The 60,948-nt window shown below is 45.7% G+C and overlaps 2 protein-coding genes across 3 annotated transcripts; both read left to right on the plus strand.

The window, feature by feature from the left end:
* The first annotated feature begins 18,335 nt into the window (after positions 1–18,335).
* Positions 18,336–45,516, plus strand: TOP2A (DNA topoisomerase II alpha). 2 transcript variants are annotated; one of them, NM_213884.1, is given in 35 exon segments: positions 18,362–18,518; positions 19,436–19,591; positions 19,800–19,890; positions 20,195–20,258; positions 21,530–21,675; positions 21,866–21,963; positions 22,358–22,570; positions 22,892–23,065; positions 23,225–23,326; positions 23,431–23,568; positions 25,163–25,301; positions 26,622–26,779; positions 27,089–27,214; positions 27,523–27,633; positions 27,778–27,883; positions 27,973–28,082; positions 28,646–28,738; positions 29,403–29,517; positions 29,621–29,742; positions 31,341–31,489; positions 34,360–34,591; positions 34,743–34,877; positions 34,991–35,191; positions 35,370–35,565; positions 36,996–37,087; positions 37,177–37,341; positions 37,462–37,545; positions 38,784–38,966; positions 39,260–39,350; positions 41,687–41,839; positions 42,086–42,209; positions 42,326–42,369; positions 42,761–42,901; positions 43,848–44,047; positions 44,411–45,516. In NM_213884.1, coding segments are annotated over 35 exon segments (4,602 nt in total). In that variant the 5' UTR covers positions 18,362–18,497; the 3' UTR covers positions 44,540–45,516.
* An 11,845-nt stretch (positions 45,517–57,361) lies between these two features.
* On the plus strand, positions 57,362–59,965 carry GJD3 (gap junction protein delta 3). The gene is made up of 2 exons (XM_013980984.3): positions 57,362–57,491; positions 58,200–59,965. The coding sequence occupies exon 2, from the start codon at positions 58,204–58,206 to the stop codon at positions 59,083–59,085; it is 882 nt and encodes a 293-aa protein (XP_013836438.1). The 5' UTR covers positions 57,362–57,491; positions 58,200–58,203; the 3' UTR covers positions 59,086–59,965.
* Positions 59,966–60,948: the final 983 nt, after the last annotated feature.

Consider the following 60,948-nt stretch of genomic DNA (forward strand, 5'->3'; position numbering starts at 1 on the left):
GGTGCGCCCCTAAGAAGACAAAAAGATAAAAATAAAAGATAAAATAAGTACAGGCACCCTGAGGGGTGTTTCGGTGGGGCACAGTGGGGCACAATGGGGACCCAGAGACACAGTAGTTAGTTCTACGTCCAGGACATGGAAAGACTCATGGAGGAAGTGACCCTTGGGCCTGCAGCCTTTCACACTAGAGTGAAAAACACAGGTATTGGCATCAGGTTGATTCTATCCCAGTTTTGCCACGAGACTCACAGGGGAACTTGAAACAAATTATTGTCTGAGCTTCACTGTCCTTACCTGGAAGATGGTAAGAAAGAAAGGATGGGAAGGGGAGAGCGAGAAAGAGGGGCCCGTGCAAAGTGCCCAGCACACAGTTGGCCCCAAGGCTGGCTCCCTCCTACCCCTCCCTGCTGCAAACTAACTTCTCTGAGTGGCTGGAGACCCCCTGGTAGCAGGATCTGTGTCACCCCTAAGGGACCAGAAGCTCCCAGAGGACTGGGTTTAATGTCCCCACCCCCCACCCCCGAGCCTGCTGGTGTCTGGGAGAGGCTGATATAAAGGGCTGGGGATTTGGAGTCACTGGTCCTGGGTTGGGGTTGCAGCACAGCCATTAAAGAGCTTTGTGACTTTGAACACATAATGTCTGGAGGGCTCATTTTCTTCCTCTGTAAGACAGAGAGAAAGACATGGATGGCTTTCCCCACAGGCTGGTTGCAAGAAAAAGTGAGATTGGAGTTCCCTGGTGCTGCAGCAGATTAAGGATCTGGTGTTGTCACTGCTGGGCTTTGAGTTCTATTCCCTGGCCCCGGAACTTCAGCCAGTGCAGCCAAAAAAAAAAGAAAAAAAAATGTGAAAAAAAAAAATGGAATTCCCATCATGGTTCAGCAGTAATGAACCCAACTAGTATCCATGAGGACGCGGGTTCAATCCCTGGCCTTGCTCAGTGGGTTAAGGATCCAATGTGGCCGCAAGCTGTGGTGTAGGTCGCAGACACAGCTCGGATCCCGCATTGCTGTGGCCGTGGCATAGGCCATGTGCTGCAGGTGTGGCCCTAAAAAGACAAAAGAAAAAAATGCCAAGAGTTTGCCTACGGGTACAGAGTGCAAACTGGGTTTAAGGAATCACAGCAGAGGTCCCATGACATGGGACTCTGGCTTCCTAGCCCCTCCCTGGCTGCCCTGGACTGTCCACTGTGCCCACCCTGAATAAGGAACTCAGTTTCCCTCTGGGTTGGCTGGTGTCCAGGCCCCAGATACAACATCCTCCGTAGTCACCCAGGTGTGGGCTGTCTCCTAGCCCCCCAGGGCCCCACACTTGGAGAGACCGGATCAGAAGAGCAAGATCTCCATAAAGATTCCACAGTACAGAGGGAGGTCTGGTCCCAAGGCCAGAGCCTGGGCCCTTTCCTTGGGACATGCAGCTCCAGAAGCCAACACCCAGGCAGGCGAGAGGGTGGGGAGAGGAGAGCCCCTGCGGTGGGGCTGGCCAGGATCCAGTTTCCTATCTCCAGACCAGCCAGCTCTGCTTCTTGGCAGCGCTGCGGCCACTTCCTCTTCCTTGGCTTCAGTTTTACCATCTGTAAAATGAGGGAAGGGGAGTTCCTGTTGTGGCTCAGCAGAAATAAATCCGACTAGTATCCCCTGAGGATGCGGGTTCGATCCCTGGCCTTGCTCAGTGGGTTAAAGATCCAGCATTTCCGTGAGCTGTGGTGTAGGTTGAAGACATGGCTCGGATTCCGAGTTGTGGCTGCGGTGTAGGCTGGCAGCTACAGCTCCGACTAGACCCCTAGCCTGGGAACTTCCATATGCTGCGGGTGCAGCTCTAAAAAGCAAAAACAAAACAAGACAAAACAAAAAAAACCCCACAAATAAATAAAATACAATTAATGAAATGGGGGAGGGGAACTCATTGTCTTGTGAAGCCTCTTGTCTTTTTAGGGCCGAACCCACGGCATATGGAGGTTCCCGGGCTAGGGGTCAAATCGGAGCTGCAGCTCCTAGCCTACGCCACAGCCACAGCAACACCTAATCCAAGCCACATCTATGACCTACACCACACCTCACAGCAATACCCAATCCCTAACTCACTGAGGGAGGCCAAGGATCTAACCCAAATCTTCATGGATACTAGTTAGGTTCCTAACTTGCTATTAACCCACTGGGAAACCACAATGGGAATTCTTTTTGTTTGTTTGTTTGGCTATGCCCAAGGCATGTGGAAGTTCCCAGACCAGGGATCAAACCTGCCCCACAGCAAGACCCCAGCTGCTACTGCTACAGTGACTATGCTGTATCCTTCACCCACTGTGCCACAAGAGAACTCCCCTCCGGAGTCCTTGTGCTTGGTCCTAGGCCCAAGGCTGGCATGGCTTCCAACCCTCCAGAGTTTGCACAGCTTCCAAGATGATTGGTGCCAGCAGAAATTCCTTCTCGTTGCCCAAAGCCAGGTGAAAGATGCCAGGCTCTATAGATCTCTGTCCCCATCCAGACTGGGGGCGAGGCTCACCCCAGGGCACACAGTTAGTAGTCCACCCAAGACTCAGGCCAAATACAGTTGCTGCCTGCTGCAGACTTAGCCCCCTGTGCCACATTGCCTCTGCTGCCAGAGCATCGCCATCAAGCCCCGGGCTCAGGACTCAGGAAGTTGAGGGTGGGGAAGGAAAAGAAGGGGCTACCTGGGCGTATCTATGCAGAGGACACTTGCAAAAGTAGAGACACAGAGGCGACTCTGGACAGAGAGAGTTGGATGTCACGGTGAGAGATCATTCTCCCCGCCTCCTCGGACACCAGTGACGTCAAAGAGCAAGGTGTCTGCTTGCCAGGTGTCTCTGGGCCTAACAGGTCAGAAGCCCAGAATCAGAGCAGACCCCATGCCCTTCCCTCATGCTCCCTGAGGGGCCTCTAGGTGCTGCCTCCTACTCCCCTGGCCCCAGAGAATGGAATGCAACCTACCCCTGAGAAAGCCCCAAAGAAGAGAAAACCAGGACTCGAAAAGATACACGTACCCAAAGTTCATTACAGCACAATATACAATCGCCAAGACACGGAAGAAACCTAAATGTCTATTGACAGACGAGGGGATAAAGAAGATGTGGTACATATACACAAAGGAATATTACTCAGCCATAAAAAAGAATGGAATAATGGCATTTGCAGCAACGTGGATAGACCTAGAAATTATCATACTAAGTGAAGTTAGACAGTGAGACACAAATGTCATATGCTGTCACTTACATGTAGAATCTTAAAAAAGGATACAATGAACTTCTTTGCAGAACAGAAACTGACTCACAGACTGAAAAACTTATGGTTACCAAAGGGGACAGGTTGCTGGGGGAGGGATGGGCTGGGGGTTTGGGATGGAAATATTGTAAAATTGGGTTGCAATGATGGCTGTACAACTATAAATATAATAAAATTCATTGAGTTAACAAAAAGAAAGAAAGAAAACCCCTAAAAGACTCTACCAGGGGATTGTCGAACCCAGAGAGAATCCCCCCGAAATGTCTCTAGAGGCCCCACAGAGGAGTCCTCAGATTCGGTAAAACCCCAGAGAGAGGCACTGGGTTCCAGAGACATCTCAGCACTCATCCTTCTGTCCCAGCTGCACGACGCCCCCTCTCCCTCCCAAAATTGTTCACAAACAGCTCCAGTCGTGCCTTCTGCTTAGTCCCAGACTCTCTTCCGGCCCCATCACCCCAGGTCCAGATCCAGGGTCTCCGGTCCCTTACATCAGGCTTTGTGTCGCATCCTTCCTCCCCTCCCCACCCCTGCCCACTTCGCCCCAGCCTTCCTCTTCTCCCCACCCAGGAGAACAGCCTGGCCTGAGGGCCTTCCCAAGCCCAGTAAACCAGCCATCCCAGGACCACTGGAGAAAAGTGGGGAAGGCTCCCCCCACCCAGGAAAAGTGAGCAGGTTGCAAGAGAGGAAACGGAGAGGGAGGCACAATGGCCTCCGTTTCTCATCTGCAATGTAGGGATGATAACCACGCCAGCCTCAGAGCAGCATTATGAGAAGCTGTACACAGAATTCCCACCGTGGCTCAGCACAAACAAGTTTGACTAGCATCCATGAGGACACAGGTTCGATCCCTGGCCTCGCTCAGTGGGTTAAGGATCTGGCGTTGCCTGGAGCTGCGGTGCAGGCCGGCAGCTACAGCTCTGATTGGACCCCTAGCCTGGGAACCTCCATATGCCACGAGTGCAGCCCTAAAACGACAAAAAAAAAAAAACAAAAACAAACCATAAGAAGCTATACAGAGTACTTGCTTCCTGTTATACCTCGTTTAATAAATACATAAGGAAAAACATAATGGGTACTATTATACAGCCACCAGATTTGGCAACAATTTGATTTTTTAATTTTGTTTGTTTTGTTTTGTTTGGCCGCCTTTGTGGTATGAGGAAGTTTCCAGGTCAGGGATGGAACCCACGGGCACGGCACTGATCTGAGCTACAGCAGTAACAATGCCGGACCCTTAACTCACTAGGCCACTAGGGAACTCCCAGATTTGGTTACAAATTTAAATATTGACAGTACCAGACCATGGAGTAAGGGGATTTTCCTGCAAGGCTGGTAAGAAAAGAAAATTGTGGAGTTCTCTGGTGGCACAGCCTGGTAAACCAGACATCCCAGCCACCACCGGGTTAAGGATCTGGTATTGTCACCCTCTCTGGCCTGGGAACTTCCACTTGCTGCAGGTGTGGCAAAAAAAAAAAAAAAAAAAAAACACCAAAGAAATAAAATAAATTTGTACAACCATGTGGAAGCAACCAACAATTCCACCCTGAGAAACACCCAATATGTGTGGGAGATTTCCTGTCGTGGCTCAACGGAAACAAATCTAACAAGTATCCACCAGGACACAGGTTCGATCCCTGGCCTTGCTCGGTGGGTTAAGGCTCTCTCATTGCCGTGAGCTGCAGTATAGGTCACAGACACAGCTCAGATCTGGCATTGCTGTGACTGTGCTGTAGGCCAGTGGCTACAGCTCCGATTCTACCCCTAGCCTGGGAACCTCCATACACCGCAAGTGTGGCCCTAAAAAGACCAAAAAAAAAAAAAAGTGTGTGTGTGTGTGTATTCCAAAACAAATGTATAAGAGTATTCATAGCAGCATTTATTCAGCCAAACATTGGAATCAATAGTAGAATAGACAAGTCCATAGCTGAATAAACTAGAGCTACATCCAATAACAGATGAATCGCAGATTGAACAGATCTCTACTGTATGATTCTATTTATATAAAATTCAAAAACAGGCAAAACTAATCTCTGGTTTTAGAAATCAAGATAGAGGTTACTTTTGGGGAGAAGTGTGGGAACAGTCACTGGAGGGGGCCTTCAAGGGAACAAGTAAAGCTTGTTTTTTGTTTGTTTGTGTTGTGTTTTGGGGGCCAAACCCCCGGCACATGGAGGTTTCCAGGCTAGGGGTCTAATCGGAGCTGCAGCTGTCAGCTTATGCCACAGCCACAGCCACATGCCAGATCTGAGCTGTGTCTGCGACCTACACCACAGCTCACAGGCACACCAGATCCTTAACCCACGGAGCGAGGCCAGGGATCAAACCCGAGTCCTCATGGATCCTAGTTGGGTTTGTTACTGCTGAGCCATGACTGCATCTCCTGATAATGTTCATTTTTTAGTTACATAGTCTTTTAACTATGTGAGCATTCACTGAAGGAAACATGTCTTATTTCTACACTTTTCTGTATGCACGTTACACTTTCATTTTTTTTCTTTTTAAGACCACACATGCAGCATCTGGAAGTTCTCAGCCTAGGGGTCAAACTGGAGCTGCAACTGCTGGCCTACACCACAGGCACAGCAATGCAGGATCCAAGCTGCATCTGCAACCTATGACGCAGCTTTCAGCAACAGGGGACACCGTATCCTTAACCCACTGAGCAAAGCCAAGGATCGAACTGCATCCTCATGGACACTATGTTTGGTTCTTAACCTGCTGAGCCACATGGGAACTCTTGCTTTAATTTTTTTTTAAATCTTTTTGTCTTTTAGGGCCACGCCCATGGCTTATGGAGGTTCCCAGGCTAGGAGTCCAGTCAGAGCTGTAGCCGCCGGCCTACACCACAGCCACAGTAACACAGGATCCAAGCCGCGTCTATGATCTACACCACAGCTCACAGCAACAGGAGATCCTTAACCCACTGAGCGAGGCCAGGGATCAATCCCACATCCTCATGAATGCTAGTTGGGTTCCATAACCTCTGAGCCACGAGCAGAGCTCATCGCTTATGTTTTTTTAAGAAAACTTTTTATGGAGTTCCTGTCGTGGCGCAGTGGTTAACGAATCCGACTAGGAACCATGAGGTTGCGGGTTCGGTCCCTGCCCTTGCTCAGTGGGTTAATGATCCGGCGTTGCCGTGAGCTGTGGTGTAGATTGCAGACACGGCTCGGATCCCGTGTTGCTGTGTCTCTGGCGTAGGCCGGCGGCTACAGCTCCAATTCAACCCCTAGCCTGGGAACCTCCATATGATGCAGGAGTGGCCCAAGACAAAACAACAAAAAAAAGATAAACAGAAAAAGGTTTTTCTGTTTATCTTTTTTTTTTTTTTTTGTCTTTTCTAGGGTTGCACCTGAGGCATATGGAGGTTCCCAGGCTAGGGGTCGAATTGGAGCTACAGCTGCCGGTCTACACCACAGCCACAGCAATGCCAGATCCAAGCCGTGTCTGCGACGTACACCACAGCTCCCGGCAACACTGGATCCCTAACCCACTGAGCGAGGCCAGGGATCGAATCCGCAATTTCATGGTTCCTAGTCAGATTCATTAACCACTGAGCCATGACAGGAACTCTTTTTATCTTTTTAAAGCACGCTGGCTCTCAAGTCAGCCTGCCTGGTTCCTGGCGGTAGACTGAGGATAAATCAGCGCACCTCTCTGTGCCTGTGTGTCCGCATCTGTCATATTAAGTGGCTATTATATAGGGCACGTATCATAATGAAATGCATAAATCTGCATAAAATGCTTACTGCTTATTAAGTGCCCAGTGAGTATTAGTTATTAGCCGTGACCAGCCAAGTGAGTGAGATGAAGAGCCTGAAGCCAAAATTCCTGCACTGAATTCTGGATTTGCCATTTACTAGTTCTGTGACTTTAGCCAAACGACACCCTCCCTCTTATCCTTAAATGCCCTCTGTTATTAAAAAAAAAAAAAAAAAAAAAAGGAAGAATATGCCTGCCCAGCTTGACAGAGCTGTGCGAGCACCTACAGAGACTTATCGTGTAAAGTTCTCAGAACAGCGCCTGCACAGATACACATTAGCCATCACGATTATTGATCACCATCGTAACCCTAGATACACGTTTTATTTTATTTTTTTCTTTTTCAGCCACATCCAAAGCATACGGAAGTCCCTGGCCAGGAATGGAATCTGAGCCGCAGCTGTGACCTATGCTAGAGCTGCAGAAATGCTGGACCCTCACAGCATGGGGCCAGGATTCAAACCCCTGCCTCCTCAGGGACAGTGCCTGATCCTTAACTCACCACACCACAATGGGAACTCCCTAGAAACCCATTTTATAGATGGGGCTCTAGGTAGTAAAAAGACTGGCTTAGGGTCACATGCAACTGAATGTGATTTTTAAACCCATTTGAGGGGAATTTCCATTGTGGTCAGGGTGTTAAGCACCCAACATAGTGTCCGTGAGGATGTGGGTTCAATCCCTGGCTGCTTTCATGGGGTTAAGAATCTGGGATTGCAGTGAGCGGTGGTATAGGTCGCAGATGCGACTCGGATCCCCCATTGCCGTGGCTGTGGTGTAGGCCGGCAGCTGTAGCTCCAATTCAGCCCCTAGCCTGGGAACTTCCATATGCCACAAGTGTGGCCATAAAAAGAAAAATAAACAAGTAAATAAATAAACCCATTTGGGGGATGACCGAGCTCCAGCAGGTAACGCCACCACATCCCAGAGGCAGCAAAACCTTGGAGAGTTTTGCCCCAAACTGAAGAGCACCTCCTTCTCCTACCAGACTGCCCTTGTCACAGTTCCATGCGCCCAGAGATAGTTGTGACCTCTCTCCCTGCCCAGCTCCAGCACTGGCACCAATCAGATAGTTCCGGTGCTGGGGGTGCAGCCTAGAGCCCAGCTCGGCTGCCAGAAGAGAGGGTCTCAGGAAGAAGCCACAGTGTCCACCAGGATTTCCATGCCAAGGGCTTCTTCTGCCTCCATCTCTGATTGTCCTTGTCCTGAGAGGTAGGGGTGTTCTAGAGATGGCTGGCGATGGGTGGAGGGAACTTGAGGACAAAGCAAGAGGGCTGAGTGGGCCCAGACACCAGGCCTATCCTGCCCGGAGCCCCTCATCTCATAACCCCCATCCTCTTCCCTCCCGACGCCTCTATTCCTCCCATTCTCACTCCCTCCGTGCTCCGTGTCCAGAGGCTCAGTATTTGGAGCCAGTAAGATCTGTGCAGACTGTTGCTCACCCCCACCCAGGCATGATGACCTGAAGAGCAGCAGAAGCTGGGCCCAATACCAGGAGAAAACCAGACAGCCCTTCACGGAGAAGAGCTTGGCCCTCAGGTTGGGGTGCCCCAGCTCTAGGGCAACAAACCCTTGTGATCAGAGCTAAGGGTTCAAATCCCAGCTCTGCCCTGATTAACCATGAACTGTGGGTGTGTCTCGTCCCTGGTCCTCAGTTTCCTCATCTGTAAAATGGGGGTGCCCATCCTTACTTCACTCTGCAGGGCAATAAGAAGGATCAATGAGGCTATCCTAGGCATATATATCCAGACAAAATTATAATTCAAAAAAGACATGCACCCATATGTTCATAGCAGCACTATTCACAATAGCCAAGACATGGAAACAACCTAAATGCCCATTAATACAGATGAATGGATGAAGATGTGGTACATATGCACAATGGAATACTACTCGGTCATAAAAAAGAATGAAATGATGCCATTTGCAACAAGAGGGATGGAACTAGAAATTATCATACGAAGTAGAGTCAGAAAGAGAAAGACAAATGCTATATAATATCACTTATATGTGGAATCTAAAACATGGCACAAATGAACCCATCTACAAAACAGAAACAGACTCTCAGATGTAGAGAACAGACTTGGGGGGAGGGGGAAAGAGAAGGATGTAAGGGAGTTTGGGGTTAGTAGATGCAAACTGTTGAATTTAGAGTGGATAAGAAATGAGGTCCTGCTGTACAGCACAGGGAACTGTATCCAGTCTGTTGGGATAGACCATGTTGGAAGATAACATGAGAAAGGGAATGGATATATATGTATGTCTGGGCCACTTTGCTGTGCAGCAGAAATTGGCACAACATTATAAATCAACTATAAGCTAATAAAATTTTTAATAAAAAAAATTGGCGGGAGTTCCTGTAGTGGCTCAGTGATTAACAAAGCCCACTAGGAACCATGAGGTTGTGGATTCGATCCCTGGCCTTGCTCAGTGGGTTAAGGATCTGGCGTTGCCGCGAGCTGTGGTATAGGTTGCAGTCGCAGCTTGGATCTCAAGTTGCTGTGGCTCTGGTGTAGGCTGGTGGCTACAGCTCCGATTCGACCCCTAGCCTGGGAACCTCTATATGCCTCGGGAGCAGCCCAAGAAAATGGCAAAAAGACAAAAAAAAATTAAAATTAAAAAAATAAAGAAATCATTGGCCATTGGTGATTGAACTCAATCTCTAGCCTTTCTCCCTTCCCTGGAGGTCGAGGATGGGACCAAAATTTCTGACCCTCTAGTAACTTTCTGCTCCCATCAGGGCTCCGGACTTGGCCACGTTGCCTTCCGCCACCCAAAATACACACACGTCCTTCTGTGGTTCACCTCTGCTGCTCCTGCCTCTCCTCTACGTATAGGTTGGAATTGGGCTCAGTGGCTCTCCTGGCTGCCAGTGGTTTCCAGAACCCCCAGGACCTCAGGGATACCCTGGTCATGAAGACTCCTAGGACTACCCTGGACACCTGGGGGCTGGGACAAATAGAATCCCAGGAACCCTGGGGACCCCAGGCCTTCCTGAGCCACAGGGTCCTCCAAGGCTGTCAAGTCAACATTGGCTCCCACGGTGCTCAGGAAGAAGCAGAGGCCCTATGGGTGAGAGTTTCCTCCAGACCAGCCAAGCCAGCCAAGTCCACCCACCTTGGCCCCCAGGCTCCTCTATTCCCCGCCCCCCTGCCACATCCTTCAACACCCTTTTTTTTTTTTTTTTTTTTTTGGCTTTTTAGGGCCGAACCTGCAGCATACGGAAGTTCCCAGCTAGGGACTGAATCAGAGCTGCAGCTGCAGCCCTGCATCACAGCCACAGCAATGCCACATCCCAGCCGCGTCTGCAACTTACACCATTGTTCATGGCAATGCCGGATCCTTTAACCCACTGAGCAAGGCCAGGGATCACACCTGCCTCCTCATAGTTACTAGTTGGGTTTGTAACTTGCTGAGTCACAGTGGGAACTCCCAACACCCTTTTTAACTTCCTTCAGGAGACTGCTCACTTTCACGGAGCTTCTTAGCCATCCTTTTTCTAGCAGTCCTATGGCCGTACCTAGACTGTGAGTTACTAGACATGGACAACTGTGCCTTTCTCTCCTCCTCTTCCGTTTCTCCACGCTCTCCCTCCTTTTTTTAGCGCCCCATCTCCATCCTACCCCACAATAAATGCTGTTCATAGGTCAGACCCTGTGTCCCCCACATCCCTGTGTGGTCTGGCACGTAACAGATGCTGAGAAATAGCTGTGTTAGTTCCCAGACCCTCTACCCCACCCCACCCCTGATACCTCTCTCTCTTTGGGCATCTTGCCCCACGGTTGGAAAGCTCATCCCATCCTGTGTCCTACCCCCTTCCCGGTACAGGGCCAAAAAGGAGAAGGAAGTTCCATAGGGGTCCCAGGTTTGTCCCATAGGCTTAGAGGGGCCTCCTGGAGCCCCAGGTCCACCTGGAAAGGTCGTCAATGCTCAGACGGATCTCCCTAGGAGGACAGGACAGAAGCGCCCCTTCTGCATGGCTGCCATCCCCTCTTTCTCTCAGAGCTCCTCTTCCTCCCTGAAGGAAAATCCTCAAGTCTGCCTTTCAACTCCCACCATCCACCATTAAAGATGAATTGAGGAGGCGGTGTCTGTCGTAGAACTTCAACAGTCCAGGAATTCTGTGATCTTGGACGTGTCGCTTTTTATTATGTCAGCGAAGCCTGTGAAAATATCTTTCTTTTCTCTGGATAAATGATTCCAGATGCCTTCCTCACCCTCCCTTCTCGCATCTGTTTGCTCAAAGTTTAAGTCGTTTGCAACACCCGGAGGTCCCCTCCTTCCTTCCTTCCTCTGCTCTCCTTCACTCCTCGTGCTCCGGCTGGAGGGGACGGCCACCCTCCTCCTCCTGCCTCCTGTACCACCATCATCACACCCACACATGCCCTCTGCCTCCCAGTATCCCTGACGGCGAGCTGCAGGAGGGGATCTACTGAGACCCCCTGTGGCTGCCCATCTCTGCTTCCAGAGGACAGGGTGAAGCTGATTCCCTCTCTGCTAAGCACCCCCACCTCACCCCATCCCTAGAAGGGATCCGGAAAGAACACAACATCTGAGACAAGGGTAGGAGGAAAGGGGCTTTTTTTTTTTTTTAACTTTCTTATTGTTGATTTACAATGTTCTGTCAATTTCTGCTGTACAGCAAAGTGACCCGGTTTTATATTTTTTTTCTCGTATTATATTCTATCATGTTCTATCACAAGTGACTGGATATAGTTCCCTGTGCTATACAGAAGGACCTCATTGCTTATCCACTCTATTTTAGTTTTACTTTTTAGGGCTGTACCCACGGCATATGGAGGTTCCCAGGCCAGGGGTCGAATCGGAGCTGCAGCTGCCAGCCTACACACAGCCACAGCAATGCCAGATCCGAGCTGCATCTGTGACCTACACCACAATTCATGGCAACACCGGATCCATGAGCGAGGAAAGGGGTCGAACCCACCTCTTCATGGATACTGTTTGGGTTCGTTTCAATGAGCGACAAAGGGAACTTGCTTATCCATTCTAAATGTAATAGTTTGCATCTACTAACCCCAAACTCTAGTCCATCCCACTCCCTCCCCCTCCCTGTTGGAAACCACAAGTCTGTTCTCCAGGTCTGTGAGTCTGTTTCTGTTCTCCAGGTCTGTGAGTCTGTTTCTGTTCTGTAGATAAGTTCATCTGTGCCATATTTAATTTTATTTATTTATTTATTTATTTTGCTTTTTAGGGCCGCACCCATGGCACATGGAGGCTCCCAGCCTCAGGGTCGAACCAGAGCTACAGCTGCTGGCCTACACCACGCAGGATCCAAGCAGCCTCTGCAAACCACGCCACAGCTCACATCAATCCCAGATGTGCAACACACGGAGCAAGGCCAGGGATCAAACCCATCACCACAAGGTTACTACTCAGATTCATTCCAACAGGAACTCTTGTGCCATATTTCAGATTCCATATATGTGATATCACACGGTATTTGTTTTTCTCTTTCTGACTTGCTTCACTTAGTATGAGAATCTCTAATTCTATCCATGTTGCTGCAAAGGGCATTATTTTGTTCTTTTTTATGGCCGAGTAGTATTCCATTGTGTGTATGTACCACATCTTCTGAATCCATTCATCTGTCAATGGACATTTATGTTGTTTCCATGTCTTGGCTATTGTGAATAGCGCTGCAATGAACATAGGGGTGCAAGGGGGCTTGTGAATGAGATCGATGGGGCTGATAACTTTCTATCGACCTTCCAGTTAGAAGCAGAATTCATTTGCCTTAGTGGAGAATTCTTCCTCCTCCCCTTTTCCCCTCAAGGGTATGTAGCCTTACTCAGGAGAAGCTTCTCCTGGGATTCTTACATCTGACGCCTTCTGCCCTTCTTCCTGCAACTCCCTCCCTGCATCTTTGAGTCTAAGGCACAGATGCTCCAGGACAGCCCAGAGTCCCTAAGGGCGGTTCAGCCAGTATCAGCAATGAGTACTGAGCTACTCTCTGAATCCCCAGAGAATGGAGCAAATTATTGGTATGATGGGTCCTAGCTTCCAGTCGGGGGCGCAAGCAGAGACATTAGTGTTTCTTCACCTTAGTGTTTGACTTTGCTCCTGCCTTGCCTCTAGAGTCCTGCACTCCTGCACCAGCCAGTTTTGCCGCTGGGTATGCTGCCCCCAGGTGGACAATGGTAGTACTGACCCTACCATTCTGAGAGAGCCTTTCCCAGGAATAAAGGACCTTGGACAAGATGTTGAGGATTCCAAAGCCACAGGCAATCCCTCTCTGCCTTCAAAAGGGCTTGTGATCTGAAGAGGGAGGCCTGCAGGTAAACACACCACACAGTCATGTGTTATAGAGAGAAATGCACTTGAATGTCAAGAAAACAGAGTGGAGCCAGAGTGGTAAGAAAGAGCTTCAGGAGGTGACACCGGATCTGAGTCTTTTTTTTTTTTGGTTGTGTTAGGGCTGCACCCATGGCATATGGAGGTTCCCAGGCTAGGGGTCCAATCGAAGCTGTAGCTGCCATCCTACACCAAAGCCAGATACTTGACCCACTGGGCAAGGCCAGGGATCAAACCTCATGGAGACTACGTCATCAGGTCCTTAACCCACTGAGCCAAAATGGGAACTCCTTCTTTTCTAATAAAAACAGTATTGCAATAATTATGTGTATATATATATATCTTTGCACAATTGTAAGAGTATATCTACATTCCTAGAAGTTAAAATGCTGAGTCATAAAATGTGTATACTCTTAACATTGTGATAGATACTGGCCTGCCACACTGCTGAGGGGAACCCCGGAGTGGGCTTGTTGAGGCCTAATCTCTGGTTCTGAGCTGCTCCCCACTGGAACCTCCCTTGCTCTCTTCCCAGCTCTGTCTGGCCAGCCTCAATGTCCCTTTGCCTGAGGTTAACAGTCTAAGGAGCAGACCTGCTGTGCCACCAGCAGGGAGATGCTGAACTGTATGGGGCATTCGGGGCTTCCCTGGCTGCCTCCAACCCACGGCTGGTATCCCGGTGAAAAGATCTGATCAGACTCTGCCAAACATTAACCTCAAGGTAAACCGGACCTACTGGCCCAGCCCTCCCGACCCCAGTACCCTGGCCCTGGCCCACCGTCACTGAGGAATGCCTAGCGGGCTCCAGCCTAGCCAGCTCCATTCCCCAAACCCAGAGGCACATTTTCAGCCCAGCCAGCTTCCTCAGCCCACTGAAGGAAAGAAATCCTGTCCTTTCAAGGGGGGGTTCCCAGCTGGAGGATAGAGCCCCCTCCCCCACCACTGCATGGAAAGGAAGGAAACAACAGCCAGAGGAAATAAGAGAGGAACTCATCCGCATATGTAGATATACTCCAAACATCTCCAGGGAGACTCAGTTAAAAAAGAAAAAAAAAACAAAAACAAAGCAAAAGCCTAGCCTGGGAACTTCCATATGCCACAGGTGCCAACCTAAAAAGCAAAAAAAAAGAAACCCCCCAAACAAGGAGTTCCCGTTGTGGCACAGTGGAAACAAATCTGGCTAGTATCCATGAGGATACAGGTTTGATCCCTGGCCTTGCTAAGTGGGTCAGATGAACCAGCATTGCTCTGAGCTGTGGTGTGGCATAGGCTGGCAGCTGTAGCTCCAAACAGACCCCTAGCCTGGGAACTTCCCTATGCCGCAGGTGCAGCCCTAAAAAGCCCTAAACAAAACAAACAAATAGATGGTTTGGCACAAACGAAACAAATCCGACTAGGAACCATGAGGTTGTGGGTTCAATCCCTGTCCTTGCTCAGTGGATTAAGGATCTGGCCTTGCCATGAGCTGTGGTGTGGGTTACAGAGGAGGCTCGGACCCTGTGTTGCTGTGGCTGTGGTGTAGGCCGGCAGCTGTAGCTCCAATTGGACCCCTGGCCCGGGAACCTCCATATGCCGCGGGTGTGGCCCTAAAAAGCAAAAAGAAAAAAGAAAAAAAAAGGAAAACCAAAAGATGGTCTGAGTGGATTCCTTGGAGACTCCCAGGAAGAGAGCAATTTTGAACTGGTGTTAGAAGCATGGACTTGGAAACCTGACAGGGAGGAAGCTCTTGAAAAGGAGTAGAGGTTACACCTGCCAGCATGGTTTGAGCCCTATTTGCCAAGCGGGGCACTAAGTGCTTCACGTGTGTCATCTCTCCCTGTGGGCAGGTGCATACATTATCCCCATTTTAGATGAAGAAATGGAGGCACAGTGAAACCAAGTGACTTGCCCAAGGTCATACATCCAGCAAATCAGGAGTCTGACTCAGGTACTCAACTTCACCCCCGCAGGTTGGGGTAGAGATGGGGCGGAGGTCCAGAGTATCCAGTGTGGGCCCCTGCAGACTTGGGAGAGACTGGGGGTAGGCAGAGTTCCCATGGTGGCTCAGTGGTAACAAACCCGGCTAGTATCCATGAGGACACAGGTTCCACCCCTGGCCTCATTCAGTGGGTTCGGGATCCGGCTTTGCCATGAGGTGTGGTGAAGGTCGCAGAACTAGGGGCTTGAATCTGGCGTTGCTATGACTCTGGTGTAGGCTGGCAGCTATAGCTCTGATTTGATCCCTAGCCTGGGAACCTCCACATGCCCCAGATTCAGCCCCTAAAAAAAAAAAAAAAAAAAAGAGAAAGAAAGAAAAAAAAGAAAGAGCAGTGGGGGTGGGGAGGAAAATGAGGATGATGGCCGCCCTCTCTCAGAACTGCTCCCACTCCCTTCTGGCCCCCCCAGGACTAGAAGTAGCTGGTACCTGGAACTCCTTCTTTGGGAACAATGCCTCCCAGGCCCACCCATTCCAGACTTGCTTCTTCCCCGCCTCAATTCCTATAGGATCCTCTGTGAGAGGCTCTGGAAAAGAGGAAGGGCTAAAAGAGAAACCGCGAGTGTCCAGAAGAGAAGGTCGCCCCCACGGCCCCACCCCATCACAAGGCCATCCTATGCCAGACGACAGGAGGTAGTCTTAGGTGCTTCCCTATCTCATGTAGCCCTCTGCTTTTGGTTTTGGTTTTGTTTTTAGGGCTGCCCCACGGCATCTGGAAGTTTCCAGGCTAGGGGTCAAAACGGAGCTATAGCTGCCAGCTTACACCACAGCCCCAGCACATCTGCAACCTATACCACAGCTTGTAGCAGCACCAGATCCAAGGATCAAACCTGCATCCTCATGGATACTAGTCAGGTTCTTAACCCACTGAGCCACAAGGGGAACTCCCAAAAGTCCTTTTGCCTCCACAGTTTTGCTTCAGGTCCAAAGACCCACAAGTCAGGGTTAGGCTAAAATGCAGGGGAGTTTTAAAGCTTGGGTACCAGAAAATAGGGCTAGAGCTATGTATTAAATTCCTATCGCCTCATCCCCAGATGGGTCTTGCAGGGAACTGCTGGGATGAGCTACAAGGTGGAGACCAAGAGAGGCAGGGGCTGGATTGCCATCCTTGAGGAAGGATGCCCACCCACCCCTGCTACCTGGGGCCTCTGTGTTCCAGGAGGTGGAGGCAGCATGGCTGGTCTCTGTCAGTGCCATCCTCTGTCTTATGGACGCTTCAGAGAATGACAGGCTGGCCCTGGAGCCCAGGGCCTGGTCAGCCTTCTGGATGGGCAGAAGCTAATGGACAGGCTTCCCTCCAACAGCTCTGAGACCCTGATGTTCCTGTGCCTGGAGGCACGGAGGTTGCCTTCCTGTCATCAAGACATGTGGTGAGTAGAATGGGATCAGAAACTACCAGAGGCCAGGAGACCAGGGCACAGGGACCAGAGCAATGCCAAGCTCCAGGGACCTTAGCCTGTGGGACACGTCCATCCTTGATTTTCTGCCACAACACACCCCCTCCTCACTGGCCCTCCCTGCGGCTTTGCCAGCACTGTGGGCATTGGCTATGCTGAGATGATTTAACAACTGGTGTTCCTGATTTATTTGGGGGAGGGATTAAATCCACAAATTGTCCCGCCCACCTAAGGAAAATCCCTGCTTCCTGATTTGGATACTGCTAGCTTACTAAACACTTTATGTCTTATAATCCTCTCCCACCACTCTGAGGTAACACTGTTATTTTCATTCCCTTTTCTGAGCAGAGGAAAAGAAAGCACCTGCGAAATTGCCTCCATCAAGACAAGACTGGCAAATGGCCAAGTCAAGACTTGAAACTCAGGGAATATTGATTGGAAGGAGGTGGTTCAGATGGAATTTATAGTCATTCAAATTGCACAGTTTTTTTTCTAGCATCTGATAAGGGCAACGACTTTTTTTTTTCTGTCATTTTAACATTGTGGATTGAGGAGTCCAGAAGAAACACACTCAGGAGTTCCCTTTGTGGCTCAGCAGTTAACAAACCCAACTAGGATCCATGAGGACGAGGGTTCAATCCCTAGCCTGGCTCAGTGGGTTAAGGATCCAGCATTGCCCTGAGCTGTGGTGTAGGTCGCAGATATGGCTTGGATCCTGCGTTGCTGTGGCTATGGTGTAGGCCAGTGGCTACAACTCCGATTCGCCCCCTAGCCTGGAAAGCTCCATATGCTGCGGGTGCGGCACTAAAAAGCAAAAAAAGAAAAGAAACACACTCAAACATTTAGACGTCAGAGTAATAAACGCTTTGGTCTTTGGCATTTCGTCAAATCTGGACTGCAGGGCTCAGGGGAACACGGAGGAAAGCAAAGTAACAAGTAGGAGTGCATCCTGGCGGCCACCTGAGGAAACAGCTGCAGTTCTAGAAAGGCCCCTAAACCATCCTCAGCCCCTGAGCTCTGACTATGCTATTCTCTTCGACCAGTCACAGCCCCACGCCGATCTCAAGGGGCCTTGAACGCTGCTCTCTTTTGTGTGGTCTCTCTTATGCCCTTCGATTATACGAAAACCCAAACCACAACTGTACCACATTTGTTTCCGCAAAAATAAATGGGGCGGGTGTGGGGTGGGGGAGACGGTTTGAGGCAGATGCCAGAGACGACTTGCTAAACTGAACCAAATCGCCAGGCTCAGTTTCCTCAAGAAACAGAGCTGGGACTCCCGTTTCTCTCGTTTAAAAAAAGGAAAAAGAAAAACGCCTCAGGATAGAGGGCGGTCTTTAGATTCCAGGGATCTCAAAGAAGTATAAATATCCCCTTTTTCCTCCCACCCTGGAACTCAGAAAACCCCTTTCCCCTCAAGAGCTACACACCGAGAACAAACCAGCCCTACTTATTGGCCAAATTCCCTGTCTGTCTCTCCGCTTTGACTCCAAGTGGTGCCTTTTGAAAAAGATCTTCTAGTTCCGCCTCCCTTGCCTAATTGGTTCATTCGAACCGGCCCCCGGCCATCTCAGCCGTTCATTGGTAAATATAAAAGACTAGCTCTGATTGGTTTATCGGGAAGGAAGCCGTCAGAGAGCGTCAGGGATTGGCTCTTCTGGTTTGGGCGGGCTGGCTGAAGGTTCAAACGGAGGGGCAGCTCTCTCCTAACCGACGATCGTCTGTGGAGAAGCGGCTAGCTTCCCGACCATCTCGAGGGTCCTGCCGGTTTAGTCGCTCGCAGAGTTGTCGAGCCCCTTCACGACCGTCACCATGGAGGTGTCGCCACTTCAGGTACAGCTCGTGGAAGGGGGCGCGTCGCGGATCCTCAGCGCGGCCTGGCATCAATCCTGCTGCCTGTGAGAGGGGGAGGTGCCTCGGCTGCGGTCCCGACGCCGCGGGCTCGGCGCCGGCGTTCCGCATGGGCCCGGGTCCCCTGGGCTCGGCGCGATCGCGAAGAGGCTGAGACCCCTTTGTGGTGCTAATAGTGAAGTAACATCAGCTAAACGGGTGTGGCGTTGTGTTTTCACTGTTTCTAGAGAACGCGAGTCAATTGGTCCTGGAGTCGGTGGTGGGATAATGGGCCGCGTGGGGCTTTATGCAGCGCGGACAGATGCTTTCCTCATCTACCCTCGGGCTGAAAATGGGATTGGACCTCCCTGACCTGGGGAGGCGCTGGACAAGGCACGGGGTTCCCACTCCGGAGCCCGAGTGCTCAAAATATGCCCCTCCTGTGTTCAAGACGTTAATGTGCCTAAAGGGTGGACTCCATGGTTCGGTCCCGGGTTTCGGCACCAAAAAAAAAAAAAAAAAAAAAGGTGGACTCCATAGCGTCCCAAACTGCTGCTGAAGGAGAATCTCTTACGTGCCTGGGACCCAGTAGACCCTCAGTCAATAGGTGCAGAGTAGATGAAAGAAGGGGGTGTGTTCTATGGATGGCATCTAAGATGTGAACGCATTTCCGTGTCAGATAGTTACGCTGGGCTAGAGAACATGCCCATTTAAGCTGACACCCAGGAACCTGGCTGCAGATAACTTAAACCACCACGTTTGTACACAAACGATGTCAACACCACCCACACCTCCTCAAAACGTGTGATTTGTCATGGTGTGTGTAAGCAGATCATTGTGGTAGGTGTTTTGTGAACAGTTTCTGATAAACCTGTGATTCAAAATCGCTTTTCTTCAATCTTTTTTTTTTTAATTGCCAGCCTGTAAATGAAAATATGCAAGTCAACAAAACAAAGAAAAATGAAGAGGCTAAGAAAAGATTGTCTATAGAAAGAATCTATCAAAAGAAAACACAGTTGGAACACATTTTGCTCCGCCCAGACACCTACATTGGCTCTGTGGAATCAGTGACCCAGGTAAAACCAAGCGAATTAGATGTAGTTACTAAGTAGTTGAGATATGTCCTTGTCCAGATTAACTGCCTATACTTCATATACTTTGTTACTGGAACTGTCCTAAGAGATCATACGTATTGTAGTACATAGTCCAGAAGGCTTTACAGTAATCAGGATGATAGAATAAATATATGGTAAAGATAACCATATTTCTTTGCCTTATTTTTAGCAAATGTGGGTTTATGATGAAGACATTGGCATTAACTATAGGGAAGTCACTTTTGTTCCTGGTTTGTACAAAATCTTCGATGAGATTCTAGGTGAGTAAATTCCTTCATATAAATATTTACTGGTCAGATCTTTCCTAAGAAGTGATATTCCCAGCAAACCCTCCATAGCCAGGCCTCCTATCATTTCAAACAATAGTTGGCAAAGGTGAGGCAGTCTACTAAAGTCTAGGAAGTTGACTTCTTTCCTAGAAACTGTACTATGAATGAAAATTGCTAACTTAACACCTCATTAATCTTACTCTTGCGCAATCCGAGATTTTTTTCTTTCTATATCTTAATGTTTTTAAAAATACTTTAATTTTTTTTACCAAATGTGTGTTTTATTTCTTTTTAGTCAATGCTGCAGACAACAAGCAAAGAGACCCCAAAATGTCTTGTATTAGAGTCACAATTGACCCGTAAGTCTCTTGCTTATTTTTATAGCTCATTGTTCCTGCTAGTTGTATTTACTTTGATTTGTAGTAAAGTTGGCCCTTTTTTTAGATGAAAGTCTGCCCAAGTGCAGAAAGGTAGAATGCTAAAATGAATGCCTAACATCTAGATGCAACAGTTATCAATCTTTGTCATATTCGCCGCATTTATATTTTTTCTGAACCATTTCAAAATAAATTACAGACATTATGATACGTCATCCCTAAATACTTCAGTAAGCATCTCCAATAATTGTATTCTGGAGTCCATAGCTTTCACTTTTTCTCATGATGCTATTCAAATAATAAGCCAGCAGGTGGTGATAGAGAATAATCTGATCTGACACTTCTGCTTGGAAAAATGTCCCTTTGTGGGTGGTCAAGGTGTGGTTTCATCTTTTTTATTAGGCTGATCAGTTATAACATAAATGATACTTTAGGCTCTTTTGGGGAAATATAAGTGTTAGTGGTGTACTTCAGTGCTCCTGAGGACTAGCTGAGGACATACTCTAAAAAATGTTAAGTTCTCTTGCGGTACAGCCGGTTAAGGATCCAGCATTGTCACTGCAAGGGCTTTTGGTTGCTTTGGTGTGCTGTTGATCCCTGGCCAGGGAACTTCTGTGTGCTGCAGGAGCAGCCAAAAAGAAAAAAAAACCGTCAAGCTAATTTTAATTAGTCTTTTTTGTAGTTAATACTATTTGTAATAGGAACCATAGTGTGTCAGGTTATAACTAAAATATAGTCTTGTGAGAATTAACTAAGTGATAAGTAAGTCCAAATAAATGTGTAGCATTTTATTAGCAAGCAGAGAAGTTTACAATGGATAATGCCCTTTCATATTTGTTTTGCAATGTGCTTTGTTGGGTGGGAAAGCTAAGGGAGCTGGGACAGCACAGATGATCCTCTTAAAAGTAGTATAATAATATTATTTCCAAGTTTTGTCCTTTTCTTTCCATTGGACATAAATCACTTCCCTTTGTTTACCTTAACATTTTAAAATTTCATATTTTTTCAACATTATCAGTGTCTGCTCAGGTGTTGGAAAGGGATTCGTTTTTTTTTCCCCTCATGGCTCCTGTTTCAGGAGTGTTAGGAACTAAGCATTCTGAATTTCAGAAGGTGTACATGAAAAAGAGTCACAAAGAAACTGAAACTTGTGAATTCACGTATTTTAGAAATAATATTATTTAAATATAAAAATATTAAACACTAATTTAACATCTGTTTAAAAAAAATTTTTTTCTATCTTCTTTTCTTAGGGAAAACAATTTAATTAGTATATGGAATAATGGAAAAGGAATTCCTGTTGTTGAACACAAAGTTGAGAAGATGTATGTCCCAGCTCTCATCTTTGGACAGCTCCTAACTTCTAGTAACTATGATGATGAAGAAAAGAAAGTAACAGGTTAGAGTATTGAGGAAAATAAAGAACATATTTGTTGCTGAAGAAATACATCTTTTAAATGACTCTGTGGCATAGAGGTTAAAAGTGTGGGAATAAATCTCTATAATTGAATAGCATTGCCAATGATTATGACACAAAGCTGTTTAAGAGATAATAACAATTAAATAGTACTTCATATGTATTTGCCCAGGTGGTCGAAATGGCTATGGAGCCAAACTGTGTAACATATTCAGTACCAAATTTACTGTGGAAACAGCCAGTAGAGAATATAAGAAAATGTTCAAACAGGCAAGTAAATGGGTGTCTTGTGCCTTGATTATGAATTGTACTATAGCAGTTTATAGTGGCAAAAATGGCTTAATTTAACATAATGTATGTTATTAAATCATGAGAAATTATTCATAAACATATATTTGGTTGTGTTGGGGGTTTTTTTGTTTTGTTTTGTTTTTTAGGGCTTGTAAATTTGTGTTATTTGGTATTAGTTTATGAACTTAGTTGATTTTTCTTTTTCCTTTGGCTGCCCCCTATGGCATGCGGAAATTCCTGGACTGGGGATCGAACCTGAGCCACAGCAGTAACCCAAACCACTGCAGTAACAACGCCAGATCCTTAACCCACTTCGTCACAGGAGAACTCTGATATTACCGGAATTTTTAATCCCTATTCTTTATTTCCATAGACGTGGATGGATAACATGGGGAGAGCTGGTGAGATGGAACTGAAGCCCTTTAATGGAGAAGATTATACGTGTATTACCTTCCACCCTGATTTGTCTAAGTTTAAAATGCAAAGCCTAGACAAAGATATTGTTGCACTTATGGTTAGAAGAGCATATGATATTGCTGGATCCACTAAAGATGTCAAGGTCTTTCTGAATGGAAATAAGCTTCCAGTAAGTATGAGCAATGTTTGTGATCATTGTCAAAGGTAGTGTTTTTTTGTTTGTTTGTTTCCTCCTATTTTTTTTTTTGAGACTTCCTCAGATGTGTTCCTGTAAAGAAAACAGTATACCATGTTTTTTTAGTTAGCTCAGTTTAAACTCACTGAAATCTTTCTCAAAGAATCTCCTAAGAAATCCTCTTATGTCCATTATGACCATCCTCTTAATGCCCATCCGTGAACACCCTTTCATTGATTTTGAAAAATCTTTATAGTCTGCTTTTTAATTTACTTTAAAAAATTTTTTAAACCATTATTTTTAATTCTTGTTTAGGTAAAAGGATTCCGTAGCTATGTAGATTTGTATTTGAAGGATAAGGTTGATGAAACTGGCAATCCATTGAAAATTATCCATGAACAAGTAAACCACAGATGGGAAGTGTGTTTAACAATGAGTGAAAAGGGCTTTCAGCAAATTAGCTTTGTCAACAGCATTGCTACCTCCAAGGTAATTTTATTTTTGAATTATTAATTACAGTTTATCATTATGTATAAGCATTATCATTTTTAATATAGAAAAGGAACGAGAATGGCTACTTCAGCATAAAGTTTCATTGTTATTATTTTGAGGATAATGAATTTACAATTTGGTATTTTTCCTCTTTAGGGTGGCAGACATGTTGATTATGTAGCTGATCAGATTGTGGCTAAACTTGTTGATGTTGTAAAGAAGAAAAACAAGGGCGGTGTTGCAGTAAAAGCACATCAGGTACGATGTACCAGTGTTCTTTTGCTAAAGTCAAGGAAGAAGAGAAAGACTATAAATAAAGCATGAGTAAGTTTTTAGTGATTTACTATCAACTTTTACCACAGGTTAAGAATCACATGTGGATTTTTGTGAATGCCTTAATTGAAAACCCAACCTTTGACTCCCAGACAAAGGAGAATATGACTTTACAAGTCAAGAGCTTTGGATCAACATGCCAACTGAGTGAAAAATTCATCAAAGCTGTGAGTACCAAGAGGGAAATTAAAAATAGAAGCACCTTGCTTTATTTTCCATTGCCCTTCTCATCTCTGCAGAAAAAAAAAGATTCCTCCCACGTCTTATTCTGAAAAGGAAATAAAAAAACAACTCTTCCTTGGCCCTTAATTACCATCTATATGCCATCTATATTTCCCCATTGCATATCACCAGTTTAGATCACTTCTGAACTTAGCTCATCTAATTCCTTGCCAATCGATGAATGCCGAAAGTTGCTTTCACGGGACACATCCAAAACTGAATTAGTTCTCTCCATACTCACTGAGCTCTATACAAGGAACTCTTTCACCCCTAAAAAGCAAAACTATTTCCTGTTTAGTAAAAATCCTCAACAAACCACTAGATTTCATAAATCTAAATCCAAAGTTCTTCATTTGGCTTATAAAACCCTGCCATTTCCAACCTCATCTCTGTACCATTTTCCTATGTTATCTGAGCTCCATTCTTACGGATTTTTTTTTTTTTTTTTTTTTTTTTTTGTCTTTTAGGGCCACACCCATGGCATATGGAGGTTCCCAGGCTAGAGGTCCAATTGGACCTGTAGCTGCCATCCTACACCAGGGCCACAGCAACATAGGATCTGAGCCATATCTGCGACCTATACCACAGCTCACAGCAATGCCATATCCTTAACCCACTAAGCGAGGCCAGGGATCGAACCCATAACTTCATGGTTCCTAGTCAGATTCGTTTCTGCTGCACCACAATGGGAACTCCCTGTGTTTGTTTGTTTGTTTTTTCCTACAGGCTTTAAATTACTCAGGGGAGTTCCCATTGTAGTACAGTAGAAACGAATCTGACCAGTATCCATGAGGATGAGGGTTCAATTCCTGGCCTTGCTCAGTGGGTTAAGGATCCAGCATTGCTGTGAGCTGTGGTGTAGGTCCCAGACATGGCTCAGATCCCAAGTTGCTGTGGCTTTGGCGTAGGCCTGCAGCTGCAACTCCAGTTTAACCCCTAGCCTGGGAACTTCCATATGCCAAGGGTGCTGCTAAAAAGCCAAAAAAAAAAAAAACACTCAGAAACATGGTATTCTTCCCCCTCTTCAGGCTTTTTCATATGCTAGTTTTTTTGCCTGAAATGCTTTTCACCTGGCTAACTACTTTAAGTCTTAAATGTCATTTGCCTTCTATTTCTACTCCTTCCCCTAACTAAGTTTGTCCCAGTACAACACTGGACACACCTCACTAAATATAACATGCTTTTCACTTACCCATAATACTTATCATGCTTGTAACTTTTTATTTTCTCTGTCTTCCTCCTTGTATACTAAACACCTAGAGAACAAGAACCATGTTTAATTTGTTACAAGATCTCAAACATGTAGCTCAGTATCTGGCACAATATAAGTATGTAGTCAGTAAATATTTGCTGAGTGAATAAACGCAAAGGAACCCGTTCCATCAGTGGTGATAACCTAAGACAGGACGAAGTGCCACCCTCTAGCCATTATTTTTCTACTTCTTTTCATCTTTAAAGTATTTTTATTTTTATGGGGGCTCATTTGTAGTCTCAATTTCTGATAAAACTCTTCCCTAAGATGAATTTTCTCATTTTCAGGCAATTGGCTGTGGTATTGTAGAAAGCATCCTAAACTGGGTGAAATTTAAGGCCCAAGTCCAGTTAAACAAGAAATGTTCAGCTGTAAAACATAACAGAATCAAAGGAATTCCCAAACTTGATGATGCCAATGATGCAGGTATAAATTTAATAATGTTTCTAAACTTTAAATCTCTTAGTTCAGTTATTTGTTTTACTCATTAACAGTGTACTGTGGTATCTTCCCTTGACAATTAATATCCAGAAGAATATTTGTACTTTGTTAAAAAGCAACCAATCCCCTGTTAATGAACATTTAAGTCATGTTCACTCTTTAGCTGTTATAAATAATGTTGAGATGATTATTTTGGGGGTATAAAACAAGAATGTTAGGAGTTTCCACTGTAACACAACAGGATAGGCGGCATCTCTGTAGCGCCAGGATGAGGGTTCAGCTTCCTGTGGGCACAGTGGGCTAAAGGATCCGGCATTGCTGTAGCCACAGGTTTCAACTGTGGCTCGGATCTGATCCCTGGCCTGGGAACTCCATATGCCAGTGCGGGACAGCCAAAAAAGAAAAAAATAAAACAAGAATGTTTAGAATACAGTGATCTATTACTTAATGTAGAAGAGAAAAAAAGTCATCTCGACCATCTTAGGTTCCTGGTTGTCTCTGAAAATTAAACTGAAAAAAGCAAGTGAATTTATTAAGTATAGTTTCATGTGACACCAGAACATTTATAAAGAAATGAAGACCTAAAGAAATGGTTAAACCTAAGTGTTTTATGCTAGCTTCGACAAAGAATGGAAAGTTGTGGAAATATATGATAGGACAAAGATTATAAGCGAAATAGAATAAACTTAGGGAAAATTAGCAAGGCTAAGATTCAGATTCTTGACCCTCAATCTTGGATTAGAATGTCCCTTTCTTTGTGGTATAAGGAGGTTACCTCCTACATGAGGGTGGCATGTCCTAAACCCCATCATCAACAAAAATATTAAATGTAAGACTTCCCGTTGTGGCACAGTGGGAATGAACCCAACTGGTATCCATGAGGATGTGGGTTCAATCCCTGGCCCAGCTCAGTGGGTTAAGTATCCAGCGTTGCTGTGAGCTGTGGTGTAGGATGCAGATGTGGCTTAGATCCTGTGTGGCTGAGGCATAGGCTGGCAGCTGCAGCTCTGATTCAACCCCTAGCCTGAGAACTTCCATATGCAGCCCTAAAAAACAAAAATATAACACTAATAACGTAATATAATCAAACCAGTGTTTAGCAGCAAGATAATTGTCGTGAGAGATTTATCTAAGAAACTAAGGCTTTATTAAGAATTTTAGCTAAAATATGTATCTAATTACTTAGCTCCATTTTACCCCAAGCCAATTTGTTATGAATTATAAATTATTTTCGTTTTATCACGTATCTGAGTTAGTGTATTCGAGGTTGAACTAAATGTGTTAATATCAATTTGTTTATTTTAGGGGGCCGAAATTCCACTGAGTGTACGCTTATCCTGACAGAGGGAGACTCAGCCAAAACTTTGGCAGTTTCAGGCCTTGGTGTGGTTGGGAGAGACAAATACGGAGTTTTCCCTCTTAGGGGAAAAATACTCAATGTTCGAGAAGCTTCTCATAAACAGGTAGAATATAAAAAAACTATCTTTAGAATCTCAATCTAGTTCTGTAATGCAGGACTTCATGCTCATATTTCATTCTCTCATTGAGTGTTCTGAAATATATCTTAGTTGTTATTTTAGGAAATTAGGTACATTGTAGCATATCTTAACAGATCTTTCTGACTTACTGAAGTATAGGCTAATAACAAAATATTAGAGTTCAAGAAAACCCAAGCAACATATACTATTTTATTTCTCTCTTTTTTTAGAGTTTATAAACAAAATATTACCTTTTTTTTTTTTTTTTTTTTTTTTGCTGTATATCCATTTCAGATAATGGAAAATGCTGAAATTAACAACATAATCAAGATTGTGGGTCTTCAATACAAGAAAAACTATGAAGATGAAGATTCATTGAAGACTCTACGTTATGGGAAGATAATGATTATGACAGATCAGGTCAGATTTGTTTAAGATGATTAAATTAAACCTGTCTTATTATTGCATTACTTTCCTGCCCTGAAAGAAAATAATTAACCTGAAGCTGTATTCATTACCTTTAATTCATATCTAATCAGATATATTATGTTTATATTACGTGTATATTAAATGTACAGTTTAAGTGTGTCTGAATTTGATAGCCATTTTTTTAAATACCGATAGAAAAAATTTTGACAAATTATCTGTACATCCTTCGTAATTTTATTTATTTATTTATTTTAGTTTCTAAGCAATTCTTTTGTATTTTGGCTTTCCAAATATTTCAGGACCAAGACGGTTCCCATATCAAAGGCTTGCTGATTAACTTTATCCATCATAACTGGCCCTCTCTTCTGCGACATCGTTTCCTGGAGGAATTTATCACTCCCATTGTAAAGGTATACTAACTTCTAAGATTACATAATGGATATTTTAAGGCCCTGCTCCTCAACCCTAGATACACATATAACCCCAGTGGTATATGGTGGTATGCAGGGACCCCAGCAGTATAGAAACCCACAGCAATATGTTTTGTACCTTAGGTATCTAAAAACAAGCAAGAAATGGCTTTCTATAGCCTTCCTGAATTTGAAGAATGGAAGAGTTCTACACCAAATCATAAAAAATGGAAAGTCAAATACTACAAAGGTTTGTAATGAAACTCATAGAGCGTCTCGTTTTGTTATATACCATGGCGCAAGATTATATGGAATAGCTTGCTTTTCTTGCTTTTGTAGGTTTGGGTACCAGCACATCAAAAGAAGCTAAAGAATACTTTGCAGATATGAAAAGACATCGTATCCAATTCAAATATTCCGGTCCTGAAGATGATGCTGCAATCAGCCTGGTGAGTTTGAGTTATATTTCACACATACATTCTGGTTATAGAGATCAATGCTTTAACTGGTCATTTCAAACATTTAAATTTTCACGTAATAAAATATAGAGTAGAGGAGTTCCCATCGTGGTGCAGCAGAAACGAATCCAGGTTCAATCCCTGGTCTTGCTCAGTGGGTTAAGGATCCCCACTGAGGTTGCAGGTTCAATCCCTGGCCTTGCTCAGTGGGTTAAGGATCTGGCGTTGCTGTGAGCTGTGGTGTAGGCTGCAGATGCGGCTTGGATCTGGCATTGCTATGGCTGTGGCGTAGGCTAGCAGCTGTAGCTCCGATTAGACCCCTAGCCTAGGAACCTTCATATGCTGCGAGTGCAGCCCTAAAAAGACAGAAAAGCCAAAAAAAAATATATATATATAGAGAGAGAGAGTAGAATGTTTTCAGTAATCATATTCCAGAGAAAGGAGACATATATTTTAGAAAACTGAGATTTTGTTGTTTATTAGTTAATTTCTTATAGAAGAAATAACTTGGAACCTGTCTACCAGTGACATCTTTTTCATCTTCTAATTTGCAGGCCTTTAGCAAAAAACAGATAGATGATCGAAAGGAATGGTTAACGCATTTCATGGAAGATAGACGGCAACGAAAGTTACTTGGCCTTCCTGAGGTACAAAAAAATTTTTTAATATAGCCCACGAAATGTACTATTTATTGACCTTTTAGAATTGACAGAGCAAATTAAAATTAATAGTTATTTCACTAGAAATGTTAATAATAGATAACTGTATATCCTTATTTAGACACCTGCATAAATGTGTTAAACCTGAAAGAAACTAGAAAGTTAATGCATTTTTTTTCTAATTGTGCAGCAGTTAAATTCGCTTTGTCTTTAAAACATATAAAATACTTTTCATAAATCTTTATTTTTGAGGGATTTAAGAATTATCATGGAGAGAGTTCCCATTGTGGCTCAGTGGAAATGAATCTAACTAGCATCCATGAGGATGCAAGTTCGATCCCTGGCCTTGCTCAGTGGGTTAAGGATCCAGTGTTGCCATGGGCTGTGGTGTGAGTCACAGATGTGGCTCGGATCTGGCATTGCTGCGGCTGTGGTGTAGGCCAGCAGCTCTGATTCAACCCCTAGCCTGGGAACCTCCATATGCTGCGGCTGCAGCCCTAAAAAGACAAAAAGACCAAAAAAAGAAAATTTTTTTTTCATGGAAATAACAGTGCTAAGGAATGCCTTTGTTTTATTTTTGTCTTAATCGTTGTTATGACCAGTGATATTTTTTATTTTTAACTAGATCATGTAACACTCTTTGGTTTCTCAGGATTACTTGTATGGGCAAACTACCACATATCTGACATACAATGACTTCATAAACAAGGAACTTATCCTGTTCTCAAATTCTGATAATGAGAGATCTATCCCATCCATGGTGGATGGTGAGTTTCAATTTATTGGTCTATTTTTATTATAACATGGAAATCAATGCCCAGAAATGGTTAAATTGAGGATATTAATATTTACACTTCTTTCGTTTTGAAGGTTTGAAACCGGGACAGAGAAAAGTTTTGTTTACATGTTTCAAACGAAATGACAAGCGAGAAGTGAAGGTGGCCCAGTTAGCTGGGTCAGTAGCTGAGATGTCCTCTTATCATCATGGTGAGGTAAATACATAATCCATAATGTTTCCAGAAAGCATTATAGCAGAAATACCTGCAAAGTCAGTCTCCAAACAGTTGGTGAAAATATAAGCTGGTATATCCATAGTGGAGAGCAATTTGGTGAAAACTATCAAACTGTAAAATGTGCTTATTTTTTGACCTTACAAATCTATTTATAAAAATAATATAAGGATACTATAATCAAAAGACATGCAAGGATCTATATTCAAAAGTGTTTAATAATGTTTGCTGTAACTTTGTTATGCCACAATTTAGACATGAAAAATGTCCATCAATTGGAACATTACTATAAATTGTGACACATCTATACATGGGATCAGATTTACTTAAGTAAATCTATGTGTGCTAACACTGAAGAATGTCCACGTTCTATTGTCAGGTGAGGGAATAAAGGAGGCAGAATAATACTTGAAGGATGTGCTCCAAATTGTTAACTTTGGTTATCCCTAGGAATTGGAAAGGGCAACTTTCCAGTTTTTCATATATGTCTGAATTGATTTTGTACAAACATACATATTGGTTTTGTTTTTGTTTGTTTGTTTACTTGCTTTTCCAGGGCCGTGCCTGTGGCACACGGAAGTCTGTGGGTTAGGGGTCGACTCAGAGCTGCAGCTGCCGGCCTGCACCACAGCTCACAGTAGCGCCGGAGACTTAACCCACTGGGCAAAGCCAAAGATCAAACCCACATTCTCACGGATACTAGTGGTGTTTGTTACCACTGAACCACAATGGGAACTCCTACATATTCATTTTTTAATTTTGTGATTGAAGTTGCTTTTTTTGCATTGATGTAAAACAATTTTAAAGAATTAGGTTGCCTGTAAGTTTCTAGAACTTTAAAGGTAATGATTGCCTTGCTTGTTGCTTTCAATCAAAATATAGCAGCTAGGAGTTCCTGCTATGGCACAATGGTATTGGTGGTGTCTTGGGACACAGGTTCGGTCCCCAGCCTAGCACAGTGGGTTAAGGAATCCAGCATTGCCACAGCTGCGACTTAGGTTGCAAGTGTGGCTTGAATCTGATCCCTGGCCCAGGAACTCTATATGCCGTGGGGTAGCTAAAAAAGAAAAAAATTAAAAATATATACATGGGCTACTCAGTAAATGTTCACACAGTAAACATTTGTTGAATGCTTACCATCTACCAAGTGTACAAAGATAAATCATATGTTTGCTACCTTTAAGGAGTTAAAATCACAGTTTAACCATATGACTATCTCTTTCTCTCTCTCTCTCTCTCACACATACAAAATGGTAGAATAGAGTGATACATGCTAGAATAGAAATGAGCAAAATGTTTTAACACAAAGAAGGAAATATTTCATTCTGCTGAGGGTGAAGAGAAGAGCTATGCCTTTAAGGTTGAGTCAGATGATAAAAACCATGTAAGGCAAGAGCCCAGAGCTTGGAGACAGAAGTCTTGGGTTTAGATACTACTTCTGTTATGTTTTCATATGTAAAAAGCCAATAAAGATCTACATTTCATAAAATCTTACAGGAGTATAGTGAGGCATAGTCATAATCAGACAGTTATTATTAAAAGCCTACAGATAAGATTAATGAATCTTTTTTCCCCCCCAGATGTCACTTATGATGACCATTATCAATTTGGCTCAGAATTTTGTGGGTAGCAATAATCTGAACCTCTTACAGCCCATTGGTCAGTTTGGTACCAGGTTGCATGGTGGCAAGGATTCTGCTAGTCCTCGATACATCTTCACAATGCTCAGGTGGGTATGCTTCCAATTTTCAGTGAATTGCCATTTCCAATTTTGAAGTATTATGACATTTAGTTGACCAAAAATTTTTAAATTCAGTTAATCAGAAAATATGTCTTTGTTGCAGATGCTCGGATATTAATTTTTTTTTGTCTTTTTTTGGTCTTTTTTTTGCTATTTCTTGGGCCGCTCCCACGGCATATGGAGGTTCCCAGGCTAGGGGTCGAGTCGGAGCTGTAGCTGCTGGCCTACGCCAGAGCCACAGCAACGCGGGATCCGAGCCGCGTCTGCAACCTACACCACAGCTCACGGCAACGCCGGATCGTTAACCCACTGAGCAAGCACAGGGACCAAACCCGCAACCTCATGGTTCCTAGTTGGATTCGTTAACCACTGCGCCATGACAGGAACTCCCGGATATTAATTTTTTTAAATGAATTTATTAAAGTTTAATATGCTACTCTTTTCAATGAGCAGAAAGTCAAAATTCCATTTCAGTTTGATAGCTTGAACTTTGTGTCTCTTAGAAGTATTGTTTCCTTGGCAGATTATAAATAGCTTTTTTTGTTTGCTTTGTTTTTTGGTTTTGGTTTGTAGTTTTTTTGTTCTGTGATTTTTTGGTGGGTTTGTTGTTGTTGTTGTGGGCCATACCCGCAGCATGCAGAAGTTCCCAGGCCAGGGATCCTGTGCCGCTGCAGTGGCAGTGCCTAGTTCTTAACCTGCTGAGCCACATGGGAACTCCAAATCATAAAATTTTTTTACTCCCATTTCTTATATTTTCTTCTCTTTTTCTCCTATGAAGCTGTGGTTGTTAACCAGGGTAGACTTTGCCTTTCAGGGGACATGTAGTAATATCTGGAGACATTTTTGATTGTCATGACCAGGGGAGCCACAGAACTGGCATCTAGTGGGCAGAGGCCAGGGATATTGCTAAACGCTCTGTAATGCAGAGGACAGCACCCTTCATCTGACCCAAGATGTCAGTAGTACCAAGGTTGAGAAACCCATCTGTAGAGTTTGAGTCTGAATAAAAAACAACTTGATTCTTCTTAAACACAAGTTTGAAATTTTACTTCCTTTACAAGTCTATGGAATGTACATTATGAATGGTCAGTTTTCAGCTGTCATTCAACCTTTCAACAGCATAGGATACAGTTAATCATTCATCTTTAAAACTCTTTGTTCTTTGTCCTCCAAGACACCAGACTGTTAGTTCTCTTCCCTCTTAGTCTTCTTTGCTGGCTCCTACTCATCTCCCCATACCAGCCTGCCCCAGGGCTTTGTCATCAGATCTCTTTCCACTGACTATACTGCCCTCCTATCTGTGGATCATACCTCATACATCCAGTCCCATAGCTCCAGCCCTGGCCTCTAAATATATATGTATATATTTGTTTTTTGTTCTTTTGTTTTTTAGGGCTATACCTGCAGCAAATGGAAGTTCCCAATCTAGAGGACAAATCAGAGCTGCAGCTGCCAGCTTACGCCACAGCCACAGCAATGAGATCCAAGCCATGTCTGTGACATACACCACAGCTCACAGCAACACCGGATCCTTAACCCCCTGAGAAGGCTAAGGATTGAACCTGCATTCTCATGGATACTAGTGGGGTCTGTTGAGCCACAACGGGAACTCCAGCCTCTAAATTTTCTGTACAGCCTCCCTCCCAACATGTACTTCTTGGATGTCTAATAAGTATTTCAAACATAAGTCCAAAATCACATCCTTAATATTCCTGGCTCAGTAAATGAATGGCATGCCATCCTTCTGGGAGTTCCCATTGTGGCATAGCAGAAACAAATCTGACTAGTATCCCAGAGGATGTGGGTTCGATTCCTGGTCTCAATCAGTGGGTCAGGATCCAGTGTTTCTGTGAGCTGTAGTGTAGGTCACAGACTTGGCTCAGCTCCTGCATTGCTCTGGCTGTGGTGTAAGCCAGGGGCTGCGGCTCTGATTCAACCCCTAGCCTGGGAACTTCCATATGCCATGTGTATGGCCCTAAAAAGCAAAAAAAAAAAAAAAAAAAAGAATGTCATCCTTCTAATTCTCAGGCTAAAAACTTAGAGTTGCCTTTGACTCCTTTCCTCCACACTGTATCCAATTCATCAACAAATCTTATGGGCTCTGCATTGGAAAAATGCTAAGCCACCCCATTCACTTTATTCATATGGAGCGTCACAGTCTATCATCTTTCTTTGTTTTGGCAGCCGATTAATTTTTTTGAATAGGTTACTCTGATTCAGAGCCTTTCAACTTCTTCACTCAGAGAAAAACTAAAGCCCTATTTTAGCAAACCAGGCCCTGTGCTTCCACTCACCAAATCTTTTGATTCCTTTTCATACTGTCTTGGCTCCAAACACACCTGGCTTCTTTGCCTATAGTGAGACATGCCAAGCATACTTCTTCAGGGCCTCTGACTAATTGGGACCTCTGCTTGCAATAAATACTTTTTCTTCAGTTACCCACATGGCTCTTTCTCTGTTTCTTCTCTGCTCAAATGTTATCCTATCAGAAGGTACCTACCATTCCTTAGGACCCTCTGGAGCTGAGGTTGTGGGGGAAGCGCTGGGACAATCTTAGCTAATTTATTTTTCTATGTTAGCATTTACCCCACACCACCTGACAAAGTGTCCATTCATTGGCTATCTCTCTGTACTAGAATATCTCCTTGTACTGAGCTCCTTGAAGGCTGGGACTTTATATATTCAGTGCCTGGCATGTAGAAGGCACTCAATAAATATTAATAAATGAATACTAGTCAGCATGTTAAAGTCAAGGCAGTTTTCATGTATGCATCTGAGATAACACATGTCATGTTCTTTCCATGAAAGTTGTGTCAAAGCCAATGTTTTTTTAAAATAACATTCTTTGTTTTCTTTAGTCCTTTGGCTCGGTTGTTATTTCCACCAAAAGATGATCACACATTGAAGTTTTTATATGATGACAACCAACGTGTTGAACCTGAATGGTACATTCCTATTATACCCATGGTGCTGATAAATGGCGCTGAAGGAATTGGTACTGGGTGGTCCTGCAAAATCCCCAACTTTGATGTTCGTGAAGTTGTGAACAACATCAGACTGTTGATGGATGGAGAAGAACCTTTGCCAATGGTAGCTATTCAGTTCAGCAGATGATATATTTAAAGAGAACACCAATGTAAAATTTATTTCATGCTTTAATGTTAGATTTATTGTTTAGTGCTATTTTGATTTCTGCTTTTTAGTAGCACATTCAGAAAACATTCTTTTTTAAAATATTTAGCTTCCAAGTTACAAGAACTTCAAAGGTACTATCGAAGAGCTGGCTCCAAATCAGTATGTGATTAGTGGTGAAGTGGCTATTCTTAATTCCACAACTATTGAAATCTCCGAGCTTCCCATCAGAACATGGACCCAGGTAATTATGGGTTTATTTTTTGAGATCAGGGAAACAATTTTTGTATTAATGTTTGTTGAATGTTCAGGAGCTTGTGTTTTAGAAACTTACGAAATGCTTCTTTCTTTCTTTAGACGTATAAGGAGCAGGTTCTAGAGCCCATGTTGAATGGCACTGAGAAGACACCCCCTCTCATAACAGATTATAGGGAGTACCACACAGACACCACTGTGAAGTTTGTTGTGAAGATGACTGAAGAAAAACTGGCAGAGGCAGAGAGAGTCGGACTACACAAAGTCTTCAAGCTGCAAACCAGTCTCACATGCAACTCTATGGTGTGTCTTGTTTTATGAGAAATACATGTTTCCATTTGTATTAACAAATAATATGTATTTTTTAAAGGGTATCTTAGTCTACTTTTATATTTTCAAAGAATAAAATAATTTCTCTTAAATGATTAAAGCTTAGCCAATTTACCTATTTGTTGGCACTAATCTTGTTTTTCTTTTCTAGGTGCTTTTTGATCATGTAGGCTGTTTAAAGAAATACGACACAGTGTTGGATATTCTAAGAGACTTCTTTGAACTCAGGCTTAAATATTATGGATTAAGAAAAGAATGGCTTCTGGGAATGCTTGGTGCTGAATCTGCTAAACTGAACAATCAGGCTCGCTTTATCTTAGAGAAAATAGATGGCAAAATAATCATTGGTATGTTTTTAGAACAATAACTGCCTGTACTAAAATTATAATCATGCTTAACTTCCTTTAAACATTTTTAGTAAGAGTAATGGTGGGGAGGGAGGGCAAAATCCATTTAGTTCTGCTGTCTGCATATAAGCCTTTCTTTCAAATACCTAATTAAGCATTTAGAGTTTGAAAGAGATAGCTTTTCCTAGATTGAGCATCTTTAGAAATCAAGATTTAGTTAGCCTTTAAACAGGAAGAGAATAAAGAGCTAGAAGAGGTCCCTGAAAAAGTCCCGTGTCTTAAAAGCACCTATGTCAGAGTTTAAGTAACCAGGAGGAAAATAATTTTGACTAAAGCTGGAAGGTTAAAAGAAATGGCTCAACTCTGGCCGGGGCTAAGAAAGCCAGATAACTTTGGCTTATAGTATTAAATCCCAAAGCATGACAACATGAATGAGTAGTGATCACAGGATTTTTTTTTTTTTTTTTGTCTTTTTGCCTTTTCTTGAGCCGCTCCCGCAGCATATGGAGGTTCCCAGGCTAGGGGTCTAATCAGAACTGTAGCCACCAGCCTACGCCAGAGCCACAGCAACGCAGGATCACAGCTGCGTCTGCGACCCACACCACATCTCACGACAACACCAGATCTTTAACCCACTGAGCAAGGCCAGGGATCAAACCCGAATCTTTGTGGATACTAGTTGGGTTCTTGACACAATGAGCCACAACGGGAACTCCCTGCGTGGATTTTTTTAAATACGGTAACAGTGCTGTATTAGTCCCCTGATTTCACAGATGATTTTGCTTAAGACAAAGCTAAAATGAGTAATCTTGAATATGACTCATAGAAAAATAAAAGGTAAAGATTATACTTAGTTGACTGAAATTTAGGAAATAATAGGGACTGTCCAGCCTTCTTGAGGAATAAAAACAGAGGGGCTAAAACTGTGACCTATGTCAAGTTAATTGAAAGGTGGTACTCCGAACCTCATTCTGTTATAGCTAGTGACTTTCAATATCCCCCAAAGTCTAACAAATTGACTGTAGTAGACATTGGAAGAGGGGTACTATAGAAAACAGGGAACAAATGCATTATAGAGGACCATAATCAAGAGAAATCAATGTTTGGATGGGGATGGGTGGCATTAAAAACTCACCCACTTTATAAAGACCAGGGAATATAACTGAAGTCAATAACAGTCTAAGGGTTTTGATTGTCTTCTGTTGCCATTGGATCACAGCCTCATGTATGGTTTGACTGCCCCCTTGTGGTAATTTACATTTGTCAGTGGTTTAGAGAGAAGACTTGGTTATCCACTAGAATGTACAAATTTATGCAAGAGGACAGTTTAATTTCCAGTTTTAATCTTTTGACCTAATGTTGTAAATCCTTATCCCTTTTCTAAAATATTGCTTAAAACCATTATCTCTGTTCATATTTGTTTTAAATAGAAAACAAGCCTAAGAAAGAATTAATTAAAGTTCTGATTCAGAGGGGATATGACTCGGATCCTGTGAAGGCTTGGAAAGAAGCCCAGCAAAAGGTAATGTGGTTAGCGTTTTCTGTGTTGTTAAAGTCTAATGTCTGTGTTTCACATTTTCTATTAAAGCTACATTTTAATTCCTCCTGTAGGTTCCAGATGAAGAAGAAAATGAAGAAAGTGACAATGAAAAGGAAGCTGACAAGAGTGACTCTGTAGCAGATTCTGGACCAACCTTCAACTACCTTCTTGATATGCCTCTTTGGTATCTAACCAAGGAAAAGAAAGATGAACTGTGCAAACTAAGAAATGAAAAAGTGAGTTGATGGATGGTACACATTGCTTAGTTGTATTCTAGCAGTGAAAGTAAATTGTGTGCTTTATGAAAATGCTGTTTATACACATAAATTAACTCTTTAATTTTCTAACTTATAAAGGAGCAAGAACTAGAAACATTAAAGAGAAAGAGTCCATCAGATTTGTGGAAAGAAGACTTGGCTGCTTTTATTGAAGAGCTGGAGGTGTGTAGTTTATAACACCCATGTTATGGAGTTCCCGTCGTGGCGCAGTGGTTAATGAATCCAACTAGGAACCATGAGGTTGCGGGTTCGGTCCCTGCCCTTGCTCAGTGAATTAACGGTCCGGCATTGCCGTGAGCTGTGGTGTAGGTTGCAGACGCGGCTCGGATCCCGCGTTGCTATGGCTCTGGAGTAGGCCGGCAGCTACAGCTCCGATTCAACCCCTAGCCTGGGAACCTCCATATGCCTCGGGAGCGGCCCAAGAAATAGCAACAACAACAACAACAACAAAAGACAAAAAGACAAAAAAAAAAAAAAAAAGGAGGCAAGAGGAAACATTGCAAGATAACATAAAATAATAGATTGTTAGGAACTAGTTAGAATAAAGTAAATGATGCCAGGAAACATTCTGGCTAGAAGTTTTTGGACAAAGAAGAGAAAGGGCAGGAGTTGATTTTTTGACCTATTGGGACTGAGGAGATAAAGAGAATTTAAATTCTGGATAGAAGAACACCAACCCAGTCCCTCCAAGTAAACCTAAAAAGGGCAAAGACAGTTTCCTTCAGGGTTAGCTAATTGGTAGTTTCAGAAGATCCCTTGTTACCAAAATTGCTAATATTGTTTGTTCTTCAACATCTTAACATAAGAAAAGGTATTTTAGGAGTTCCCTTGTGGCCCAGCAGGTTTAGAATCTGGTGCTGTTACTAGCAGCTCAGGTTGCTGCTGAGGCCGGGAGTTTGATTCCCTGGCCCGGGAACTTCCACATGCTATGGATAAGACCAAAAGGAAAAAGTATTTCACAAACTAAGCGAAAAGGCTTGATGTACAGATTTATATTATTGCACTTCAGTTTGGAGTCTGACTTGTAATCAGTCGATTGGCTTAGTGTGCATTAGTGGAATCACATTCTTATTTCTTATTTGAGTTTACAAATATGTATACATGTACGTATGTATTTTATCCTCAATCTAGTACCCCATTTTATCCTCAAAGGTTAAATAGTAGAATCATGTGTAGAACCCCATCTTCTATCTCCAACATTTTTCAAAGTGTGCCTTAATTATAACTTCACTATTGTTGGTGGTATACTTTATAGAACAGCTTATCACAAATGTATCTTAAAATGTAATAAATCGAAATTGGTTGAGTCATTGCCTTTTATTCTGTCTCTCTAAAGCAGCATTGATGCTGTAATGTCTTTATTAGCTTATAAATTGCTTTCTCACATCAACCTTTTGTAGGCTGTTGAAGCAAAGGAAAAACAAGATGAACAAATAGGACTTCCTGGGAAAGGGGGAAAAGCAAAGGGGAAAAAAACACAAATGGCAGAAGTTTTGCCTTCTCCATGTGGAAAAAGAGTCATCCCCCGAGTGACTGTAGAGATGAAAGCAGAGGCAGAGAAGAAAATCAAAAAGAAAATCAAGGTAATACTCTTGAACGCATTATCCATAAAATACCTTAAGCATTTAACTGAGCTAATTATAAAATTTCCAATCCCATAGTTTTGAATTTATCAAACTAATAATAACTCCTTTCTTATGAGCCTGATTTTTTTAATGTTTAAGTATCTTGAAAAAGTCATACTCTTACCTTTATTCTGAGCTCTTAACTAAAATGGAAAGGAAAAAAAAAAAATCACTCTTTGACCAGATATATATTTGACCTTACATTATTCCAAATAATAAGATGGCAGAACTTGGCCATTTTTGTCTTTTAGAGTGAAAATACTGAAGGAAGCCCTCAAGAGGATGGGATGGAAGTAGAGGGTCTAAAACAGAGACTGGAGAAGAAACAGAAAAGAGAACCAGGTATTAAAACATGTCGAGGAAAATGGTATAGAATTGAGATGAAATTCTGTTTGTTACCTAGTACATTCCACATAGATGTTCATTGAGTTCTTGCTGAGTAACGTCAGGAAGGGCTGTGTCTGAAGTGTACTTGAACCTCCCTAATGTTGTCCTTGGAATTTGATTTATTTTGGAAGAGATCATTTTGTAATGAAATACCTCATTAGAATCTAAAGAAAATGCTCAGTTTATTAGATTTCACTTTCCAGCCAAATAGGAGGTTTGAAAATATGTATATTCCTATATAAAGCTTCTTGCAGGCAGTGCCCACATCTTAGTCACGTTATATTGTCTGGAGAGTTCAATACCATGCTTTGGATATTATCTAACACTCACTCAGTAAATTAAACAGATTATGCCTTTACTGAGTATCTACTTTTTTTTTTTTTTTTTAACATCTTCGTTGAGATATTCACATACCAAATTTACCCATTTAAACTGTTCCATTGAGGGAGTTCCTGTCATTTCTCAGCTTTGGAGCTGGCTGACAAGGTGGGAAAACAGAAAAATGAGTTGGAGACCTGGGGGTTCCCGTCTTGGTTCAGTGGTAACGAATCAGACTAGAAACCATGAAGATGCATGTTCGATCCCTGGCCCCACTCAGTGGGTTAAGGATCCACCGTTGCCGTGAATTGTGTAGGTCACAGATGTGGCTCGGTTTCTGTGTTGCTGTGGCTGTGGTGTAGGCCAGCGGCTACAGCTCCAATTCAACCCCTAGCCTGGGAGCCTCCATATGCCGAGGGTGCAGCCCTAAAAGACAAAAAGAAAGAAAGAAAGAAAGGAAAGAAGGTGAAGCAATACATACTAACTCTTGTGGAGATTTAGAGCAAGGTGAGATGTCAGTGTGGATACATGTAGATTATAGAGGCTTTGTGAAAGGTGTAAAACTTAGTTAGAGTCGTAAATATTGGGTAAGATTTAGGTTTTCCAGATTAGGAGAAGGAAAATAGTCATATAATGTATAGAGGACAATGAGAAGGGCCCCCCCCCTCCTGCAAGAGAATGGGAAGGTTTATACTGGAAAGCAGTTGAACAAGATTAAGGAGGGTTACCAAGTTGTTGGAGGAGGATAATAAGATTGGATTCAACTAAGAAATATGGAATAGATACTGACTAGAATATGAAGAAAGGACTATACAGACCAACAAGGAGACAGTCCTCCTCATCTTTGGGCCTCGATAAAGGAAATAAATAGCAAAGGGTGGGTGGGAGAGACATGTGGGGAAAAGAATTAACAAGACTTAATGACTTTAAACTTCTTACTCAGCCATTAAATGCCCCCCAAGGTTTGGTCCTCGCCATTTTCCCTTTGAATTGTCTCCATTGCCTTGACTTCTACAATAACCTTCTATTGATCTTGCACCTTTTTTTTTTTTTTGTCTTTTTGCCATTTCTTGGGCCGCTCCCGCAGCATATGGAGGTTCCCAGGTTAGGGGTCCGAATCGGAGCTGTAGCCGCCGGCCTATACCAGGGCCACAGCAACTCAGGATCCGAGCCGCGTCTTCGACCTACAGCTCACGGCAACACCGGATCGTTAACCCACTGAGCAAGGGCAGGGATCCAACCCACAACCTCATGGTTCTTGGTCGGATTCGTCAGCCACTGCGCCACGACGGGAACTCCCTGATCTTGCACCTATTTTTTATTTTTCCTTTTATGTCTGCACCTGTGACATACAGGAGTTCGCAGGCTAGGGGTCAAATTGGAGCTGCAGCTACCAGCCCATGCCACAGCCACAGCAATGCCAGATCCGAGCCATATCTGCAGCCTACACTGCAGCTTGCAGAAAAGCCAGATCCTTGACCCACTGAGCGAGGCCAGAGATCAGACCAGCATCCTCATGGATACTAGTCGGGTTCTTAACCCCAACAGGAACTAAATCCTTAATAAGACCAGCCACTCTCCCCCAGACTTCTGTTTTCCAGCCATAATGGATTTCTTTCAGTTTCCTAAATGCACTATGTTTTCTCACAGGGCTTTGTACATGAACTAGAATGTTTCATCATCTGTCTCCTTTTAGCTAGTTACCTATTTAAACTTCACATCTCAGCTCAAGCATCTCTTTCTTGGAAAAGCCCTACATACCCTATGTAAACACACTATTTATTTATAGGATTAGATGACGAAGCTATAAGCTCCACAGGAAGAGGGACTACGTCCATTTCTGTTCACCATTGTTCACCATTGTATTCACCATCGTGTTCACCACTGAGTACCAGCACAGAGCTCAATAACTGTTTGGAGGATGGATGGGTGATAGATAGATGGTGTGGATAATTCCTATCTCCCTGTTCCAGGTACCAAGACAAAGAAACAAACTACTTTGCCATTTAAACCAATTAAGAAAGCAAAGAAGAGAAACCCCTGGTCTGATTCAGAATCAGATATAAGCAGTGATGAAAGTAATTTCAATGTCCCTCCACGAGAAAAAGAGCCACGGAGAGCAGCAGGTAAGGAAAACTGAAGAACAGGCTGCATATGTTGAAAGATTTGAATAGTCAATGTATTTCAGGGCAGTTAATCCCAGAAATTGCTGCAATCATATTAAATTTCTCATAGCAGCAATTATATTAAATTTTTGAGAAACTAAAACATCTTTTAGAAAAGCTTATGATCTTCACAAATTGTTATATTAGTCTATGGATTAAATACTTCTATTATCCTCTTTGATTCTTTGTATATGTATATTTTAATAGCGAAAACCAAATTCACAGTGGACTTGGATTCAGATGAAGATTTCTCAGATGCTGATGAAAAAACTCGAGATGAAGATTTTGTTCCATCAGATACTAGTCCACAAAAGGCCGAAACTTCCCCTAAGTAAGTATTCTCTCTATTACGGATTTTATCATGTTTGTTTACAGTAGCAGATGGTATGTTCTTTGTTCTTTGACACATTTAGAATTGTTATCAGGATGTTAATTTTTTTTTTCTAGACATACTAACAAAGAACCGAAGCCACAGAAAAGTACCCCATCAGGTAAGTATTTAGGCAAAAACAGACATCTGCTCGACCGGCACACTCATGTCCAACGGGCTTCCCATCCAGACTACGTTATCCACGTCCTTCCTTTGAGAATATATGTGTGTTCTTGCTAGCATTACATTGATGTTGTTAGGTTTAGATTTGTACATAAATCTCTTCTACATTTAATATACTAAAAGTGATGTGCTTGCTAGGTATTAGAGATACAAAAAAATAATTATTTGCTGACGAAGAAGCCAGAAATTAGAACGAAGTTATGAGTTTTAAATACTCCAGAAGAGACTATTTAAGACTTAGTGTTTAACTAGGAATTCAGAGCAGGGACAAAAGCAGTAAACAGATTTTCACATGTTGCTCAGATGACTCTTTTCCTTCCTATTTGAAGTCTCAGACTTTGACGCCGACGATGCCAAGGATAATGTACCGCCTTCTCCAAGCTCTCCGGTTGCTGATTTCCCAGCTGTAACTGAAACTATAAAACCTGTTTCTAAGAAGAACGTGACAGTGAAGAAGACAGCAGCAAAAAGTGAGCCTAAATCTTTGAGATGGGCTAATATTGGGATTAACTAACCGGCTACTACAAGTCAATTTCAATTTTTTATTTTGTTATTGAAACTAAGCCTTTTTCAAATGAAAACAAATCTTTAGGTCTTTAGTATCAAAATTGCTAGTCAAAAGGTTTAAAAATAGCATGTTTCTTAAAACATTAAGCATTATCTTAGCTTATTTCTATGATGATAGGCCTTACAAACAGTTGCAAATGTTTAACATGAAGCTTAGACCTACAAAAAAAATCCTATTAGGAATTCCCATTGTGGTTCACTGAGTTAAGAACCCGAACATTGTGTCTGTGAGGATGCAAATTCGATCCCCGACCTCACTCAGTGGGTTAAGGATTTGGCATTGTCATGAGTTATAGACATGGCAGAGGAGGCTCAGCTCCAGTGTCGCCCGTGACTGTGGTGTAGGCCAGCAGCTGCAGCTCCAGTGTGACCTGGGAACTTCCGTATGCCATGCGTGTGGCCCTAAAAAATCAGATTAAGAATAACTTTGGGAGTTCCCATCGTGGCGTGGCGCAGTGGTTAACGAATCCGACTAGGAACCATGAGGTTGCAGGTTCAGTCCCTGCCCTTGCTCAGTGGGTTAACGATCCGCCGTTGCCATGAGCTGTGGTGTAGGTTGCAGACGCGGCTCGGATCCCGCGTTGCTCTGGCTCTGGCGTAGGCCGGTGGCTACAGCTCCAATTAGACCCCTAGCCTGGGAACCTCCATATGCTGCAGGAGCGGCCCAAGAAATAGCAAAAAAAAAAAAAAGAATAACTTTGATTCTCTAATATAGTTTCACCTCTATTAGGTTGTCTTTTCCTATGGTAAACATAAGCAGTCAGCAGGGTGCTGAACAAAGTTCAGTGCCAGCAATTCCCCACAGTTCATCTACGACTGGCCATGATCAATGTCTGTGTTGATTTGCAGGTCAGTCTTCCACCTCTACTACAGGCGCCAAAAAAAGGGCTGCACCGAAAGGAGCCAAAAAGGATCCAGACTTGGATTCTGATGTCTCTAAAAAGCCTAATCCCCCCAAACCTAAGGGTCGCCGCAAAAGGAAGCCATCCACTTCTGATGATTCCGACTCTAATTTCGAGAAAATGATTTCTAAAGCAGTCACAAGCAAGGTATTTATCCTAGTCAGTCCCTTTGCTGTAGATGTTTTGAAACACATGACCAAGCTTTGCTCCTAATAATTTGGCACATTTTTAAGAAAATAAATTTTAATCTCATAATCCATTATGCCTTTTACTCGATGTGGTGTAGCTGTAAAAAGTTAAATGTGCAGATAATTAGTCAACGAGGGAGTTGCCTTGGATCTTCTTCTAACTATTTATTAAAAGATAATAGCAAAAAGACAAAAAAAAAACTAAAATAAAATAAAAGATAATAGACAAGTCCTTGAGTTATAGTCTGTCAAAACATTTCTTGCATTGACTTTCTGCTGTCAGGTTGACACTGTGCAAATTACTTGAGCTTTTCTTTTCTAGAAACCCAAGGGGGAGAGCGATGACTTCCATCTGGACTTAGACTTGGCTGTGGCTTCTCGGGCAAAATCTGGACGGACCAAGAAGCCAATTAAGTACCTTGAAGAATCAGATGAAGATGATCTGTTTTAAGATGTGAGGTGATTCTTTTAAGTAATGGCCTCTTTGAGCCCAAGACTGGTTTTAAAGTTACCTGAACCTCTTAATCTCCTCCCCTGCGAGTTGAGTTTGGGGAAGGTAACTGAACTCAGAACCACAAAGTGAAGTGTGTAGAACCCAAGTGGCCCTTAATGTTTCTAATACTGTCTAAGTCGTGACTGTCTTGTGGGCGTTGTTTTCTTCTCTGCTTTGTGTATGTACTGAGTCTGTTTTCCTTTTAAATCTGATTTTAAGTTTTTCTGGCCTCCAGAGATCGTTCTATGGTCACTTCAGCATAATGTATTTTGACCATTCATTAAGCTAAACTTAGAGCATTTTGACCTAAAAGTTTCTACTCTGCCTACATTCAGTAAATATGAGATTAGGCATGATTAAATCTCTATTTTATCTTAGTTGTGTAGATAATTTTCCATTAGATAGACTTTATGTAGTTCCAATATCAAATATTCCTCTCAGCCTTTTATCTGCTGAATTTTTGTTTAAGCAGTGAAAATTGTTCATGTTCTTTGCATCCATCTGAATATCAACAGAAGCTGAGCAAAAACCATGACTGTGTCTACAGAACCTCAACACAGTCAACAGGATGAAGAAATTTAGACCATAACGTAGATTATCTCAATTCTTGACTTAACCCCTCTGGCTGCCTGAGTCTGAATGTCCCCAAGAACAAAATTTCTAGGCGGCGCTAGATCACAGGGAGTGGGGACAACATTCACTCCAGAGATCTTACATATTACGTTGATGCCAAACCGAGCCGTGAACTAACTGTTCTATCCATTTTGAGAAATCTCCAGATTTTCCACTTGTCAACTTTTTTAAGACCTTCCTGTATTTGTTACATGTGTGTGACCTGAGTGGTATTATCAATGTTTTTGTAAATATTTACTATGTTTTTCTATTCAGCTTAATTCCAACAATTTTGTACTTTAATAAAATGTTGTGAACATCTCAACCCATGATTCTTGCCCATCTTTTTCCCCCTGCAGTATACCCTTTCTTTATCTAAAATATATACCTCTTGGAGTTCCCGTCATGGCTCAGTGGTTAACGAATTTGACTAGGAACCATGAGGTTGCGGGTTCGATCCCTGGCCTCCCTCAGTGGGTTAAGGACTAGAAAAGACAAAAAAATAAAAATAAAATATATACCTCTTGACTATTCACTGTAAAATAGTTTGGGGGACCATTCTGATCACTTTCTAATGTGCCCGACAGCTCTTGGCCAAAGTGAAAGGTCTGAGAGATCAACACCATGACCTAATCGTGGGCCAACCAGGTTTTTCCTGGGATTTTAAACATAGGTACTAAAGTCATCTCCTTAACACTCCAAAGGCCTTGGCCCTACATCAATAAATAGTTATAAATGTAAACTTTTTTTTGGCCACACCTGCAGCATGCAGAAATTCCCAGGCCAGGAGTTCCCCATGTGGTGCAGTGGAAACAAATCTGACTAGTATCCATGAGGATGTGGGCTTGATCCCTAGCCTTGCTTCGAGGATTAAGGATTCAGTGTTTCGGTGAGCTGCGGTGTAGGTGCAGATGAGACTTGGATCCTGCCTTGCTGTGGCTGTGGCGTAGGCCAGTGGCTGAAGCTTCAATTACACCCCTAGCCTGGGAACTTCCATTTGCTCCAGGTGCGGCCCTAAAAATATTCCCAAGCCAGGGATCAAAACTGGGCCACAGCAATGATAACACTGCATCCTTAACCCCCTGTACAACCAGGGAACTCTTAAACGTCTTTTTTTTTTTTTTTTTTTTTTTTTTAAATGATTTCCTATTTTAACAATATTTTGACAGCCTGGTCAACTACTTGATTATCTGTGGTGGCGCAGTGGTTAACGAATCCAGCTAGGAACCAAGAGGTTTCAGGTTTGGTCCCTGCCCTTGCTCAGTGGGTTAACGATCCCGCGTTGCTGTGAGCTGTGGTGTAGGTTGCAGACACGGCTCGGATCCTGTGTTGCTGTGGCTCTGGCGTAGGCCGGTGGCTACAGCTCCGATTTGACCCCTAGCCTAGGAATCTCCATATGTCACGGGAGTGGCCCAAGAAATAGCAAAAAGACACAAAACAAAAAAACAAAACAAAACAAAAAAAAATCATACTGGGGCAACTGGCTAATCATTTAGAAAAAAATATATTAGAAAAATCTAACTCCTCCCTCACATATTACACAAAGGTTAAGTTCAAACAGACTATTTAAACGTCAAAAACAAAACATGAAAAGTACTAGAAGATGAGTCCCCATCATGGCTCAGTGGTTAACAAACCCTACTAGTATCCATGAGGTTGCGGGTTCGATCCCTGGCCTTGCTCAGTGGGTTAAGGATCCGGCGTTGCTGTGGCTGTGGTGTAGGCTGGCATGTGTAGCTCCAATTAGACCTCTAGCCTGGGAACCTCCATATTGCCGCTGGCACGGCACTGAAAAAAAAGAGATGGGAGCCATTTCACCAGAACCTGGTCAAAAAGGTCAAGCTCTTTGTCAGAGCAATTCTCACTTTAAGAGATTTAGCTCGCAGGGAACACTATCCAATCTCTTGGGATAGACCATGATGGAGATAATAAAAAAAGGAATGGGAGCTCCCATTGTGGCTCAGCAGCAACAAACCCCAACAGCATCTATGAGGACTTGGGTTCGATCCCTGGCCCCATTTAGTAGGTTAAGGATCAAGTGCTGCTTGGATCTGTAGCTGTGGTGTAGGCCAGCAGCTGCAGCTCCTATTTGATCACTAGACTGGGAACTTCCGTAAGCCACTGGTGCAGCCCTAAAAAAGCAAAAAAAAAAATTTTTTTAATTAAAAAAAGGGAATGTGCATATATACATACATATATATATATATATATATATGACTGAGTCACTATGCTGTACAGCAGAAATTGGCACAACACTGTAAATCAACTACACTTTAATAAAAAAATTTTTTGGAGTCCCTGTCGTGGCGCAGCAGAAACGAATCCAACTAGGAACCATGAGCTTGTGGGTTTGATCCCTGGCTTTGCTCAGTGGGTTAAGGATCCAGTGTTGCCGTGAGCTTTGGTGTAGTTCGCAGACGCGGCTCAGATCAGGCGTTGCTGTGGCTGTGGTGTAGGCCAGTGGCTACAGCTCCAATTCAACCCTTAGCCTGGAAACCTCCATATGCCGCAGGCGCGGGCCTGAAAAAAAGAATTTATATTAAATGTATAAATAGGATAACAAAATGTATAAGTTGAAGGCTTAAAAGGAAAAAGTTAAATTGTTTTTGTTTTAATAATTTTTGTTGTTGTTGTTGTTGTTGTTGTTGTTGCTACTTCTTGGGCCGCTCCCGCGGCATATGGAGGTTCCCAGGCTAGGGGTTGAATCACAGCTGTAGCCACTGGCCTACGCCAGAGCCACAGCAACGAGGGATCCAAGCCGCGTCTGCAACCTACACCACAGCTCACGGCAACGCCGGATCGTTAACCCACTGAGCAAGGGCAGGGACCGAACCCGCAACCTCATGGTTCCTAGTCGGATTCGTTAACCACTGCGCCACGACGGGAACTCCTCCGAGAACTCCTGTTTTAATAAATTATTGAATATAAGTTCAAACCCAAGGATATTGATTTTGTGCACAAAAGCCACCTTCAGACATTAAACTCAGATTGTGGGAACAAGCCAAATTGCTCTATTTCGTAAAGAATGGGAAAGAGGGAGTTGTACAGGGGGTAGTATGACCACTGGGGAGTAGGGGGCACATGGGGGTGAAGGAAGAAGAGGAGGAAAGCTTGTCCAGAGCAGCGGAGGGAAAGGTGTAGTGATGACTTAGAGAGTCTCCTCCCTCCCGTCACTCCTGCAAAAGCATTTCACTGCAGACCAACATTCACTTTTCCTTTCTTTTTTCTTTTTCTTTTTATGGCCGCACCCGCGGCATATGGAGGCTCCCAGGCTAGGGGTCCAATCGGAGCTGCAGCTGCCGGCCTACACCACAGCCACAGCAACGAAGGATCCAAGCCGCATCTGTGACCTACACCACAGCCTGTGGCAACACCGGATCTCTAACCCACTGAGTGAGGAAGGGGATCAAACCCACATCCTGGGAGTTCCCGTTGTGGCTCAGTGGTTAACGAATCCGACTAAGAACCATGAGGTTGCGGCTTCGGTCCCTGCCCTTGCTCAGTGGGTTAGGGATCCGGTGTTGCCGTGAGCTGTGGTGTAGGTTGCATATTTGGCTCAGATCCCGCGTTGCTGTGGCTCTGGTGTAGGCCGGTGGCTACAGCTGTGATTCAACCCCTAGCCTGGGAACCTCCATATGCCGCGGGAGAGGCCCAAGAAATGGCAAAAAAGAAAAAAAAAAAAAAAAAAAAAACCAGTCAGGTTCTTAACCCACTGTGCCACATTGGTAACTCCCTCACTTTTTTTATTAATGATTTTTATTTTTTCTATTATAGTTGATAGAACTTTTCTTTTGAAATCAACTTTATTGAAGTATAATTTACATACCTAAAATGCACCCACTCTATACACATTGATGACTTTTGACAAATGCATACTCTGCATAACCACCGTCACAATCAAGATAGAAAACATTTCGGGGTCCTGTCTTGGTGCAGCAGAAATGATTCTGACTAGGAACCATGAGGTTGCAGGTTCGAACTCTGGCCTCGCTCAGTGGGTTGAGGATCCATGTGCTGTGGTGTGGTTCGCAGACGTGGCTTGGATCTGGCATTGCTGTGGCTGTGGCGTAGGCCAGCAGCTGCAGCTTCAGTTAGACCCCCAGCCTGGGAAACTCCACAGGCCACAGGTGTGGCCCTAAAAAGACAAAAGACAAAAAGGAAAGAAAATAGTTCTAGCACCCCAAAAAGTTCTGTATCTCTTCAAACCCTAACTCCAAACACTGGCCTGATTTCTACCATTATGGTTAGTTTTACATATTCTAGAACTTCATACATCATCAGAGTATGTTTGTGTGTCTGGCTCCTTTCACTCGGCATCGTAATGTTTTGGTTTTTTTGTTGTTGTTGTTGTTGTTGCTATTTCTTGGGCCGCTCCCGCGGCATATGGAGGTTCCCAGGCCAGGGGTTGAATCACAGCTGTAGCCACCGGCCTACGCCAGAGCCAGAGCAACGTGGGATCCGAGCCGCGTCTGCAACCTACACCACAGCTCACGGCAACGCCGGATCATTAACCCACTGAGCAAGGGCAGGGACCGAACCCGCAACCTCATGGTTCCTAGTCGGATTCGTTAACCACTGCGCCACAACGGGAACTCCCATAATGTTTTTGAAATTTAACCATAATTGTTGCATGTGTCAAATTTTTTTTTTTTTTTGCTTGTTCAGAGGTTCTCAGGCTAGCGGTCTTATCAGAGCTGTAGCTGCTGGCCTACACCACAGCCACAGCAACGCAGATCATTAACCCACTGAGCAAGGCCAGGGATCAAACCAGCAACCTCACGGTTCCTAGTCAGATTAACTTCCACTCTGTCACAAAGGGAACTCCAACTGTTCCTTTTTTTTAATTGCTTAATATGATTCCATTGTATGGATTTGTTTATCCATTCACCTGTTGATGGACATTTAGGTTGTTTCCAGTTTGGGCCTACTACAGATAAAGCTATTATGAACACAAGAGCGTAAATCCTTTTTTTGGCTGCTTCTGAGGCATGGGGAAGTTCCCAGGCCAGGGGTCGAACCCGTGCCTCAGCAGTGATCCGAGCCACAGCAGTGACAACTTAACTTAGCAGTGGATACTTAACCCACTGCCCCAAAGGAACTCCCAAGTCTTTTATAGACATATTTTTTCATTTCTTTTAGGTAAATACCTAGAAGTGGAATTTGTCAGTTATTTAGAATACTCTTACCTAAGGAACTAACAAACATTTTCAAAGCAGTTGTATCATTTTTCCCTCCTTTTTGGAGTCAGTTTCTTTTGTGTGAGACAATATCTTCACTGGCCTCAAGGGGGCCCAAATACATCCTAGTGAGTGGAAAAAGATATTTTATTTAGCTGGGGAGTTCCAGCTGTGGCTCAGCAGGAAATAAACCTGACTAGTATCCATGAGGACTCAGGTTCAATCCCAGGCCTCGCTCAGTGGGTTAAGGATCCCATGTGGCTGTGAGCTGTAGTGTAGGTCACAGACACAGCTCAAATATGGTGTGGCTGTGGCTGTGGTATAGGCTGACAGCTGCAGGTCTGATTCAACCCCTAGCCTGGGAACTTCCATATGCTGCAGGTGCGGTGCCCCCTGACCCCAGAAAAAGATATTTTAGTCAGAAAAAAGGACGCCGAGTCCACAAGTGATTTTGTCTTCTGCCACTAGTAAGTTTTTGTGAATTTCCAGGGCCTGGTGGAGGGCAATCCTTTGGATCCGAGAGGATTGCTTTCAGGGAGGCAGTCACTCTGGTTTGCCTATCAGCTGATCTTGAGTTAACCTGACCTGGCTTCTGCCCCAGGGTAGTGGAGAGAAGGTCAGAGGGCCTCTGGCAGGATCGCAGTTGCATATTCATCTCACTTATAAACAGGCCATTCAGACTTGAATGGCCTCTTGCTAACTCAAACCCATCCCCTTCCCCACTCAATCCCAAAGCAGCTTCTCTCATCTGTCCTTCACTCTGAGCTTTTAGGGAGATGGAGAGGGACTCCCATGCCCCTTGTCTCTCAGATGCCCCTGCCTGCAGGGCCCAGTCACCCTCAGACCCAGTTAATATCCTTACTGTGCAAAGCTGCTACATGTACAACTTAGAAATGGGTGAGATGGAGGAAAAGGGACCAGATGGGGACATCCAGTTGGCCGTATTGACTCCTCGGCCCAAGAGCAAGAAATTGGAAACAGGACTGGGCAGAGGCACGGGAATAAAGGCCCAGATGTGTGGTGGTTTGGAAGGACCTGGGGACAGGGGGACAAGGAAGACTGAGGTCTCCCTTTTCCTCAAGGAGAAGCTGTGCAGGAGCGGCTGATGGGGGCGCCTTGACGGGAATCGAGTCTCTGAGTCCCAGCATGAAGGGTCAATAATACGAGAAGCAGATGCACGACAGCCAGGCTTACGCTCCCCTTCCTCCTTGCAAGGACTAATGATTCCATTTCCCAGGCTCCCTTGCGAAAAATAAAGATTACGTTTCCCAGGCTTCCTTGCGGAAGGTCATCCTGGCCAATGATATGCCAGCAGCTCAGTCACGTGGCAGGTTCCCAGGTCTTTTCAGCGAGATGTCCTTGCGCTGGTTTCTTTCACCTTCATCCCTTTCTCCATCCACCGCCTGGAATGTAAATAGACTCTGTGGATCCGGGAGGAGGAGGCCAGATCCAGAGAGGGGTTTGGGAGGAGTTCCCCTGAGGACCTTGGGACACAGAGTTGCCCACTCTCCTCCTTCTCTTAGGTGCGAGAGTCACAAGCTTCTCTCTTGTTTGAACTGCTGTTGGGTATTTATGCTGTTACAGCCAAAATAATCTTTAATAATCATAGAGCCAAGGGAGGAGGTAAGGCCAGACAGGGAAGCAGGTCCCAGCTGGTGATAAAACCACAGAGCCTGAGGGGCTGCGGGGAGCCAAAGGCTGAGGATGAGAGGAAGAGACAGAGCTGGGGCGAGTGAACAGAAGGTCATCTGGTCTGGAGGATTTTCAAGCCTGGGGAAAGGGTCAGAAACGACGCAGATCGGTGGGGCGGGGCTGCAGTAGACTAGGAGGAGGAACTCGGGAGAACCAGCCCTGCCCGCCGCCCTCATCACCTCATTTGTTGGGGGCGGGGGGTGGCACACTTGCAGCATGTGGAAGTTCCCAGGCGAGGGGCCAAATTGGAGCTGCAGCTGCCCACCTACACCTCAGCCACAGCAATACAGGATCAGCTCACATCTTGGACTTATGCTGCAGCTTGTGGATCCTTAACCCACTGAGCAAGGCCAGGGATCGTGGAACCTGCATCCTCATGGATATTAGTCCAGTTCTTAACCCGCTGAGCCACAGGGAGAACGCCTCACCCCCTCACTCTCCATGCTCTGGCTGAGCTGGGGCCAGAGATTTTCCCCCTTAACCCATTTTGGAGTTTTTGTTTCTGCTCAGGACTGGACATTCCAATTGTCAATCTCAGACTGAATCGGCCACTTTAGTGATCACAAGCCCCGGAGATCAGAGCGGGCTGCTGAGGCATGGGGCCTGGCAGCGTCCTCACCACCTTGGGGCAGAGAAAGTCTGAACCCTTTGCAACCCTCCCACCCAAGTCAGGTTCACCTATTCTCCTTCCCACCATATTTGCTGATCTTCTACCATCTGTTCAAACTCTTCTAGGTGATGGGGGCAGGACAGTGAATAAAGCACCAAAAATCCTTGCCCTCGTGGTGCTTACAGGCTAATGGAAAAGATGGATGTTCCCTGGGATAGAAAAGAAAAATTCAGGGAGTTCTCATCGTGGCTCAAAGGTAACGAACTCGACTTGTATCCATGAGGACAGAGGTTCAATCCTTGGCCTTGCTCAGTGGGTTAAAACTCCAAAGTTGCTGTGGCTGTGGTTGTAGGCCTGCGGCTACAGCTCCAATTCAGCCCCTAGCCTGGGAACTTCCATATGCCGAGGGTGCGGCTCTAAGACAAAAAAAAAAAAAGAGAGAGAGAAGAGTAATTCAGGAGTGCCAGTTGTGGCTTAGCGGGTGAAGAACCCAATGTAATGTCCATAAGGATTCGGGTTCAATCCCTGGCCTGGCTCATTGGATTAAAGATCCCATGTTGCCGTGGTTTTGGAGTAGGCTGGCAGCGCCTATGCCAAAGCCACAGCAACACCAGCTCAGATTCCACCCCTAGCCTGGGAACTTCCAAATGCCGTGGGTGCAGCCATAAAAAGAAGGAGAAGAGGAAGAAGAATATACAGTGTGTTGTACAGCGGTCAGCGCAAAGGAAATAGAGCTGAGAAAAAGGATAGGAAGTAGGGGGTTAAATTCCAGTTAGGACCTCTAGGAAAGACCTCACTAAAAGACAGCATTTAGCAGAGTTCCCATCGTGGCTCAGTGGTTAACGAATCCAACTAGGAACCATGGGGTTGGGGGTTCGATCCCTGGCCTTGCTCAGCGGGTTAAGGATCCGGCATTGCCCTGAGCTGTGGTGTAGGTCTCAGAGGCAGCTCAGATCCCACATTGCTGTGGCTGTGGTGTAGGCTGGCGGCTACAGCTCTGATTCGACCCCAGCCTGGGAACCTCTATATACCACAGCAGCGGCCCTAGAAAAGGCAAAAAAAAAAAAAAAAGACAGCATTTAGCGAGTCCCCCTTGTGGCTCATCGGGTTAAGAACCTGACTAGCATCCATGAGGATGCAGGTTCAATCCCTGGCCTCACTCAGTGACTTAAAGATATGGCATTGCGGAGTTCCCATCATGGCGCAGTGGTTAACGAATCTGACTAGGAACCATGAGGTTGCGGGTTCAGTCCCTGCCCTTACTCAATGGGTTGGGGATCTGGCGTTGCCGTGACTGTGGTGTAGGTTGCAGACTCGGCTCGGATCCTGCGTTGCTGTGGCTCTGGCATAGGCCAGTGGCTACAGCTCCGATTCGACCCCTAGCCTGGGAACCTCCATATGCCGTGGGAGTGGCCCAAAGAAATAGCAAAAAGACAAAAAAAAAAAAAAAAAAAAAAGACCTGGCATTGCCATAAGCTGTGGCATAGCTCTCAGATGTGGCTTGGATCTGGCATTGCTGTGGCTGTGGCATAAGCCAGCAGGTGCAGCTCCATTTCAACCCCTAGCCTGGGAACTTCCATATGCCGCAGTTGCAGCCCTAAAAAGACAATCAATCAATCAATTAATAAAGGGCAGCTTTTATGTAAAGTTTTTTTTTTTTTTTTTGTCTTTTTGCTATTTCTTGGGCCACTCCCGCGGCATATGGAGGTTCCCAGGCTAGGGGTCTAATTGGAGCTGTAGCCACCGGCCTACACCAGAGCCACAGCAACGCGGGATCCGAGCCTCGTCTGCAACTTACACCACAGCTCACGGCAACGCCGGATCCTTAACCCACTGAGCAAGGCCAGGGACCGAACCCGAAACCTCATGGTTCCTAGTTGGATTCATTAACCACTGCGCCACGACAGGAACTCCCCTAAAGATGTTTCTAAATGTTAAAGGGACACGTGTGTTGATGATGTCACAGGTAGTGATTTACCAGGTTCAAACACGAGTGTGCGGCATGTGTGCGTCCGAACGTGATGGAGGTGGGAAGAGGCTCCACAGCTCATCGGGCCAGGGACAGAGACTGCGTGTGGACCTGGGCAGGACGGGCCTCTGAGCCCAGCCCCAGCCCTCAAGAATGGCCAAGAACGGGGCCACGCGTCGCCAGCTCTGGGCAGCATCAGCGACACCTCCCAGGCTGGATGGCGCTATCTAGGAAGGAGGTTGGGCCCCAGAGATTGTAGAGTCTCCTGTGTCTGGTCCTGCGGTATCAGGGGCTGGGGACGGCTCAGGGTGAACATGAGCTCCACACCCCGCCCCACCCTAGCCCACCACGTCTGCTGCTTTCCACTCCCCACAGGCAGACAGGTCTGGTCTGATGGGTTTTTTTCCAGGCTGGGCTGGTGGCCTGACCTGGCAGGGGCCATGAGGACAGGGCAGGGACCATTCCAGGGGAGATGAGGTGTGTCCCTGAGTCCCCATGGCTGGGGGCAGGGGGCAGGGGGCAGGGAGCAACTTTGCCAGGAGCAGGTGGAGGTTGGGGGTGGGGAGGTCGGCGGGGACCCCCACCCACATCCTGTTTTTCGAATGGGCCCCAGCACGTGCTTTCCTTTGGACTGTGTCCTGGCCGCTGTCCCCCAACCCAGGCCCAGTCCCAAGGGAACCCCAGTACTCCCAGGCATTAACCTAGGGTTTTTCCAGGCTGGGCTGGGCCCCTGAGCCAGTGTGGCTGAGGGACACATTTCCCACCCCTTCTTGAAATGGGGCCAGGGGTCCCCATCAGCACATGGAAAAACACACAGGCCTCCCATGGCTGAAGAGGAGAGATAGTGTCACCAAGGGAGTTCCCATCGTGGTTCAGCGGAAATGAGTCTGTCTAGTAGCCATGAGGACACAGGTTTGATCCCTGGCCCCACTCATTGGGTTAGGGCTCTGGCATTGCCGTGATTTGTGCTGTAGGTCAAAGATACGGCTTGGATCTGGCATGGCTGTGGCTGTGGCATAGGCCGGCAGCTACAGCTCAGATTCAACCCCTATCCCGAGAACCTCCATATGCTGCAGGTCCAGCCCTAAAAACAAAAAAAAGGAGGTTATCCATTAGGTTAAGGATCTGGCATCACTCCTGTGGCTCAGGTCGCTGCTGTGGTGCAGGTTCGATTCCTGGCCAAGGAACTTCTGAATGCCGCAGGCTCAGCCAAAAAAAGAACATGGGCTCTAAACCAGTGAGGCTGGGCATGAAGCCAGGAACTGCTCTTTCTGGCTGTGTGGCTGTACCAAGCAGCTTAGCCTTCAGCTTCCTGCCTGCCAAGGTCATCAGGGGGATTACATGAGCTAATTGGTGTGATGGGCAAGGCACAGGGCCTGGCTCGGAGCAGGTGCACAGCTGAGGGAGGGGAATGCTGTGCAGATGCCCAGAAAGGCAGAGGGGACAAGCAAACACGTCCTCCTGGGAGTGGCCCTCCCTGGCCACTCAGGTGACCATTGGTCATCTGAACTCCCCTCCCCTATGGGACAGCTTCTCCTGCCACCTAGAGCAGAAGAAGGTGACTCAGTTCAGAGTCATATGGGGGGAAAGAAGCCCTTCTCTCTATTTTTCACATTATAAAATGACATGCTCATTACAGTAAATCTGGAAATTACAGAAAAGCAGCAGAGAAGCAAAAGCTTTTCTTTAACTATGAAAGCCAGACACTCTTGATACCTTAATGTTTTTCCATATGAGATATTTTTCTGGGCTCAGGCTTTTTTTTCTTCTTCCTTTTTTTCTTTTTTTCTTTTTTCCTTTTTAAGGCTGCACCTGCGGCATATGGAGGTTCCCAGGCTAGGGGTCCAGTTGGAGCTATAGCTGCCAGTCTACACCACAGTCACAGCAATGCAGGATCTGAGCCACATCTGTGACCTACACCACAGCTCACAGCAATGTCGGATCCCCCTCCCACTGAGTGAAGCCAGGGATTGAATCTGCGTCCTCATGGATACTAGCTGGGTTCGTTTCTGCGGGGCCACAGCAGGAACTGCCATGGCTTTTTTGTTCTCTGTATTACAGTTGGGACCTTAGCATTAAGATGCAGAGCTGGGGGGAATTTCCTTGTGGCACAGTGGGTTAAGGATCTGGTGTTGTCACTGCTGCAGCTTGAGTCGCTGCGGTTGCCAGAGTTCGATCCCTGGCCCGGGAACTTCCACATGCCTCAGGCACGGCCACAAAAAAAAGACGCAGAGCAGGAAGGAAACTTGGGGGTCAGTTGACAAGCCAGGAGACTCTGGCCCAGAGGAGCTGAGTGACTCATCCAAGGTTAGTAGTGGCAGAGCTGAAACCAGAGGTACCAGGTGTCTTCTGCCTCTTAAAATATCAGTGCCCCCAATGCCAGCATCAAACCTCCCTCTAGCCTTGAAGGCCTCCTTCCATAGGGACAGTCACTTGACAGTGGATCAGGTCTTCCAGTTTGGAGGAGTCTGTTGGGGGTGGGCTTCCTTGAGCCCCCTGGTTCCCCCAATAAGGGGGGCAGCTCTGGTTAACCCCCTCCTTCATTTCCAGTGGGAGACACAGCTGCGGGATTGGAGTGGGGTGCAGGTGGGCAAGGGGATGGAAAGAGAGGGCTGGCAGAGCCCAGCAAGGGGCGTGGCCCTGGGTCTGTTCCCGGGGGCGGAGCCAGCCAACAGGGTCACCCTGTCCCTTTAAGAGAAGGGGGAGAGCTAGCCCCTCTCAGCCATCCTGACCTGTCATCCATCCCGGCCACATCCGAAAGGGAAAATGAAAGAGGGACCAGGAGGAACAGGTCGCAGCCATCTCCCAGGGTCCTTCGCTCAGCTCTGACATCCCAGCGACAGCTACAGGGTGAGTGAGTCAGGCGAGGGTCCGGGGGCATCCAGAGCCTGTGGCATCGGTAGGGGGAGGTGTTGGGAAGGCTCTGGGGAGGTACGGGAGGCTGGAAGCAGAGGAACCCCAGGGACCCCAGGGAGGAGAAGGTGGGTCAGCATTCCTGCCACACTGGGGTCAGATGGCAGGGGACACCTGGGACAATGGAGCCTGAGAGAGTTTTGGAAGTGGGTTTAACTTTGTGTACGTGCCCCGATTCTGAGAGGCGCTGACTGCAGAGAAAGGGGCCGGAGAAACGGTGGGCGGAGAAGGAAGGAGGTGGGCCCTGCACCGGCCGGGGCTTTACCGAGCCTGGGGTACCAAACCGCTCTTGCCAGGGAAAGCGTCCTTGAGCACTTGGGGGCGCTGCCGGGTTTCTGTTTCTACAGATGCAGCCAGGGGCTGGGGGCGCTGACCTCCAAGGTCCGATGGGCTTATGGGTGTCTGACTAGAGACCCGGGGTGGAGCGTCTCCCCAGCCCCCATCGGTTCCAAGCCGAGTATCAACTAACCCCTCGCCCCCAGCCCCTTTGCTAAGTCCTTTGTTCGCACAAAGTCCCGGCTAAACCCCGGCTCTGGCTCACCTCGAAGTTAGAGGAGATCTAACCGACCCCACTTGGACAGGCACAGAGGGCTGGGGACCCTGATCCTTCTGGCCTCTGACTACCCGCCCCGTGTCTGTCCCCAGCGCCATGGGGGAGTGGGCGTTCCTCGGCTCGCTGCTGGACGCCGTGCAGCTGCAGTCGCCGCTCGTGGGCCGCCTGTGGCTGGTGGTCATGCTGATTTTCCGCATCCTGGTGCTGGCCACGGTGGGCGGCGCCGTGTTCGAGGACGAGCAGGAGGAGTTCGTGTGCAACACGCTGCAGCCAGGCTGTCGCCAGACCTGCTACGACCGCGCCTTCCCCATCTCCCACTACCGCTTCTGGCTCTTCCACATCCTGCTGCTCTCGGCGCCCCCGGTGCTCTTCGTCATCTACTCCATGCACCGGGCCAGCAAGGAGCAGGGAGGCGCGGACAGTGAGCCGGGGACCCCGGGGCGCCCCGGGGGCCGACGCGCGCGCCGCTGCTACCTGCTGAGCGTGGCGCTGCGCCTCCTGGCCGAGCTGGCCTTCCTGGCGGGCCAGGCGCTGCTCTACGGCTTCCGCGTGGCCCCGCACTTCGCGTGCACCGGCCCCCCGTGCCCACACACGGTGGATTGCTTCGTGAGCCGGCCCACCGAGAAGACCGTCTTCGTGGTCTTCTACTTCGCGGTGGGGCTGCTCTCGGCGCTGCTCAGCGTGGTCGAGCTCGGCCACCTGCTCTGGAAGGGCCACCCGCGCGCCGGCCGCTGTCGCCAGGCGGCAGAGCGCGACAATCTCTGCAACCGCGCGCATGAGAAGGCTCAGCAGCTGCTCCCGCCGCCGTCGCCCGCCCTGCCCGCCCTGCCGGCCCTGCCGGCCCGGCGCTCGGCCCGGGATCCAGACCCATACCCGCCGCCTGCCTATGCGCACCAGTCGCCGGCCAGCGACAGCGAGAGGGGCAGCGGCCGCAGCCAGGTGTCGCTGGCCACTGTCCGCCAGGACCTAGCCATCTAGAACTGCCTCCGGCAGGGAGTGAGGTCAGAAGCTGGACCCCACCACCCCAGAGCGAGAGGTGACTCTGCACCAACTGTTCGCAGGGCACCCCACTCAAGGCAGATGCCACGTAGGGGGCACACCTGCCAGGCAGCATTCACACTTGCCAGCTGAGCCGGGTGGCATCAAATGAACTAAGGCTGGTCCAGGTAGACAGGAAAGCGGCCAGGGGGCCTGAGAGAAAGAGGACAGGAGAGGACAGAGCTAGTGGAAAGTGGAGTTTGCCGTGGAGACCCAGTTGTTTACTGGGAATGAAAACACGTGCCATACCAGCTCCCCGAGGCCTCTCCTGGTTCAGACTGAGGCACCACCTCAGTGCGGCCTCTCTGCCTCTGCGCACACACACATGCACATGTTGACACATGTATCCATGGTGTAAGCTGTCTCCCCAGGCAGACGTAAAACCTGCGTGAGCTCTGGGTGTGCAAACATGTGCGTGAGCATGTGTCCATCCCGTGCGTGCTCTCTGTGCATGTGTATGTGCCTACCCCGTGTGAGTGCTATGTGTGTGTATGTGTGGGCACATCTGTGTGAGCCCTGTGTGTCTCTGACATGCACTCTGTGGGTGGCCAGGGTCCAGTGCCAGAGCAGCCCCTGTGGCCCCCCCACCTGCAGGGGCCTCATGAGAAGATCTCCGCTCCTGATGGAGCCCCCGCAGGAAGTGGGGGGAGGCCACCCTTCAGTCCGGGCGGTGGAGGGGGCTCGGTCTGGTGGGGCCCGTGGGCACCATCTACACTCTTGACCTTGCGGTCTGGGCAAGGCGGGGTCAGAGGTCAGGATTTTCTCTTCCTTACCCTGCTGCTTATCCCAGCCCCCCAAAATCCTCAAAAAAAAAAAAAAACCTCCTCCCCACACGTGCTCCTGGCCCTGCATTTTCCTGCAGCCAGCACCCTCTTTCCCCCTGGGGAATTACAAGGAACTGTCTACACGGCTGCCTCCTGTCTCTCCTCGGCCTCCATCTACTTCCTCCTTCAGGGCCCCAGTGGGGCTGCTTGCTGTAAGCAAGTGAAAAATCCATGGGCCATCATGTAGTCCTGTGGGCTTCACCAGACCCTTCTAAGCAGCTGCCAGGGCGCCCCTGGGCCAATTTTCTTTGGTGTCCTTGGCCAGTCCCTCTCTGTCCGTTGCTTTACTCCTCTTTCCTCAGCTTGCCTGCTTCCCCGCCTAGACGCCAGACAGCAGCTGGAAGGGTCTTTCCTTTTTCTTTCTTTTCTTTTGGCCACCCCGCGGCCTGTGGAGCTCCAGGGATCAGATCCGACTGCAGCCTCAAACTAAGCCGCAGCAACCCTGGATCCTCTGTGCCAGGCCAGGGATCGAACCTGCATCCCAGCACTCCCAAGCCGCTGCCAATCTCATTGCGCCACAGCGGGAACTCCTGGAATCCCCCTACTTATGCCCTCAGGGGTTACCTGTCCCATATGTAGTAATATATTTTCTTTCACCCAATATATCCAAAATATTATTTCAACACACCACCAATATAACAAAGCATTGAGGAGTTTTCCTGTGGTGCAGTAGGTTAAGGATCCAGCCTTGTCACTGCCGCAGCTTGGGTCTGTGCTGTGGTGCGGGTTGGATTCCTGACCCAGGAACTTCCACTTGCCTTGGGCGAGGCAAAAAAAAAAAAAAAAAGATGGTTAAGCAGATGCTTTGCATTTTTGGTTTTGTACGAAGTCTTTGAAGTCTGGAGCGTGTTCTGTGCTTGGAGCACATCTCAGCTTGGACCAGCCTCCATCCGTGGTGAGTGGCTGCTGGTTTTTGGTTTTTTGTTTTCTTTGGCTGCACTCATGGCATGCGGAAGTTCCCAGGCCAGGGATCCAACCC

The sequence above is a fragment of the Sus scrofa genome, chromosome 12 (assembly GCF_054392235.1).
Source record: "Sus scrofa isolate SSC_HxYL_T2T_F1_AM1 chromosome 12, Sscrofa_HxYL_maternal_Yorkshire_Landrace_v2.0, whole genome shotgun sequence".
In the NCBI taxonomy this organism is placed as follows: Eukaryota; Metazoa; Chordata; class Mammalia; order Artiodactyla; family Suidae; genus Sus; species Sus scrofa.

Coding starts and splice junctions, on each gene's coding strand:
- GJD3 (XM_013980984.3), top strand. CDS start 58,204: ATGGGGGAGTGGGCGTTCCTCGGCTCGCTGCTGGACGCCGTGCAGCTG.